The sequence below is a fragment of the Lissotriton vulgaris genome, chromosome 2_1, assembly GCF_964263255.1.
Source record: "Lissotriton vulgaris chromosome 2_1, aLisVul1.2, whole genome shotgun sequence".
Taxonomy (NCBI): Eukaryota; Metazoa; Chordata; class Amphibia; order Caudata; family Salamandridae; genus Lissotriton; species Lissotriton vulgaris.
This window is the reverse complement of record NC_141687.1, coordinates 740,006,401-740,078,489: the sequence shown is the minus strand read 5'-3', so window position 1 is coordinate 740,078,489 and position 72,089 is coordinate 740,006,401.

The window sequence follows — 72,089 nt, the reverse complement described above, 5'->3', positions numbered from 1 at the left end:
ACCCTTTTTTGATATGTGATTAACTTAAAACCTGCTGTACCCTCATGTTTTATTACTTATGTATGTATGTACTTTTATGATTATTAATCAATGATCGAATAAAGTTTTTGAATTGAATTGAATCCCAAAACCAGATATTTACCCCTTCAAAATGTATCTTAAAATATTAAATGTGTTAAACATTCGTTAATGTAGCATACTATCTTCAACTAGTTTCGTCTTTTTGGATCATGCCTCAGCACAGACATCAGCCTGTGGCATAATATTTAAATCTGTTGCCAAGCACATGGCTATGTGTGTTATCGGGTGAGATTGGCAATAAGAGGCCATCTTTCCGATACATGTTTGAAATATATTCTAACGCTGAAGTGCACTCTTGTATTTTGTATTATAGAATGCTCTGAAAGGTGTTTGACCATATGGATGTGCAATGTTTAGGTATTTTAAATGCTTTATCCAGATATAGCTAACAGAAATTTGAAAGTTTTCTGACACCAAATATACCCAGAGGCTGGGTCTAACTTCCAATAGTTTTAGAAGTGGATTCGTAGTTAAAATAACATATTAATGTGAGCCCTATCATTTGTGGTGAGGAAGATACAACTTGCAAAATGCATGCCATATAAATGTTTGCACACTTTTACTGGTTGGAACTCTGATGGCTCTGACTAATCTTTCGGATACATTAAGAAGTGAATAATGTATATGCAATGGGTTGACAATATGAAGGGATTAAACCTCATGGAAATAGTAGTGAAGTCATGGCTCTGTTTTTTTGACGGATTGACCTTGGGATTAAATAAAATCAAAGTCTCAACTTTACACACCGCTGGATATGTTCTTCCTTGGTCTGATAATACCTATCCTAGGAAGCTTAGTTCCTGAGTTTTTTAACATGGCTGAGGGGAGGCTGAGACCAACTTACCTGTTTTGATTTCCTAGGCCTGCCTCTGAATATGTCTAGGTAATCAGGGGTAGTTTTCTCCCTATCAAATGGAGAAAATTCCAAGTTAGTTAGCTATCTATCTCCCCCTTTGAAAAAAATGGCAACAAATCTTTGAGAAGACTGTCTTCGAAGCTTCTTCCCTTCATGGCTTCCTTCTTTTCTATAATGCTTTTCCATTGGTAATAGGATGCCACTTTGATTCTGTACTCGGTTTATCTTTAGGTTCCGTGGAGCTAACTGATGGCCTTCCTCGTGTGGAGCAGATGAAGAATTAGATGGGATCCTGAAATCATGGCTAGTTATAATTTTAAGTATGTTGTGGTTATCTGAAGCTCAAAGTCAAAATAAGGATATGTAGGCTGCATTAGTAGTACTCTCCACACTCAAGAAATTAATTCTGGAAAAAAAAGAGGGAAAATAATAAAGACAGATATTCACACATCTGGATCCAATGTGGTCTGATGTTTTTAGGTGTATAGCACATAATATGATGATATATTAATGGTTGAGTTGAACTCATGTAAACTTGAGCTGAAATCAAATTAGATTTGGTATAAAAAAATATTTATTTTCTTTACTCAGATTAATGAATAAACAATTTAGTATATGATTACGGTCGTTAAAACTCCAACTTCAAACAACCTTGCTCTTGAATTAAAGTACTTGTGATAAACATTTTTGTGGATCAACTTTCTGTTTGTCAATACCATTATTTCAATGAAATTTTTCCTTCAAAAAAGTTATTTTTTATTCCAAATCACCTTTTGCAGTTCTTCTCCCAAATTTTTTTAACGTTGAAATCCTACAAAAATTTGGGAAGCTTACAAAGTTGGGGAAAATATTGCACATCATTTTCAGGGGTCAAACCTTTCACTTTCCTACTTTCATGGACCAGTGACCATTTTGTAAAAGAATGAGTGCCGGTGCCATTGTCCAGTGCTATGAAAAGTCAGCGCCTTGTATACCAAGGCTGCATAGTCTTGAATCCACCTCAGGTCTCATTAATCCACTACCAGACACACCATACCCCTTTATCTCTCTCTTGGAAGTTCCTGGATTCTCTCTTTGGGAACTGTTTGATGTCTTTCTCTTCCTCCTTGTTTCCTCTGTGTTTGTTTTACCCCTCTTGCCCACGCTTGTAGTCTAATGAAGAAAATTAAGGGCCTGTCCCCAAGAATGAATGTGGGTGGCTCAAATTAGGCACTTTCATGGACACTACATAACAAAAATAGGCCTGAAATAGCTCTTCTGGTCAAGATAGTCCAGTAGTACGTAAACCACAGAGCTTTGCCAGAAAGTTGTTTCCATCTTTACTTGGTGCAGTGCCCTGTGCAAACAACAGAATTAATCTCTAAGAAAGGTGTAGAGTGCAGAGCACACAGAAGGTGTTCCATAGGAGCTGCATAGCAGATACTGCTTTCAGAAGACACAAGAGAAATAACTATAATCCTGGACACTAAATACACAAAGCACTAGGACATTAGTACTGTCTCTTTGGATCTGGGGCTCCTACGAGCTGAACACCACAAAGTATCAAATAGGGTAAATGCAGCGGAGTCATCCATAGCGGACCTAAATCCAGTGCAACCAGCGCTGACACACCAAGTCACAGGCCTCTCGTCCAAAGTAGCCACGCTTGAATGATGAGTGGAAGATGTGGAAGGCCGCAATGAAAGGAATCAAATACGAGTGGTGGGACTGCCACTGAATGTGGAGGAGGGAAACATGATTGGCTACCTCGAGGTTTGGCTTCAAACAGTGGTTGCACTGGAGGTGCTGTTTTCATTCTACGCATTTGAGAGAGTGCATCGGGTCCCTCGAAGATCTCCTGCCCCGGGCTGCCCCCCGCGCCCAGTGTTAGCTAGACTGTTGCAATACAAAGACAGAACAACAGCAAGGTCATATTCCCCAACCACACACTGGAGTTCGAAAGAAAGAGGGCATAGGATTTGGAGGTAAAAAAAGCTTTGCACGACAAAGATCTCCAATATTCGCTTCTGCTAGATGGCCAATCCCTCTTCTACAATGACCCCAAAATGGCACTGGATTGGATAGAGGTGCATAAAACTGGTAAACCAATGGGTGGAGAAGGTCAACCCCTGAGGCGACAAGACAGTAAGAACAGGAAAAGGACCAGGATTTGGCCCGATGGGTACAGCTGAAAAAGCTCGCTCCTCATGGAGTGAGTAGTAGAGGGCTGCAGCACTGCGGCGGTGGCCAAGATTGTGCAGAGTGCTGGATCATCCTCGGAATTGGGATCAGGCTCGCCCAAGGGGACGTACGGCTCGGAGTTTGAGCTTCTGGAATCAGCAGTGGGGTGCACTCGACGGGTACTCTTAGGATTGTGGAAGACATCATCTGATTAATGATTTGAACGGCGCCAGGCTATATCTGGAAGTGATGGGGACCATGCCCCTATGAACTCTGTGGAAGGTGTTCCAGTTCAGTCTGTGTTCTTTGGGCTGATGTAACAGGGTGAATCACTACATATATTCTACTGGCTGCACACCCGATGGGCAGATACCATGATGGTCTCTGCCCTACATTGGGTAAGGTTTGGGCAGCCAACTGTTGTTGAACCGCTCTGGGATAAGGGTGTTACAAGTTGTGGGAAGTCGTCTTTTTATGTGATGTTATTTTTTCTGCTTAACAGGAGCTGTCATCAAGATATGGGGGTTGTTTGGTGGATGTTGAGGGGAGCTGTGCAATTTCATATTACCATTGACCATGGCAGTCGCACCAGGTGTTATTAAGTTCCTCATTACAACAAAAGGTATCCAGGAGTCACAACCATGTTTTGCTCTTAGACTGACCGCCAACGACAAACAAATTAAATTGTGAATTGAAAACAGTTGTATATAGACACCATTCACACACTCATACATGTAACATGCAGTCAGGGTTAGGAATTTTTCCCATCAGTTGTCGCTCTGTACCACCACTGTTACATCATTTGGGTTCTCCTTACCCAGTAGTTAGTATACAGACAGTCACATTAGTTGGAAGGTAGAGTCTGTGTGAATAAGGAGACTGACGTTAATTTTTTACTGAGTGGTGTCAGTATGGTGCTGGTGTGATATTTACAACTGAAAAGAATCAGTGCAAGTGGAAGTGAGTGAAGTGAGTAAAATTAGGTGGAACTGAGTAGAATAGATATTTTTAATGTTTTCTCTCAGACCCCTAAGCTTAAAAACAAGTGAAAAATGAAAAAAGTAGATTTGACATAATATCTACTCAGCAAGTGGTCGACATGTTTCTGCATATAAATGGAATTGATCCTATGCATTCATCAGGACCTTGATGTTGCTACTGCTGTACATAACTGTGTGAAGAAAAGAATAAAAGGAAAAATATCACCTGTTTGTTAGGTGTTGATTCTCCACCACAATCTAAAATAGTCGTGTAGGCGAGAAAAGAAAAAGAGAAAAACAAGCATATTTGTCACAGAATGCACTCTTTAGTAGTGATATTCTTGTGATCATGTGTACACAATTTAATTGACATGATATCACTCACCCAATTTCTGTGGGGATGGCGCCTCACCTCACCTGGCTGCAGCTCAGGTAAATAAGGAGCACCGCTCTGTTTAGCAAAATACAATCATAAAAGCACTCAACCAACTCATATCAAGGCAAGATAAAAAGCATATGATGTTCTTAAGTCTCAAAAAGATGACCTCATTATTATTCATTGCAGTATCACTGGTATCTACGTGTAGCATTGTGTATCAGAGGTTCGAATGATGCATCAAGCTCATAGTTTCTAGATTTAAAATGCACATGTGGCAAAACAATAGACCCCAAAGTCGTTCTTAAATGTAGAAGCCAAAGGTGGATATAACACATGCTAATTACCGCTTACTTTCGGTTGTGTCCTACCTCTCCTGTGTTGTAGTGACTAGAAATAATCACTGTGTAAGGGTAGCATTTCACACTGGACACGCTACGAGTGATCGGAAGTCACAATCATAACACTTATAGTCGCTGCCATCCACACGAAGCTGCGCAGTGACCTGAATATGGGCGTTTCAGATCGTAAAGAAACAACCCGAGCGTTTATTTTAGGGAGAGCCTGTCACAGTTAGCCACCTTTAAAACCAAATGCGAGTCACCTCTATTCGCCGTTGCACCAAAACACGCCGCTCGTGCAACCGGCGGGTGCAGCTAATCGGAAAGGAAAACAAATGAGAGCCGAGAAACACTCCGCTCGCTTACCTCTCCGTCGGTGTCTCCCAACGTCCCTCTGGGCTATACTGGGGAGGCACCGACCGGAAGAGGAGGCGGGTATTTCAGAAGTGGCCTCGAGCACGCAGGGGTGTCTAGCGCACGCAGGGGTGTCTGGGAAAAGTAGTTTCTGCCGGTCGCGGTGACGGAGCCATTGTCCAGCACCCTAATGTTGCCAGCTCGTTTTTATTAAGCGCATTTATATTTTATAATTTAACCATACCGGACATAATCTTGCCGCATAATAGAAGAACTTATTTGTAAGTCAGGAATGTTAAAACGAAGCAAGCCAACAAAATCCATAGTTAGATATAAGTAGTCAGTAATGCTAGATGGGTGAAACAACATAAACAGAATAATACCCATTTGGAGCCCCATGTTTTTAACTGATTATATAAATGCCTATACATTGTGTGTACCATAGTGTATATATTCAATAGTATTGTATTTACACACATATACAAAGTGGCTCCCTTGGACCACAGTCAGGTCTCATGTCCATTACGGTGATATCATAGTGACATCCAAGGTATGGGTTCATTGAGACCCTCCTTGTCACTATTCAGCTTACAGACCCACTTCTGTTCAATCTTGAACAGAAATTTGCCTATGTCTGGACAGTGGTCTGGGATATTGGGTTGTTCCAGTATGGTCCATATGAAATCATTGGGGCCATGTCCCTTTTCTAGGAAGTGAGCTGTTAGACGGGTTGCCTGTTTGCGGCAGCGAACAGTGCTTTTGTGTTCACCAATTCTAATTTTTGTTTTCCTAGTCATCATGCCCACATATCTTTTAGGGCATGGACAGGTAATCAAATAGATGGTATTTTCACTATTACAATTGGTGAATTTGCGCTGTTGCCATGGGCGCGTTGTTCCTATGTCTACCATGGTTGACTTTGACGTCTGGGGACATGCGGAGCAATTTCCGCAAGGGTGATGTCCTTGTACAGGCGGAAGATCCCACAGAGTTCCAACTTGTCTGGACAATTTACTTTTTGGTCTAGTGTGGACCAGTTGATCTTTTATATTGGGTCCTCTCTTAAAAGCAAAAAGCGGGACAGGTAGAGTGTCCCCACTCGTATTCAAAATTGACCAGTGTTTAGTTATGATTTTACGAATTTGGTTGGATCTTGTGTGAAAAGTATTCACGAATGTCATCCTTTTAGTTCTCTCTTTTGGAATAGCAATATCCAACAAGGCGTCCCTGTTGTATTAAGTTCCTCACCTGGAACGTAAGGGGGCTGGGATCAATGAGCAAGAGGCAAAATGTGTACAGTAACCTGAGGAGGAGGGGAGCCCAGATTGCCCTACTCCAAGCAACACACCTCATACAGAGCAAAGTTACAAAATTGCAGAGGAGGTGGAGAGGGCAGGCATACGCAACAAGCTATTCAGCCTTGGCTAGAGGTGTACTGATGTGGGTACAGCCAGTGGTCCCCTTAGACCTCATTATCACTAAAAGTGACAAGGATGGGAGGTCTGTACTGCATACTGGGAAACTGTGCGACAGGGACATTACCCGTGGCAGCATCTATGCCCCAAACCATGTCCAGCTGACTTTTTTGCGAGGATTTTCAGCCAAACTAGCTGACCAATTTCCTAGAGCCACAATAATAGCGGGAGACTTTAACTGATTGACGGACATAGAGCTAGATCATTTCCCTAGATCACAGCCACACCACACATCAATGGGTTTTGATCTCTTTGTGGAGATTTAGGCCCGAGATGCTGGAGTTCGGCCATTTTAAAGAATCACTTGACTCCTGTATTGAAACTTATTTTGCCTCAAACCCACACTCTGCCTCCACAGAAATGGTGGAATGTTAAGATTTTAAAGTGGTGATTCAAGGGTTACTTTTTGAGTCAGTCAGTTGGAGTGCGTAGAACCCTATCCAGGGAGCTGGACCACCTTGAAAAGCGCCTCTGCACACTTGACAATACACAGGGAACAGATGCATCAGTATCAGCGACTCTATTAGAAACCATATCCCTATATAATGAAGCACTGGAATGCTTATGGAGGTTTGATTACAAATGCTACCTTGCAAGAATGCATGATGAAGAAGGTAAATCAGGTCAACTATTAGCACGTCTGATTAAACCAGAAACACGAAGCTACCAAATCACGCATATTAGCAACGCTAGTGGCACGATAAAGCATGAGCCAGAAGAGTTTAACGTCCACTTCTGGGAATATTACGAGAAGCTATATGTTGCCCCACCCAGCCCCTCAGTTCGAGAATGTTTGGTGCCCTTACAGCTAGCAAGCTTTAATGGACAGTGCTGGGAATGATTGGGAGGACCGGTGATACTGACGGAGATACGGCGAGCCATAGCCCTAATGGCCACAGGGAAAACTCCAGGAACAGATGGTCTCTCTACCGAATTCTATTTTGCTTTTGCCTCCAACATGGCATCCCACTTAGAGACACTGTATGCCACACCGCTAAGACTAGGTTGACACCCAGACTCCTCGTAGAGCGCCATAGTGGGCCCGCTTCCTAAATCAGCAACTCCAAAGACCTGGGTAGAAGATTTCAGACTGTTATCTATGTTAAACATAAATGTCAAAATCTTAAGCAAGGCGCTGGCACTGAGACTGCTCCCGCATATGCCCACACTAATACACACAGACCAGAATGGGTTCATCCCTACAAGAAATACCTCATACAACCTGAGGAGCCTCTATTCAGTATTATACCACCCGAGGTAAAAATGCATGAGCAAACCGAAATACTCTCAATAGACCTTAAAAAGGCTTTTGACACGGTTAGCCAGCTTATTTATTTGAATTCATTGAAAGAATTAGTCTAGGAGAGGAATTGATTAAATGGTTAAAATATTATATGCACGCCCAACTGTGAGAGTCAAAATGGATGGGGCAGTCTCACCTCAATACGGGATTTTCTGCTGCACTTGGCAGATAAGCCCACTGTCGCCAGTACTATCCGCCCTGACAATGGAGTCACTTGCGGTGCTGTTCTTCCAGCAAGGGGTACTGGGTTGGGGTTGACCCTCGATGGGCAGCAACACATAATCTCCCTATACGCTGACAATCTTTTGGTTTATCTACACGACATGATAGCAGGATTGGCTGTGGCTCTGAGTCTCATGGACAGATTTGCCTCCTTGACTGGACTACAAGTTAATATGGCCAAGACCTACCTCTTTCCTGTGCCAGGACCTTGGATGAGACCCCGGACACTCCCAGAGGATCTTAATTGGGCCCGAGCCTCATTTAAATATCTAGGTATACATATCTATCACTCCCTGGATGATATGTGTGAGGGCAACCTGAATGGGGCACTCTGATCGCTCAAATCCTGTGAAACATTCTGGAGCTCACTGAAGCTACCTGTAATGGCACCTGTATCATTGACCAAGATGGTTATGTTGCCTAGATTACTGTATTACTTTGTGAAACTCCCGTTGGTTTTACCCAGAAGCTGGTTTACCCCGCTGGACTCGTTAGAATGAGACTTGATTTGGGGTGAGGACCATAGCAGAGTCTCACTGGCGATAGGGAGGTGCCCGATGCGAAATGGAGGATTGCGGGTACCCCACTTCTAATTCTATTACCTAGCCTCCTAGATACAATAGTTGATGCAGTGGATGAGGGAACATTCATGGGTGAGTTAGGTGGCCATCCCACACTTCTGCTGGCTAAGATTCTGGACCAAAAGGTGGCGACCTGTTGTAGATCGATATTACAAAAACACAACACTGCAGTGCTGGAAAAGGAGTGTGTCCAGGATGCCGGAAGCCTCCAATTATAGACAGGCCTTCCGCATGGAACCCCTATGCCATATAATCACCCCTGAGCAGCTGACGGAATGGTCAGAGACTGCCTAAAAGACAGTGGGGGACTGCTATCGAGATAAGACACTGATTCCCTGGTGGATATATGCTGCTGATATTACATGGCTGTTGATAATTGAGTGAGGATAAACATAAAATATTGAATGTCTAAGCCTCTACCAAGTCATAATGGATATTACTGCAACACTGTAAAATGATGTTGAGACTGAAATCATATATCCTGCAATGTTATGAATATACTTTTGGAAATGCCAATAAATCAATGTTTAAAAATCAAAATGCACATGAGAGGTCCATTTAACCTTCTCTGGTTCTCAATGCGGTATGTAGCCAAAATATGCATAGGCTTGACCACTTCCTCAAATAAAGCCAGATGGTCCTGGTAACGTAATACACAATGCCTGTTTCCTTTCCAAAATCAAATCTTGAGGGACATTGAGGACTATGAGCAAAGGGTGTGGAACCCATGACTAGCCCCTACTATCACGTGTTTTTTTTGGGCCTCCTGAACATTTAAATTCATAGGGCCTTATTTATGAAGGCCTTGCGCCGCCGGTGCGTCACTTTTTCCCGTGTTAAAAGTGACGCACCGGCGGCGCAAGGCCTTCATAAATAAGGCCCATAGTGCGCAGGGTGGGATACAAGCAGAGAATCATGTTTGGATACGTATATTAAACAAATGTTATGTTGTTAGTTGTTCCCTGCCTTATTTCGCCTGAAGATACACTGTCAATTGAAAAAGATGGTAAACCCGAAAGAACAAATTGTATTTGAGGTTAAATACATCAGGTCACTAAACTAATTAAGGATTGAAAAGAGGCACTGTCGGTAACCTTGATTGGATAACACCACTGCACGTTTGCAGCAGAAGTTGCGGAGGGTACCTCCCAAATCCACAATTCCTTCCCCATATTTATAATTCTTGAACGCTCTACTTTCTACAATTCTGTTACATTGGGGAAGTTATTCATAAGAGCACAACCGTAGAGTAGAACAGGTCATTAGTGAGGGAAATAATGAAAGGTTTGAGGGAGTAATGGTGCGCTAAAGGTGTAAAAGAACTTTCCAAACTATCCCTTAAATTACGTAAAAATATATATTCATCATAGCAATGACATTTGAAGCATGAACATAGAACTTTAACTGTTTTTCACTTTACATTTCGGTATCCTGTATTTGCAGTGAAGTAAAACAACAAGAATCTCTAATCCCCATCAGCTTCGAACATTCATTGCCACCTGGGGTTATAGGAAGAGATGTTTTTTTTTATAAAAGAGAAAAAAATGTGTACTGTAAAATGATCAAACCCCTTTCAAGCTAGCAACTTCATTTATGCACTGGAGGATGTCTGAATTGATGTGTTTTCTCTGCTTTTCTGTCTTCCTTGAGGACATGGAAAGGCTTTCTTAAAATAGGAAAAAAGGAAAATTATAATGAAAATCTGAAAGCATACATCTCCTTCTGGGGCACCACATGGCGTTTACCCGCTGGTGTACCAGGGCTTGCAAAGGAAGAAGGTTTATGGTGCCACAGGTGTGCTTAGGAGTATTCTGTAAGCAATTATTCGGATAAAAAGAGTCCATAAGTAATATGTGGAAAGAAAATTAGATTGATTACAAAAAGCTTACAAATATGAGATTGCTTTCGATGCTGTTTACACAGTGCCTGTGCCATGTATTGGATAGCGTTTATATTATACATTGCGGTTAATTTTAATATATTGACTGACAAAATAGCTCCAGAATGTGTGTGTGTGTGTGTGTGTGTGTGTATATATATATACACACACACACACACACATATATATATATATATATATATATATATATATATATATATATATATATATATATATTCAGACCGGTTATAGTTAGGAATTAGCATTTAAAAAACCTATTAAATTCACTGAAAAAACCATAGGTTTCACACCAGTTATAGTTAGCTGGAAATTTTACTGATATAAAACCATTGAAATTCCCACGTTATAGTTAGTTGGACTCACTATAACTTGCGCGTGCAATGCACTGCTGATGACATCACATATTACATCACTCATGACATGTTTTTTTAGTATCAGTATGAGTGTCTGTATGGTTTGGTGGGGCTGTTACTTAGCACATAGATGCATCAATGACTGACTCACTGTTTGTATGTGTTTTGAAGACAGCATTTTTGTAGGATTGTATGGGTGGATGAGTGTGTATATGTGTGTGTTAGAGAGTGAATGCCTCTCTCACTAGTGTCTTTATGAGTAACTACATATGTTTAAATCTTGTATATATGAGAATTGATGTATATAAGTAAGTATATGTGAGAGTGAGAGATTGAAAGAGTTCCTGTTTAAATAAGTATGTGTTTCTATAAGTGATTGTTTAAGAGAGTAAGTATGTGTAAGTTTCCTTAGAAGTAATGTGCTAATGTGTGTATAGTTGTATATGCAAATAAATGGATGTTTATTAGTTTATTTGCATGTGTGAGTATATGTATGAGTAAGTTTTTGATGACTGTCAGTGTGTAACAGAATGAATAGGGGTATCACTACATATGATGAGTGAGTATATGTATGAGTGAATACATAAAACTGTTGGTGAATGTGCGAATTTGTATATAGATGGTGAAATTACTGAATTGGTTGTTGTAACTGGTATGGGTATATCCACTTTTTTGTTAATGTTAGTTTCTATTTTTGAATATGTGTTTCAAAGGTTACTTTACAGTGAAAGGAGGTCTGTCACTGTGTTACAAGGATGGTGTCATCAGTGATGTCATGAGTGATGTCACTGACCATGTCATGAGTGATGTAATATGTGATGTCATCAGCAGTGCATTGCACGCGCAAGTTATAGTGAGTCCAACTAACTATAACGTGGGAATTTCAATGGTTTTATATCAGTAAAATTTCCAGCTAACTATAACTGGTGTGAAACCTATGTTTTTTTCAGTGAATTTAATAGGTTTTTTAAATGCTAATTCCTAACTATAACCGGTCTGAAACCTATTGTTTTTTCAGTGAATGTCATAGGTTTTTTAAATGCTAATTCCTAACTATAACTGGTGTGAAACCTATGGTTTTTTCAGTGAATTTCATAGTTTTTTTTAATGCTAATTCCTAACTATAAGTCTCACTTTATAAATAAGACTGTTAGCACTCTAGTTGTTCTTTAGAACACTCTGGTACATTCTGTCATTGGGCTACAGTTGGGCTACATCTAGTTGAAATTTGGGCTACATTTACATTTTTTGTTCTCTGGTGGCCATCTTTGGGCTACATTGGGCTACATTGGACTACATTTGGGTTACATTTTGGCATTTTGGCATATATATATAGCCCAATGTAGCACAATATATATTTTATCAAAGTTAATTTTCGTAAAAACCACTTAAGAATAGGGCTACCAGTCCCTACAATTTTTCCCATTTTTTATTTTTTTTATTTTTTGCTTTGGAGCGCTCCCGGTGCGCTTCCCGGGGAGCGCCCCGAAAAGCGTACTTTTATAAAGCGCCCCCGGGCGCGCTCCGAGGAGCGTCCCGTAAGCGCCAATATCGCGAACGAAAACATGATCATGACGTATCGCGTAGCCGCGTCCGCGTGATACGCACGGCGTAAGCGCACCCGGAAGTACTCGAGCGAATACGATCGCGCAACGTAAACATCCGACGCGCTTACGCTACGCGACCCGAAGCGCCCCCGGGCGCGCCCGGGGGCGCGTAGCGGAAGCGCGTCGGGTCATGTGACCTGAAAATAACACTTTTCATTGGTTCATAACAGTTTTAGTTTCATAACGATGAAGCCCCTGGTCTTGTGACCTGAAAATAACACTTCTCATTGGTTCAGGACAGTTTTTTTTCTAAATGATGAAAGACCCCACCTTTTTTCCTTATTCTGACTTTGTCCTTTGACTGAGGAAGACCTGTTTGTACATCTCTGTACCTTTTTGATATTAATAATGGCTTCAGTAGCAGCAGCAGCTGGTGCATCTGCCCCCACCACCACCACCACAACCACCAAGAGGACCACCTCAAGATTATATTGGTGGTCAAGAACAGGAGGAGGAGGAAGAGGAAGAGGAGGAGGGGAGGAGAAGATGGCTGCCTGAAGAAAATACCCCATACAAACCCAAGCCACACATTGTATGGGAGTTTTTTTCAATCCCAGAGGGCAAGAAAAAAGTGAATGCGCCCAAGGTAACTTGCCTAATCTGCAATGAGGAACTTTCACGGGGCAACCCAAACAAAAAATATTCATTTGGTAACTATACCATGATTCGTCATATGACCAGAAAGCACCCAAACAACTACTCTCGTGCTGAGTTCAGGGAACTGGCCAGTAACCTCCCCCAGTCGTCAAGGACCACCTCCCAAACAAACCAACCCACTTCATCGGGACCAGAAACATCCGAGATGATGCCTTGCATTCAGCCAAGATTTGCTGATTTTAAAATCACTTGTTCTGTATGTGGCAAGCTTATCGCCTATGGTGAAAAAAGCGTTAAGCTCATCGTCCTTGCAGGTGATAATCACAAGTGCCCCAAAAAGAAGTAATTTTGTTTTTTTTTTATTTTTTTGCTCCAGTTGAGCCAGTTTCAATTCCCTTTTTTTGTTTCTCCCCCTAAAAAAATACAAAAAAAATATAAAACTGTTTTGAAAAGCCAAAAAAAGTTCAAAAAGTTCAAAAAACACAAAAAAATATAAAACAACAAAAAGAAGAAAAAAAAAAGTTCTTTTTAGAACTACCTCCAATTTCTAAATAAAAACTTCATTTTTTAAAAACGATGTCATCTTTTTCCCTCATTTTACGCTCCCCGGTGCGCTACCTGGTGCGCGTACCGGGCGCTTCCCCCGCGCAAAACGAAAAAAAAAAAAATATTTTAAATGCCCCGCGGGGCCCTTTCATAGCCCCCTCATCAAACCTAGGGGGTCAAGGGGGGGTCTACCCTGCCCCCTTATGGTCATTTCCCTCTTTGTTTTGCCCACCTCTCGTGTCTCGATCCTACCGAGACACAAGATGGCGGCCGCTCCAGACTGTTTAGAATGTTTACAGACAACTGAGAGCCAATCAGCTTTCTGCGCGCAAGTCGCGTGGCGCGCCTGGAGCCTGCGCGCACCGGAGAGCGCCTATAGATATATATATTTTTTTGAACCTAAATTACTCAAAATCCCCTGCAGCACATATCTTGAGACATAGCAAAGGCACATCGGGCTACCAGACCCTACAATTTTGCCAAGTTTGGTGGAAATCCATTCAGCCGTTCGGGCTAAAAGTGAAATCGACCGCCCTATGGAAATTAACATGGGGAAAACGCGTTTTGGGACCCCCCTTTTATCTCGGCCCCCGTTTGACGTATCCCCCCCAAACTTTCAAGGAAGAACCGGAGCTCGACGAGGCCATTTTCAGGAAATTTTCAGGCAGATTCGTCAACCGGTGCCAAAGTTATTCCAAATAGAATTTTGAGATTTAACATTGAAAAAAATCCTAACTATAACTACCTACTGGCGACCGCCAGTAGATAATATATATATATATATATATATATATCTCACAAACAAACAAAAGTACCCAACGTACGTTGTCACCTTTCTGAAATCTATAAGGCAATCCTGCATCGTAATCACCAGCCGTGCAGCGTTAAAAGCACCAACATTCCCAAACGAGTTTCGGGCGTCACTGCGCCCTTGCTCACAGGGGCTGGCGAATGTGATTCAAAGCATACCACACCTCCTGGTCAGCTTACTTATCCCCCGTTGTGGGCGTATCAATGCAAAGTGCATGTTGCTCAGGTGAGTTTCTTATTAGATAGTTCTCTTTATTGACCTTGATCGCCAAAATCACAATGAACATTAATCACCCCAATGGATTAATGTCACGTGTAGGGGTTCACTTACAAGACTGTTAATGTCCTTGCAGATGAGACAACGTTCCGATATGCGCCAACTGTTTAGCTGTGCCCGGACCCGCTCATCCGCAGGAAGGCTCTCCGCGACCCAGGCAAGGTAGCAATTATGTCTCACAAACAAACAAAAGTACCCAACTTGGAGAGCCAACGTACGTTGTAACCTTTCTGAAATCTGTAGGGCAATCCTGCATCGTAATCACCAGACGTGCAGCGTTAAAAGCACCAATATTTCCCAACGTCTTTCAGGCGTTACTGCGCCCTTGCTCACAGGTGCTGGCGAATGTGATTCAAAGCATACCACACCTCCAGGTCAGGTTACTTATCCACCCTTGTGGGCGTATCAAAGCAAAGTGCATGCTGGTCAGGTTTGTTTCTTATTAGAAAGTTCTCTTTATTGACCTTGATTGCCAAAATCACATTGTACATTAATCTCCCCAATGGGTTACTGTCACGTGTAGGGGTTCACTTACAAGACTGGTAATGTCCTTGTAGATGAGACAACGTTCCGATATGCACCAACTATTTAGCTGTGCCCGGACCCGCTCATCCGCGGGAGGGCTCTCCTCCACCCAGTTAAGGCCGCAATTATGTCTCACAAACAAACAAAAGTACCCAACTTGGAGAGTCAACGTACGTTGTCACCTTTCTGAAATTTGTAAGGCAATCCTGAATCGTAATCACCAGACGTGCAGCGTTAAAAGCACCAACATTTCCTAAAGTCTTTCAGGCGTTACTGCGCCCTTGCTCACAGGTGCTGGGGAATGTGATTCAAAGCATACCACACCTCCTGGTCGGGTTACTTATCCACCCTTGTGGGCGTATCAAAGCAAAGTGCATGCTGGTCAGGTGAGTTTCTTATTAGGAAGTTCTCTTTATTGACCTTGATCGCCAAAATCACATTGTACATTAATCACCCCAATGGGTTACTGTCACGTGTAGGGGTTCACATACAACACTGTTAATGTCCTTGCAGATGAGACAACGTTCCGATATGCGCCAACTGTTTAGCTGTGCCCGGACCCGCTCATCCGCAGGAGGGCTCTCCGCGACCCAGGCAAGGTAGCAATTATGTCTCACAAACAAACAAAAGTACCCAACTTGGAGAGCCAACGTACGTTGTAACCTTTCTGAAATCTGTAGGGCAATCCTGCATCGTAATCACCAGATGTGCAGCGTTAAAAGCACCAATATTTCCCAACGTGTTTCAGGCGTTACTGCGCCCTTGCTCACAGGTGCTGGCGAATGTGATTCAAAGCATACCACACCTCCAGGTCAGGTTACTTATCCACCCTTGTGGGCGTATCAAAGCAAAGTGCATGCTGGTCAGGTGAGTTTCTTATTAGATAGTTCTCTTTATTGACCTTGATCGCCAAAATCACATTGAACATTAATCACCCTAATGGGTTATTGTCACGTGTAGGGGTTCACTTACTAGACTGCTAATGTCCTTGCAGATGAGACAACGTTCAAATATGCCCAACTGTTTAGCTGCGCCGGGACCCGCTCATCAGCGGGAGGGCTCTCCGCGACCCAGGCAAGGTCGCAATTATGTCTCACAAACAAACAAAAGTACACACTTGGAGAGTCAACGTACGTTGTCACCTTTCTTAAATCTGTAAGGCAATCCTGCATCGTAATCACCAGACGTGCAGCATTAAAAGCACCAACATTTCCCAACGAGTTTCGGGCATCACTGCACCCTTGCTCACAGGTGCTGGTGAGTGTGATTCAAAGCATACCACACCTCCTGGTCAGCTTACTTATCCCCCCTTATGGGCATATCAAAGCAAAGTGCATGCTGGTCAGGTGAGTTTCTTATTGTATAGTTCTCTTTATTGACCTTGATCACCAAAATCACATTGAACATTAATCACCCCCATGGGTTACTGTCACATGTAAGGGTTCACTTACAAGACTTTTAATGTCCTTGCAGATGAGACAACGTTCCTGTTAGAACTGGGGGTCTCTAGTTGGCAGAGGTGGGTACCACTGTCCAAATAGGGACCCTTGCTTCTAGTCAGGACAAGGAGATAACCCTCTCAGATAACCCCTGCTCGCCCTCAAGGTAGCTTGGCCTGAGCAGTCTAGGCTAACCAGAGGCAATGCGTTAAGTATTTGTACCAACACTCACAGTAACACAGTGAAAACACCACAAACTGATTCCACAACAGTTTAGGAAAATAAAGATATTTATTCTAAACTACACAAGACCAAAAACGGCAAAAATCCAACATACACAGTTCAAGGATATGGTTTCAAAAGAGTTCTTCAGGTTGTAATCAAAGTTCTTTAAGTTGCGTTAAAATAATCCACAGATGCGTGAAAAGTTCACAGATGCGTCACGTTTACTCACAGTACCTTTTAGATGCAACAAAGTTCCACAGGCAGGAAGCTGGTGCGGTGGAAACAAGCGATGCGTCACTCCTGAGACCCTGGGGAGGCGATGCGACAGCCCCGCTGCAGCAGCGGGCGTGTGGCGACGAATCCGATCTGTATGGGGAGGAAGGCAGCTTGCGTAGATTCCGGTGCGTAGGTTCCGTGGGAAGTCTGTTCTCGCAAAAGGCACGATGCGATGATCTCGTAGGGGCTGCGACGATCTCCGGGGCGACGATGCGCGGTCCAGCGGTGATCCTCTCTCTCGCAGCTCCTCGATGCGATGGTTCTGCGACGGTGCTCGCAGCGACGTGATGCGGTCCGCAAGCAAGCGGTGCGGCGATCTCACCCAGCGACGACAGGCTCTGCGACGACACTCGCAGCGATGTTCGATTCTCCCGCACCGGTCTGGTGCGTTCCGCAAACGAAGGATGCGACAGCTCCGGCAGCGGCGTCAGGCGCTGCGCCGATCTCGACCTTCGTAGCGGCGGGAAAACTTCTCGCACTGTCGGGGATGCGCTCCGCAAGCGAGCGATGCGACACTTTTCAGCTTCACAAGTTCTCAGCTTAGTCTCAAGCTTCCCAGCTCAGATTCAACCTCCAGAGGCCCCACAACTGGATCAAGCACTCTAGGAAGGACAGAACTCTCTCAGCAGAGTTCAGGGAGACTGGGGGTGAAGTCCTTTTGTTCCTGGGACTTCAAAACAGGGAGCCAGCTCTTCTCAGGCCCTTGGAGATTCCTTCAAGACAGGGGACACAGCTCACAGCAAAGTCCTTCCCCTCTCCTTGGCAGCAAAGCAACAGCAGGTCAGTCCAGCAGAGCAACAGCAGGACAGTCTTCCTTCTTCAGAGTCAGCTTTCTCCTTGGCAGAGGTTCCTTCTTGATTTCCAGGATGATCTAATTTTCTGTTGTCAGGGGTCCTGTACTTATACCCCTAAAGTCTTTGTTCTCTCTGTGCATGTGGGCCCTGAGCCCGGTCTGAACCAGTTCTGGGTGGATCCTGAGTACTTTGTTTTGCTGGCTGCATCTTTCCTTTCAGAGTGAGGGGCAGGGTCCTCAGCCGCCCAGCAGGAGGTGGAGCCAGCATTGTGGCAGGCAGGCACAGCCCTATTCAGCCCAGGTGCTAACTCCTCCCACCACTCAGGTTGCAATTGCTTCATTCAGCCTAGTGCTGACTCATCCAGCCTCTGGGGGAATTCCCCAGCCCCTGTCACTCACAAACCAGACAGTCAATACACAAACAGGCCCAGGCACACAGAAGGGTCAGACAAGAGAACAGCAACTTTCTAAAAGTGCTGTTCTCAAACACAGGATTTAAAAACCACCTTTCCTAAAAGATGTATTATTAAATTCTGAGTTCAGGGATACTAGATACTTATGTCCTATCTTGTTCCTATGGGAAGAAATGCTGTTAACCACTGTAGCCAGCATCCCCCATGTTAACCTATGGAGCAAGATAGCCTTACAATAGTGAAAAACGAAAATGGCTGTGATTCACTACCAGAGCATGGTACCTGCACTAGTACATGCTCTACCTTTCACATACACTGCACCCTGCCCAGGGGGGTACCTTGGGCCTTCCATAGGGGTGACTGATGTGCACGAGAAGGGAAGGGTTAGGCCTGGTCAGTGGGGACACTGACCAGGAGGACATGGCAGTTCTAAACTGCCCATAGGCGCTGCAGTGGCAGGCCCGAGACACCATTTTAGAGCTACTCCTGTGGGTGGCACAATCAGTGCTGCAGGCCCACTAGTAGCATTTGTCATCACCAGCCCTGGCACACCCAGTGCACTTTACTAGGGACTTCATGGTGATACAAATATGCCAAACATGTATATCCAATCAGAATAACAATTTACATAGAGAGCATATGCACTTTAGCACTGACCAGCAGTGGTAAAGTGCGCAGAGTCCTATTGCCAACAACCATGGGTCAGGAAAAATAAGGGAGGAAGAAGCAAAAAGTTTGGGGATGACCCTGCAAAAAGGGCCAGTTCCAACACAACCCCCTTCCAGCCTAAAGCCAGGGTAGACCAAACGATACCTCGATGGGATTTCCTGCTTAAGGCGATAGAACACGGAACCTGGCCCAAAAAGCAGGGTAGTCCTGTTCTATGCCGTCCTAAACCCAGTTGTATCACTCTATCCATACTCTCAGGGTCCACCATGCCAATCCATGTGGAACCCTTCACCTCACCTGTGGACACCACCTGTGCAGCACTGAACCTTAATTTCCTCACAGGTGTGCCCCAACAGACCAACAGCAAGCCACAGTGACCACCAACAGTGATCAGGGATGCGACCCAGGCCTCATGCCTCTCATGGCTCTCAAACCCCTGTGGCATCAGAGGATGGGGGGCAGTAGCCCCAGGTGCTTGGCACTCTTGGTCCACTCTCTTTCTTGTCAGGTCAGGTCTGACACTCTGGCACTGACTCACCAGTCCCGGACCTTTATCCGTCCACCAAGACAACCAAGGACACAACTTTCCTACCAGTTCAGGACCTCCCTCCAGCAACTGGTCTTCCAACCTAGGGTTTAACCCCTCAGGTTGCACTGGGGTCAGAGGCGAGTGCTCCCTCCCTCTGCACCCCCTTCCAGAGCGCTGCACCCTCCCTACTGGAGGGGTACCCCTGGGAACCATATTGGTCAGGACACTGGGTACAGATGTCCTCCCTTTCAGGTCAGGCAGATCCTGAACCTGATCTCCCAACCCAGGGACCAAAACCTGCGGTTGTGCATTCGCCTGGCACGCCAGGACTTCTGGGGACTCACGTAGTACCCCCTTGAGGGTGACACACAACTCAAGTGTCCTGTGACAGTCTGCCTGGTGCAGATCTCCCGGCCCCTGTCCACCTGACAGTACGGGAAGATCCCCCAGGACAGAAGTGGTATCACCATGGTCACTCCTGGGGGACTCAGCCCTTCCGACTGGTCCCTGACCCACTGGTTCACCCACTGGGGACTCCTTCCCCTTCTCACCCCTCAGTCTGGACTTCTGTACCCTCCCAAATGGAGCGGCACTGCCAAACACCAGAACTGATGGAGGCCTGGTTACCGGCACTCCCCGTTCACCAGACACTAGGAGATCCTCCTCAAATGGCCTACAAGTACAGTCTAGGTCCCCATCCTGGTGCTCCCTTAAGGAACCCTCCAGGCCCTGAGACTGGGTTTCGGGCACCGTGAGACACACCGTCCCACACTCATTCCTTCTCCACTGAGACCGGACATGAGCCCCTACACCCCTCCCACTACACTGGGACCTAACCGGGCTACACTGAACCTCTTCCACCTCACAGGTCTGGAAGATATCTAAGCCACTCCTTTTGGGATCACTCCCCAATGCCTCCTCAGACTCTCTGGAATTCACCAAGAGGTCTGCCTCCAACGCAAGCTCTCTGGGGTCAGAGAGCTCACACTCCACCGGGTGTTGGCATAGCTCTGGAAAACAGGGACTTAAAATATGCTCTCCATCAAATGAATCACACAGCCCCCCACAGTTGTTAACCAAGCTACCCTTTGCCTCACCCTCCAGTGCCTCACACAAGTACCCCACACCACTCTCCTGAGACTGGCAAGACAGTATCTGACTGCCTCTGTCACACAACCCACACTCTTCTGGCTGGTCTTCACACACACACACCAAGGTTTCTACCATGGGGGAACCCCTCTCCCTGTACCTCTCATCTAGAGTCAGTAGGGTGTCCCTCCCACCACTAGGAATATGGTCCCCTGTGACAGCCCCCCAATCTACTTCAGGGAAACTGCACTCCACTGGAACTACATCATAAACCTGAACCCCCTGGTGTATGTTGACCCCCTCCCTCAAGTCAGGCGCCACATCTCTGGGTGTTCGTACCTTTTTCTCAGCACTGGAAACTATAATCTTGCTGCCACCATCTGAGCTGGACTCCACCTCCAACTCAGCAAAGCTCACCTCTCGAGCTACCCATGTTTCTTCTTCAGCTGAGACCCTCATGGCCTCACGCCTCTTGAGCTCCAACTCAAGCTTCCTCATTCGTAATTCATGGGCCAAGGACAATTTCAATTCCTCCAGGGCACGGGCATGTTTGCTCTCCTCCGCCGCCCTTTCCTTTTCCATTTGCTTCATCTTCATTTCAAGCCTCAACATTTCTAATTTATGGTCTCTAGCCCTTTGGTTTTCCTCCAACTCCTCTGGGGAAAAACTTTCAGCTGAATGGTTGCTGCCAGCCCTTGAGGCTGCTCCGGACACAGGCAGATCCTGTGGCCTGAAACCATCCCTTTGTGCATCCTCATCCACCTCTGCACCACCTGTCTTCCCAGCCTCTTTGGTCTCCCACCAGGCCCTTAAGGCCTCCTGTAGCTCCTCCTTCTTGGAGCAGCGCTTCATGGGGCATCCAAAGTTCCTGCAGAACTGCCTGAGTTGACCTACTTTGTAATCACTTAACATTTCAATATCAAACTCCAGTTCTGCAACATCACTTGCTGGTTTACCGTTCTGAGACATGATGCTTGGATTCTTTCAGGGTTACGATCAAAAATAGAACAAAAAAGCTTAACCGTAGTATGCGGTGGCGTAGTGGTCTGCACTCACTAGTGATGTACACCAATTACTGTGGGTCAAGTACAAATACAAGTTCAAATCCCACCGCCTGACCACCAATGTTAGAACTGGGGGTCTCTAGTTGGCAGAGGTGGGTACCACTGTCCAAATAGGGACCCTTGCTTCTAGTCAGGACAAGGAGATAACCCTCTCAGATAACCCCTGCTCGCCCTCAAGGTAGCTTGGCCTGAGCAGTCTAGGCTAACCAGAGGCAATGCGTTAAGTATTTGTACCAACACTCACAGTAACACAGTGAAAACACCACAAACTGATTCCACAACAGTTTAGGAAAATAAAGATATTTATTCTAAACTACACAAGACCAAAAACGGCAAAAATCCAACATACACAGTTCAAGGATATGGTTTCAAAAGAGTTCTTCAGGTTGTAATCAAAGTTCTTTAAGTTGCGTTAAAATAATCCACAGATGCGTGAAAAGTTCACAGATGCGTCACGTTTACTCACAGTACCTTTTAGATGCAACAAAGTTCCACAGGCAGGAAGCTGGTGCGGTGGAAACAAGCGATGCGTCACTCCTGAGACCCTGGGGAGGCGATGCGACAGCCCCGCTGCAGCAGCGGGCGTGTGGCGACGAATCCGATCTGTATGGGGAGGAAGGCAGCTTGCGTAGATTCCGGTGCGTAGGTTCCGTGGGAAGTCTGTTCTCGCAAAAGGCACGATGCGATGATCTCGTAGGGGCTGCGACGATCTCCGGGGCGACGATGCGCGGTCCAGCGGTGATCCTCTCTCTCGCAGCTCCTCGATGCGATGGTTCTGCGACGGTGCTCGCAGCGACGTGATGCGGTCCGCAAGCAAGCGGTGCGGCGATCTCACCCAGCGACGACAGGCTCTGCGACGACACTCGCAGCGATGTTCGATTCTCCCGCACCGGTCTGGTGCGTTCCGCAAACGAAGGATGCGACGGCTCCGGCAGCGGCGTCAGGCGCTGCGCCGATCTCGACCTTCGTAGCGGCGGGAAAACTTCTCGCACTGTCGGGGATACGCTCCGCAAGCGAGCGATGCGACACTTTTCAGCTTCACAAGTTCTCAGCTTAGTCTCAAGCTTCCCAGCTCAGATTCAACCTCCAGAGGCCCCACAACTGGATCAAGCACTCTAGGAAGGACAGAACTCTCTCAGCAGAGTTCAGGGAGACTGGGGGTGAAGTCCTTTTGTTCCTGGGACTTCAAAACAGGGAGCCAGCTCTTCTCAGGCCCTTGGAGATTCCTTCAAGACAGGGGACACAGCTCACAGCAAAGTCCTTCCCCTCTCCTTGGCAGCAAAGCAACAGCAGGTCAGTCCAGCAGAGCAACAGCAGGACAGTCTTCCTTCTTCAGAGTCAGCTTTCTCCTTGGCAGAGGTTCCTTCTTGATTTCCAGGATGATCTAATTTTCTGTTGTCAGGGGTCCTGTACTTATACCCCTAAAGTCTTTGTTCTCTCTGTGCATGTGGGCCCTGAGCCCGGTCTGAACCAGTTCTGGGTGGATCCTGAGTACTTTGTTTTGCTGGCTGCATCTTTCCTTTCAGAGTGAGGGGCAGGGTCCTCAGCCGCCCAGCAGGAGGTGGAGCCAGCATTGTGGCAGGCAGGCACAGCCCTATTCAGCCCAGGTGCTAACTCCTCCCACCACTCAGGTTGCAATTGCTTCATTCAGCCTAGTGCTGACTCATCCAGCCTCTGGGGGAATTCCCCAGCCCCTGTCACTCACAAACCAGACAGTCAATACACAAACAGGCCCAGGCACACAGAAGGGTCAGACAAGAGAACAGCAACTTTCTAAAAGTGCTGTTCTCAAACACAGGATTTAAAAACCACCTTTCCTAAAAGATGTATTATTAAATTCTGAGTTCAGGGATACTAGATACTTATGTCCTATCTTGTTCCTATGGGAAGAAATGCTGTTAACCACTGTAGCCAGCATCCCCCATGTTAACCTATGGAGCAAGATAGCCTTACAATAGTGAAAAACGAAAATGGCTGTGATTCACTACCAGAGCATGGTACCTGCACTAGTACATGCTCTACCTTTCACATACACTGCACCCTGCCCAGGGGGGTACCTTGGGCCTTCCATAGGGGTGACTGATGTGCACGAGAAGGGAAGGGTTAGGCCTGGTCAGTGGGGACACTGACCAGGAGGACATGGCAGTTCTAAACTGCCCATAGGCGCTGCAGTGGCAGGCCCGAGACACCATTTTAGAGCTACTCCTGTGGGTGGCACAATCAGTGCTGCAGGCCCACTAGTAGCATTTGTCATCACCAGCCCTGGCACACCCAGTGCACTTTACTAGGGACTTCATGGTGATACAAATATGCCAAACATGTATATCCAATCAGAATAACAATTTACATAGAGAGCATATGCACTTTAGCACTGACCAGCAGTGGTAAAGTGCGCAGAGTCCTATTGCCAACAACCATGGGTCAGGAAAAATAAGGGAGGAAGAAGCAAAAAGTTTGGGGATGACCCTGCAAAAAGGGCCAGTTCCAACAGTTCCGATATGCGCCAGCTATATACACAGCGTTCACCAGTGGGTAGTTATAGTTAGAACCTAGTTTCCATAGGAAGAGCGTATTTTGTTCTGCTTATAACTTTGGTGTCATTTGATGAATCTTCATGAAGTTTTCAAAACAAATTCATTGTTTATATCAGCTCCTATGTTGAAAGCTTGGGGGTGATTCATTAAGGGGGGGCCAAAAAAAGGGGGTCCCAGAAAGTCTTTTCTCCATGTTAATTTCTATAGGAAACTTTAGAAAAGACTACAGGTCGAACGGGTGAACAGAATTACGCCAAATTTGGCATGGAGAAGGGTCTTGGTCTAGAAAGCACGCTTTTGTTAATTAGGTGTAAATTTGTTCAGTAGTTTTGGAGAAATATCGAAATTTACAAATATCGATATTTGGGATTTCTGTCATCTGATTGGCTGAGACTTTATGAGCATGAGCTTGCTGCTTATAGGCTGCGAGCGGTTGCAACTAGGAAGCGTTGGCCACCGTTTTTGTGATTCCGGTGAAGTGAGTAAGGGGAAAAAAGTGCAAAAAAAGTAGGAAAGAGGAGGGTAGGAGCGCTGTGAGCTCTGTAGGATGGTTAGGGTGTGCTATAGAGGGCTTGTGAAGCGAAGTATTTACCCTTAGCGGTGTGAAAGTGGTGTTTTGCCCAGAGTGAGATGGTGGTGAGTTGAGGTGCCTGTAAACTTGGGGATGAAAGCGTGCGCATAAACCGGGAGGTGAGTGCTGTAAACTGATGTGCTGAAGTATTTACCCCTACCGGTGTGAAAGTGCTGTTTTGCCCAGAGTGAGATGGTGCTGAGCTGAGGGGCCAGTAAACTCAAGGATTAAAGCGTGCGCCTAAACCGTGAGCTGAGTGCTGTAAACTGATGTGCTGAAGTATGTATCCCTACCGGTGTGAAAGTGCTGTTTTGCCCATTGTGGGATGGTGCTGATGTGAGGGGCCGGTACACTCGGGGATGAAAGCGTGCACCTAAACCATGAGCTGAATGCTTTAAACTCATGTGCTCTGGGCGCTGTAGCATCGCTGTGCAGGTGGTGTTAGTATGCGTTTAGAGTATTGCATGAGGGGGAAGCAAACTAGTCACTGGTACCGCTCTGAAGACTCAGGGATGAAACTGTGAGCCTAAGCCATGAGCTGATTGCTGTAAAGTGATGTGCTGTGGGTGCTGTAGGATACTGGCCACAGTACCATACCTGTTTAAGTAGTATTAGTATGTGTTTATACTATACAGGGAGTGGGAAGCAAACTACTCACCCCTACCAGTCTGAAGACTCGAATGCAGTGTTTTAGCTAGCAGGAATAAAGAAATAATTGTGAAGAATATAATGCAGAATGTTGCAATGCCACATAAGACAAATGGTGAAATCAGGTGTGTGTATGAAAGTGCCTGTGTATAATAAAGCAATGGAGTTTGAAAGTTATATAAAAAGTGTCTTTATTTAAGTGCCATAAATGGACCCACTGGTGCAATAGAAAAGGCATCCAGCTGAGGCAAACTGTAAGCTGATTTGCTGGATTCAAACGTAAGCTCCTGTATCAGTGAATTCCACATTACATGTTACAGTTCCATGTGACATCAACAATACCTATTAGAGTTGCATGACTCTAAATTCTATAAGGAAAATAAAGGTAGGATAAGATTACCACATGTACCCTTTAAGAAAATTCAAGAAAAAAATTGTTTTTGCAAAATGTAATCATCACACTTTTTCGGTACCCTGGTACTGCTTTGTTGTAGCACAAAATTATCAACAGTAGAAGTGTCAGGAATCTGTTGTACAGTAGATTCTATCTGGTGCATGTCAGAATTGGTAATAGTTCTACCCACTTTGGAACTTTGAGGAGGAACACAAACATTGCACTTCTGAGAAGCACATTCGGTACCCTTCTGGTCAAACCATACATTATTGTCTTCAGCTCTTTCAAAAAAAATTATTGTGCAGAGAGCTAAGGCATCAAGTTGAAGCAAACTCCAACCGCTTCTGCTGTATTGAAACCGTAGTTCCTGCATCAGTGAATTTCACATTACATGTTACAGTTCCATGTGACATGAATAATAGCTATTAGACATGAATGACTAAATTGTATAATGAAAATAAAGGTAGGATACGATTATCACAGTGTGTCAACCAGTTCCTAAACAATGTTGTGTTTTTTGATCAAGATCGCCAGCTTGTGAGCACAGGCTGAAGAAGAGTAAATTTGTGTGAAAGGGCTTTGTGGATAACAGGCAGGCAGAGAAAGACATATGCACAAAGAATAGACATGGTTTCAAAATGGATGTCGGGTTTAGGCCAATTAAGCAAGTAAATATCGTATTACATAAGGGGCAATAAAGAAAACAGAGTTCAAAAGCTTGAGCATACTTAGAAAGTTATCATATGAAAATCATTCAATTTAAATGTATTAACATTTTTTTAGGGAAAAAGTCAAAAAAGTTGGAAAAATCAATCCAAGAATAACGTGAATTTCTTAGTAGTTTTGGAGACTGCAGTCCGGAAGTTCTTCAGCGGCTTGAGATGCGTAATGTTTCAAGAGGTCATTGTTGCCATTGTGTGAGAAAAGTGAAGCGATCCAATTCATATCCTCGAAGGGACAGTAATGTTCCTTGAATGTTGGAGCAGCAATTTGAATTGTCAGGCAATCTGTGATGATGTCAAAGGTCGCACGTTGCAGGAGATCTTTCGCGGCTGCATAGAAATCCCATTCTGCCACAATACTTTTTTGCGTTGCATTCGCCATTGCTCCACTGCCTGATCTATCACGTTCATGGTTTTCAAGATGCTCGATTACTTGCTGTATATTGGGAGCGATTGTTGGGATGTTGGCAAGGCATACATCAATCCATTTGCCAGTCGAATCGGCAAGTTTTGCAATAAAAAGATGGTTGTACGCAAATTGCATATGTGTACAAAAATGTCATGTTGCAGCTGGCTCCGATAATAGAGAGAGGCAGGCAGCCAAAAAAGCTGTTCCATTTTTTGACAGTATTGTTGTAGCTTTGCATAGAGGTGTATTCTGTCGGACATTGTTGTTAGCTCAGGGAGCGCAGCCATTCTTTAGAAGCAAAAATAGTAGTAGGATGGCCTAAAGAGAGCGAGAATTATGGACACTGTTCCTGTTATTCCATAGATGATCGAATAAATGAAGTCTGGTATTATACCAAAAACGGTTTAAACGAGTGTGAGAAGGGCTGGGGAGACCTTGTTAAAATAAAGTGTGCCAGACCTTGAGTGTGAGATGTGTTGAAAATTGTGTAAAAATTTACAAAGTGTAATGGGAAGTTCATATTTAAAAGGGATTATATTTTACTTGAAGTTCGTGTTATCTGCAGTCGATACATTTGTTTTGCAGAAGTGAGGGACACTTCTGTTCTGAACAAAGGCTGTTTCAGTTTGGTTAGTTTAATAAAATCTGTTTTCAGGTTTTGAAGGTCAAGGGAGTTATTTTGTGTGGGTGGGACTAGACATTGCCACAGGAAGTTGATCAGTTTGAAACAGTAAGGGCAGATGGTATGCCAGCTCATATTCTGTAGGAGTGCATGTTATTGAGAAGCAGATAAGTGCTGTTAGAAGGCTGTGTGAATGTTGGGCTGATTATGGGTGTTGGCGTGGTTTTAAGAAAGCAGGCAAGATTGAGGGCTGTAAACTTAGAAGCGTCGTGCACTTGGACATTCTTGGATAGTAATGAATGAGTGCCATTGTGGTCGCACTTTTCACCAGTGAGAAAAATTTCTGTATCTTCTTTAAGACAGCGATATGTAAATGGGAGAAACCACTGCTCGTGAGTAATCGTGGTACCTTATATAATGACATGCAACATGACAAACAACATGTACACATAGCAGACACAATGACAGTACGTACTATGGGAACCGTGGCTAGCCATGTATACAAACCAAACATGGCATGGCACCTCTGCACACAATGCAGAATGTGGGGAGAGATGGGAGCAAAGTATGTGCAAAGGTAGGAAGGGATTCTGTATTATAAAAGTATACAATGCAAAGTGTTGAGGAGATGTGCCGGACAGACTTGAGTATGCTGAGCACAGACATGTACATGTGATTATACACTTATGGTTTATTAAGTGGACAGTGGTCGCAACCATGATAGTACAGTTAGAAGGGAAGATTCCGAAAACATAACATGTACGTGCCCCCTCACTCCCCAATTCTTTAGCGTAGTGGGCTGGCTCGGCGTATGCAAGGCTAGCTTAGGGGTATGAATAAAAGGCATGTTTGTATGGGTGTGGGAATGGCAAACGAGACTGCCAGGTCAGCTTACACCACCATGAGGTTGAACCCGTGAGCGAAGATGGGTGCGTGAATGATGCTCTCAGCCTGCTGTTATCCAGAAATCGGCATGCCCGCTGTGATGCACATATGCCCCACCTTTTGCTACTGCATTATGTGAAAGGCCCACCACATGCCGGCGGAAGCTCCTGGGCCAAGATCTGCGAGGTCGGAAGGTTACTGAGATCAACACTGGCTACCACAACATAGGTACACAGCACCCAGCCTGAGGCCCAGCACCGTGGAGTGCTCTGTATACTACTAACACAGTAGTCCAGCCGGTACCAACAGTGGAACTGTGTTTTGATACCATAATGGATGATGTTAGAACTGCATCTGAGAGTGGAGATGATGGTACTCCCTTCGACCAGGTGCAACCAACTCTAGGTCCCAACAGTGGAACAGTGTCTTGATCCCACCATGGACAGTGTTAGAACTTCATCTGAGAGTGGAGATGAAGGTACTCCCTTCGACGAGGTGCAACCAACTCTAGGACACAACAGTGGACAGTGGCTTGATCCCACAATGGAAGATGTCTGATATTACTTGTTGCTTGATTTTCATAGAACTCCCTCTGCTGAGGTGCATCACACTCAGTGCTTCGGTAGTTAACTGCTGCACATGATTATTGGGCTTGGCTGATGGGAGTCGCTGGACTACACCGCGGTACAGCAGGTCCGAACAGTGAAACAGGGTCTTGATTCCATGATTGAGGATTACAGAAGTTAAAGTCTGTGATAATTTTTGTGTACCCCATCCGACCAGGTGCAACCAACTGTAGGTCCCAACAGGGGAACAGTGTCTTTTATCCCACAATGGACGGTGTTAGAACTTCATCTGAGGGTGGAGATGAAGGTACTCCCTTCAACGAGGTGCAACCTATTCTAGGTCACAACAGTGGAACTGTGTCTTGGTCCCACAATGGAAGATGTCTGATATTACTTATTGTTTGGTTTTCATAGAACTCCTTCCGTTGAGGTGCATCAGACTCTGTGCTTGCGTAGCTACCTGTTGCGCATTATTATTGGGCTTGGTTGACTGTAGTCGCTGGACTACACTGCGGTAGAGCAGGTCCAAACAGTGAGAAGGGGTCTTGATTCTATGATTGAGGATGTCAGAAGATAAAGTATGTGATCATTTCTGTGTACCACCTCTGATGAGGTGTAACCAACTGTAGGTCCCAACACTGGAACGGTGTCTTGATCCCACAATGGACGATGTTAGAACTTCATCTTAGAGTGGAGATGAAGGTACTCCCTTCAACGACCTACTCTAGGTCACAACGGTGGAACGATGTCTTGATCACACAATGAACGATGTCCGATATTACCTGCTGCTTGGTTTTCATAAAACTCCCTCCGTTGAGGTGCATCAGACTCTGTGCTTGCGTAGCTAGCTGTTGCACATGATTATTGTGCTTAGTTGACACCAGTCAGTGGAGTACACTGCGGTACAGCAGGTCCAAACAGTGAAACGGGGTCTTGATTCTATGATTGAGGATGTCAGAAGTTCAAGTCTGTGATTATTACTGTGTACCCCGTGCGATCTGGTGCAACCAACTCCATGCTTTCGAATTCAACGGTACTTGGTTGTGGGATGTTAAGGAATAGTGCCTCTGGCCTACACTGCGGTCAGCATGGCTCACAATTTAGATCGAGTGGTGATTGTTTAATTACAGAATCCAGTAGTCAAGTAACTAGAATGTCTATTGAAATATACACAAAATCCATTTAGTTTACTTTCTTGAAGAATTTTTTTTAGATGACTTATAGGTTTACTACAATGACCAAATTCATCTTGCAAGTCCAAAGGAGCACTGACTAGTCTACACTGTGGACAGCAGAAATCAATATTCAAATTGTTTTGTTTCATTTATTGTAGAGTTTTCTGTAATTTATGTTGTTGTATTTTGTGGAAAGGAAATGAGAAACATTATTCATGGTTGTCTGTGTGAGTACTGCCTTCAATTACCAATGCAGGCAGCAGTGTTCACAATTCAGATCGAGTCGCTATTGTAGATGACGCAGTCCTGTAGGTAAAGACATTTTCCAGTGCGCTTTGCCTGCACCATGCATATGTATAATTACAGGCTCCGCACATGCTTTTTGTAGCTTTGTTTCTGGCAAACTGGGGAGCTCAAGTCCACGTTACGTAGCTATTGGTTCCTTGCTGACCTCTCTCTGGCCTACATTGCAGACAGAAGTGTTCACAATTCAGATCGAGTGGTAATTGTTTAATTACAGAATCCAGTCGTCAAGTAACTACAACGTCTATTGAAATATACACATTATCCTTTTAGTATACTTGCTTGAAGAATATTTTTTAGCTGACCTCTAGGTTTAGTACAATGACCACATTTATCTTGCAAGTGGAAAGGAACACTGAATAGTCTACATTGTGGACAGCAGAAATTGGAATTCGAATTGTTTTGATTTTTCTATTGCAGAGTTTTCTGTAATTTATGTTGTATTTTGTGAACAGGCAGTGAAAAAAAGTATTCATGGAGTGTCTGTGTGAGTACTACCTTCAGGTAATACTGCAGACAGCAGTGTTCACAATTCAGGTCGAGTCGGTATTGTAGATGTGGCAGTCCTGTGGGAAAAGACATTGCTCCAGTGCGCTCTGTCTGCAGCATGCATACTTATCATTACAGGCTCCGCACATGCTTTGTTTTGGTTTGCGTATGAGAAACTGGGCAGCTCAAGTCAATGCCATGTGGTTGTGGGCCCTTTCTGAGTGCTCTGTCTGGCCTACACTGCAGACAGCAATGTGCACATTTGAAATGTAGTTGGTATTGTACTTGACACAGTCCTGTAGGAAAAGACATTGCTGCAGTGTGCTCTGTCTGCACCACTCATGAGCATCATGGCTGGGGCAGCACATGCTTTATTGCTTCGCCTACTGCAAACTGTGGAGCTCGAGTCAATGCCACGTGGCTGTGGGCCCTTGCTGAACGCTCTCTCTGGCCTTCACTGCAAACAGCAGTGTTTATATTTGAGATTGAGTCAGTATTGTAGATGAAGCAGTCCTGTAGGAAAATACATTGCTGCAGTGCGCTCTGTCTGCACCACTCACACACATCATGGCTGGGTCCACACATGCTTTTTTTGTTACTTCGCGTACTGCAAACTGTACAGCTCAAGTCAATGCAATATGGCTGTGGGCCTTTGCTGACTGCTCTGTCTGGCCTATACTGCAGACAGCAGTGTTCACAATTCAGATCGAGTCACTTTTGCAGAAGATGCAGTGTTGATGGTAACAAATGTTGCTCCTAGTACGGCCCGCCCGCAGCACGCATCATCGCTGGCTGTGCACATCTGAATGCTTTTGATGTGGCTATGTGAGGGCACTAGAACTGATGGAGCGTTTATAATATAATCTTTTTGTATATTATTTCAGTTCTATTGATTGTGTCTCAGTATACCACATGCTGTGGTTGTTTTACAATATAATTTTTTCTGTATTATTTCACATTTACTATCCCTACCTTACTGCAGCACAAATTATTGATTCTTTTAATATTGAATCTCTGTGTGTGATCTAATGATTACTGTTGTAGTTGATGCTAGTAGCAACCATTCCCTCAGGGCTGCTTTACAATCACTCCACACGCATCCAGCACAGACGTCACTGGATATGTGACTCTGGTAATAAAAAGGTGTTGAGTGCACGTGGCAGTACCCTCTTCCACTATCTATCTGTGTCTGTGTGTTCATTATCTATGCATGATACTGCCTCTGGGCCGTATTACATTACATTGTGCTGTGGACAGCGTATGCAACTGTGTTACCTCTGGTAGTGTAGAAAACTTTGGTTATGTAACTTTTAGGTGTATGGCTATCACAGGTGGAAGGGTACTTAACAAAGTATGAATATTGATGAAGATGATTGTTACATGTTGTTTGTAGTGTAAGATATGTGTACATTGCAAAAAGTTTCGAAAAAAGCTCTCTAAGCATAAGAGGTCTGTCTCATCAAATGCAGTACAGAAATTGACAAAAATGGGTGGTGTTTTTCAACTGTTACAATGGGAAATGTTATGAACTAATGAAATACTTTTTTTTATGGTCACATGGCAACGGCGCACCCAGCGCGCAAGGAGACCGCACCGACGTGATTTTGAGAAAATATATTTACTATAATATAAGTTTATTACATTTAGAAATATATAAATGTTTAAAATATTTTTCATAATCGCTTACTCTCATATACACTTTAAAGTTATTTAGATATAGTTTTGAGACAAAAAAATGAGGGAATGGCGTACACGGGGCAAGACACTGTACATCTATGATGTAACACAGGGCATGGCAGCATGCAGTCATCTCATACGCAACGTGCAACTGGCGCGACCCCATACGTAGATGACATAACCAGCGGCTTGGTACTGCATACCCGTCGCATAATCAAAGTAGTAGGTGGCGCGACCTCATACGTAAATGTTGTTACGCAGGAAGCGGTGCCACAAACCCGTCGGATACGAAATGCACATCATTTAAATGTGGTGGATAGGATTTGCGTGCTGATCGAGCTTGGTAGACTACTGGTACGGGACTGTAGTTTTCTCCCCCCCAAAAAAATGATATACATATTTTTTGGGGAAGATTTAACGCATTACATCATTTTTAAAGTAAAAAAAAGGATAATAGGGTTGCAAAATATTAAAAAACAATTAGAAAAAATATAGGTTTTATAAATATTAAAATATAAAATTAACATTTAAAAAACCTTTAAAATTCACTGAAAAAAACCATAGGTTTCAGGGACGTTATAGTTAGTTAGACATTTGACTCATAGAAAACCAAAGAAATTCACCAGTTATAGTTAGTTGAGCTAACTATAACTTGTGTGCCCGCAATACACTGCTGATGACGTCACATATTACATCACTCATGACACGGTCAATGACATCACTCATGACATCACTGATGACATCTCAAATTACATCACTGATGGTTTTATATGAGTCAAATGTCCAACTAACTTTTAAATGCTAATTTTTAACTATAACGTCTGTAAAACCTATGTTTTTTTCAATTAAAAAACCATAGGTTATAGACCATATATAGTTAGGGATTAGCATTTACAAAACCTTATTTTACTCGCACAAAACCATTGAAATTCGCATATATAGTTAGTTGCACTAACTATATATCGCGCACCCGCAATCCACTGCTGATGATGTCACATATTACATCATTCATGACATGGTCAGTGACATCACTGATGACATCACTGATGACAACTCAAATGACATAACTGATGACAACATCCAGTGACTGTATATTTCTGTAAAGTTAAAATATGTCTTACATATTGAAGAATGAGTGGATGTATAAATGTCTGGATGAAGGATTTAGTAGGTGCATGACTGATTGTATGAGAGAGTGATTAAATGTGTCTCACTGAGTGCATGGGTTAGTGATTAAACTGTCTTAATTTGTGCATCAATATATCTGTTGTTCTGTAAACTGCTGCATGTGTTGATCAGTAGCTATATGTGTAACTATATGGGTTATTGATTGGTTGCCCAAGTATTTGTATGGGAGAGTGAGTGTGTGTGTGGGGGTGGCTGGGAGGTGTGTGACTCTGTGCATAGATGTGCGAACAGTTGATTCACTAGATGTATGGGTTTAAAACTGCATGTGGAAACAGCTGTATGGGTGGTTGACTGTGTGCATGAGTGTATTGGTGAGTGAATGGATATGTCAATGCTACATGTCAAAGTAAGTACATATGTAAAACACAGTACATTGTATAAGAGAGTAAATATGTGTTACAATATGTTTCAATAAGTAAGGTGTGTATAACTGTATAGTTGAGGAAATGGAGGTGTGATTGATTCTTTGCATGACTGTCTAGGTGTATGAATAACTCCATGGATGAGTGACAATCTGTGAGTGTCTGTTTTCACTGAGTGTATCTAAGGTTATATCAGAGTCTGTAGAGGTTCATCGTATTAACACATGAATGATGTCATCTGTGATGTCATTTGAGTTGTCATCAGTGATGTCATCAGTGATGTCACTGACCATGTCATGAATGATGTAATATGTGACATCATCAGCAGTGGATTGCGGGTGCGGGATATATAGTTAGTGCAATTTCAATGGTTTTGTGTGAGTAAAATAAGGTTAGTGCAACTAACTATATATGCGAATTTCAATGGTTTTGTGTGATTAAAATAAGGTTTTGTAAATGCTAATCCCTAACTATATATGGTCTATAACCTATGGTTTTTTAATTGAATTTTCAAGGTTTTGTAAATGCTATTTCCTAACTATATATGGTCTATAACCTATGTTTTTTTCAGTGAATTTCAATGGTTTTTTAATAGCAAATATCAAAAGCTGTAAAATGTATTATTCTTTTAAATGAAAAATATATTTTATATGTTTTTAATATATTTTTTTATGCATCTGCCAAGCCCTGACCTCTTAATAGGGCACTGTGGTGGAAATGATTTGGGCACTATGACTGGGGTTGGTCTGGAAATGCTTTTAAAGGACACCTTTCATCAATTGATGACACTTTTTCCCCAAACTGCCTTGGTATATTCCAATATATGCCAAAGACAGAAATGGAAGTGGTCCAACCAATTTTTTCCACAATTTGAGAAAGCACGGAAACATGTGAATAAATCTGTTTCTGCTTACATGAGAGACTATGGAATGGGTTTAATATACAACAATAACTTGCTTTACAACATTCAAGACATCTACAGAAGAGATGGTGTGCACTTCTCCGATGAGGGGAATAGAATATTCCTCCTTTATTTAAAACTGTGCATTGGAACCTACTTGTAGGTACCTAAATTAGCCACAGAACCCAATAGCTCTTTTCAGAGCTACCCTACCTCTGATCATTCAAAACGTTTATCTTTTTCTAACTTTTTTTTTTCACCAAAGTACGCTCCCGGTTCGCTTACCGGTGCGCGTACCGGGCGCTCCCCCTGCAAAATTTTCCAATTTTTATTTTTTTATTTTTGCATATATCAGCATCCTAAGCCCCCCTCAGAAAACCTAGAGGGTCACAAAGTGTCTACCGTGCCCTCTTTTACCCATTCCGAACATTGTTTGTCCTCCATCTTGTGTCTCAATTCTACCGATACACAAAATGGAGGACTCCCGTAACGCTGCCAGATCGCGTACCGGGGAGCGCACCGATGAGCGCTCGATAAAAAAAGGTGGGAAAGTAATTTACAGAAAAACCACTACAGACACTTTCATCAAATATAGAATAGGCCCTACTACATAGCAGTCCCTACCATTTACCCAAATTTGATGGAATTCCATTGAGAAAATTATGCTGTAAGCCTGACTAAATATCCTGAGGTAAATTACCTAACAAAAACACTTATGAAGTGTTAGAATTGACAACCAATTAAAATGCTACTTTCAATATCTTCTATTATTTCATGACATTTGATTGGTTATGTACCTGAATATATATAAAAAAAGAGAGAGAAAAACAGCCATTTTGACTACTACTTCCTGAAGTACATATCAAGTGCATTTCAACTGAGAACTTAAACTTCTTTTTGAAAGGTAAGATGTTATTTTAAAAACTGAAGTATGTTGTGCACTTTAAGTTAATTAGGAAAACATTTTCTGATAGTTATATACTATCCCTCTGTAACAGTTATAGAATAAGATAGACTTCTCTGTTTTAGTTATGGATGGAGTTAGGCTTGTCTTGTATAATTAAGAATTTACTTAGGCTTTTTCACATACATTTTTTTATATTTCTACTTCCAGTCTGATACCATACACTGCCCAAAGATAAAATCACTGTTTAAAAAACTAAAAACTACCTGTCTGTACTTAAACCCAACAGTGCCCTATCTGTACTGATATATTTTTTTTAAATTAAATTTACAGCACAAAAATGGAAGGAGAGTTAAAAAATACCATCAAAATTGTTCTGGAAAGCAACAAAGATACAGAAATTGAACCCAATGACTCTGAATTCTTTGATGAATCACGGGACTTTGAACTTCTGCAATGTGTAGAATCAGTAGATTACCTGATTGAAAATGAGAACATTTCTGACAATCAATTATTAGAAGTTCTTTTAAATTTTGAAAACAAATCAGAGAAATATATTTATATTTAATAATTCAAGAGACATTATTCATTTTTATATGTATTTTTTAAACTAGTACCAAATTGATTATAATGTAAAATCAGACTTTAAATATACTGTGCAACATTTTTGTGTTACATAGTAAGTTTGCTCATAGTTACTTCCTTTCTCCCACTATATTATCTCCAATGTGTATTTAACATCTCTTTATCATCTCCTGCCTCCATGGTGTTTCTGCTTTCCTGACAGACTACGCTATGAATTCCATATACCATAATAACTTCTGAAACAACATGCAAGATATCTACAAAGAAAACGGTGTATTTTTATTTTTAGACTCTGCATTGGTACCTACATGTTAGTACTTAAATAAAAAAAATTAAAAAAAATACAACAAAAAGAACAATCAATATACATACATTATTTGAACATTCTTTCATCCTATTTTCCCTATATTACGCTTTCCGGACCGCTTCCCGGTGCGCGTACCGAGCGCTCCCCCCGCAAAAAAAACGATAATAAAAATTATTTTTTTTTCCCCGCGGGGCCCTTTTAAAGCCCCCTCATCAAACGTAGGGGGTCAGGGAGGATGTACTCTGCCCCCTTATGCTCATTTCCTCCTTTGTTTTTGCCACATCTTGTGTCTCAATCCTACCGAGACACAAGATGGCGGCCGCTCCGGACTGTTTAGAATGTTCACAGTCACCGGGGAGCCAATCCGCTTCTCCTAGCGAAGTTCCGTTACGCGTCAGGTACGCGAACCGGGGCCCTAACCGGGAAGTTGTCACAGATATATCTGTCTTTTAAAACGTTAATTTCTCAAAATCCACTGGAGCACATATTTTAAGACATAGCAAAGGCACGTCGGGCAAACCATATCTACAATTTTGCCAAGTTTCGTGTAAATCCATTTAGCCATTCGGTCTAAAAGTGATTCCAACCGCCCTATGGAAAAATGAATGGGAAAAACGTGTTTTTGGACCCCCCTTTTTTTCTGCCCCCCCTGACGAAACGCCCCCAAATTTTCAAGGGCTGCTCAGAAACAAAATGTGCCATTTTCCTGAAAATTTCAGCCGATTCCGTCCACAAACGCCAAAGTTATTCGACATAGAATTTTCAAAAATCCCATAGGAAAAAAATCCTAACTATATATACCTACTGGCAACCGCCAGTAGGTAATATATATATATATATGGAACGAACGAAGGCAGGCGCAGCGCCAACGCAGGTGGTGCTGCCTTGGACACGAATTCACTGCTGCAAGTGCGCTTCCAGTCAGGTTCCAGCGCCCTCCTCGCTCCACTGGGAGAACATTGGTTTCAAATTGCAAGGTTGAAGAAGCAGCCCCACTGTGGGTTAAAAGACAGTGTACTACAAAGCCCAGAATGCAGTGCGCCTGAGACACGCCCATAGAGGCAGGTGAGAGCTATTTGAGTAGACACTACCAGAAACTGTTTGATTGACCTTTCACGAACATTGCCTCTGAGGAAAGGGTCATCCCTGAAACGCGTCAGGCTTTTATGTTCGAAGGAGACTCTGAAATCTGCTGGGAAGCGAGCAGTGAAATGGATTCAAATAAATGTGCTCATTGAAAAACTTCATGTGGCAGTGCTTCGCTTAAGGCTACCTGTTATGATTGAACATTTTCGGCTGTTGCCCAGTCGAGAAGCAAGTCCCACCTTGAATGAGGGTCCATGCAGGCTTTTGGTAGGAGCTTGCAGTCATGGAACGAAGGCAGGCGCAGCGCCAAAGCAGGTGGTGCTGCGTTGGACACAAATTCACTGCTGCAAGTGCGCTTCCAGTCAGGTTCCAGTGCCCTCCGCACTCCACTGGGAGAACATTGGTTTCAAATTGCAAGGTTGATGAAGCAGCCCCACTGTGGGTTAAAGGACAGTGTACTACAAAGCCCAGGATGCAGTGCCCCTGAGACACGCCCATAGAGGCAGGTGAGAGCTATTTGAGTAGACACTACCAGAAACTGTTTGATTGACCTTCACGAACATTGCCTCTGAGGAAAGGGTCATCCCTGAAACGCGTCAGGCTTTTATGTTCGAAGGAGACTCTGAAATCTGCTGGGAAGCGAGCAGTGAAATGGATTCAAATAAACGTGCTCATTGAAAAACTTCGTGTGGCAGTGCTTCGCTTAAGGCTACCTGTTATGAATGAATATATATATATATATATATATATATATATATATATATATATATATATATATATATATATATATATATATATATATATATATATGTATATATATAAAACTAAATCATTCAGACCTAGTTTCCATAGGGAGATCCATTGTTATTTTGACAATAACTTTGACCCCACTTGGCAAATCTTCCAGAAATTTTAAAAACGTATACTTTAAACAGTTCAAATGCTGTGTTTCAAGTTTCTTGGTGATGAGTTAAGCGGGGGCTAAGAAAAAAGGGGGGCAAAACACATTTTCCCCATGTAAATTCCCATAGAACCTTTGAACTGCTGGAGGGAATTACACCAAATTTCGGAGAAATGTAGATTTGGTTAAGTAGATCATGCTTTTTGTGATTTCGTTTAAATGAGTTCAGTAGTTTTTGAGATATTAAAGGTAAAATGTATAGATATTTAGGGATGCGGATCCTCCACGGATCCCCGCTGGTAAAATTCATGCGCCAAGTAAAGACCTGATTTCCTGGCCACACCTTAACAAAAAAGGTGTGGTCACCATTTTCTTTTATCATAAAATGGTTCCAGGGCTCAAATTGGGGCTGTAATGTTTATAAAGGGCCATGGTACAGAGTCCCTGACTACATGGGAAGGTATAAAAGAAAGTTGTAGGCATAAATTGTTCAGTTGACATACATGTATGTATTTTTCTCCGCAGTTTTCTGATATCCACGCATGGAGCTTAGCTTGGCCCAGTGGGGATTCGGAAGAGGATCAGCAAATATTGGAAAACATAAAAAAAGATGTATCAAAATCCACACACCCACAGAAAAAGTCAGCCAAAAACTCTCACAGTGACTCTCACACCCAGAGAAACACTCTCACATCCATTGTCACAGCCGGACATCCTCACAATCACTGTCAGGGGCAGTGACACCCTCTGACACCCATTGCCACATGCAGACAGATAACCCTACACACATACGCATCCTTACACTGTCACGCCCATTTACATACCCATATAGACAATGTCACACTCGATCCGATACCCTAGGGACACTGTTACACTCATTCACAAACGTATACTAAGATTCTTACAGTCACACTTACACGTATAGACATTCTCTCACACCCACTCTTATACCCATACAGGCATTGTAAAACACATTCACATACTCTACAGACACTGTTATACCCATTCACAAACCGATACACAGACATTTACACTCATACTTACACCGTTACAGAGACTTTGACACCAATACATATACACATAGAGATCCTCTCAGACAGTGTTGCATCCATACAGACCGTGACACACCCATTCACAAACCCATAAAGATCTTGTCATACCCATTCGCAAACCTATACAAAGACTCTCACACCCATATTTACACAAACATACATATTCTCACACCCAATCATACCTCTATATGGGCACTGTTACACCCATTCACATACTCTGCAGACACCTTTTACACCTCTTTACGAACTCATACAGAGACTCTCAAACCCACACTTACCCATATAAATACAGTCAAACCTATTCAATAACCTGTAAAGAGTCTTACACCCATACATATCTGTATAGAAATACTTGCACACCCACTGATATACCCATACAGGCACTTTTACAGCCATTCATGTACTCTACAGACACTGTTACAGCCATTCACAAACCCACAGAGTGACTCTCACACCAACAATTACACTCATACATACATTTTTATAGCTACTTATATACTGATATGGAGAGTGTGAAACCCTGGGAAATATCCATCGAAACACTGATACAGGCTGCAAGATATGCACCAAAAATTATTCCCATTTAAAGTAACTTATATGCACTGTGAGACTCAATCAGAACTGTCTATTTGAAATAATAAATGTGCTGTTTTGCATTGAATGTGTGGTTTTGGTGTGCGGATCCGCGATAGATCCTCAGATTTCGTTAATTATTTTAAAAAAAATTATTTACAGTTCAAACTAGAAACAGTTTGATACATAGGGTGGCTCTAGGAAAAACTGTTCTGTTTGTTGTGTGTATGTGATGACTACATATACGAGTGGATGCAGAGTTTCAAGTTGGCAACAAATGCTCTTTTGCCTTTGTCCGTGAACACAATTTCTTCTATATATACCATGCATGTAGAAACACAGGCTATTATTGTACACAGAGCCCATGTTACTGTCTCAGAGAAATGCTGAAACAGTTTCATTGATATGTTTCCTGGCTTTGTCTACTTGCAGAGAAAATTGATATGACCAGTTCCATTTCTGCTACTGACAAGTTTTAGAGAACACCAAGGTGGTTCGAGAGAAAAGTTCCATCATTTGCCCCGCAGATTGATCCGTGGACCCGGTGAGAACTGGCATGGAATTGGGCGATCTTTTGAGTAGTGTTGGAAAGGGTTAACTATAAGAACCAGTGAAAAGATCTGTAGCATAAGTTAAATCTAAAAGAGCAATTGTGATTTGCTTTGTGATTGATTAACGTTCATAGCAAAGTTGAAAAGGTTGCCATTAATGATTGCCTTGTATGAGAGTGGTGTACCATTCTCCTGCATAGTTTCTGGTGATTCTCAGTAAGAATAAATTGTCACTGATATTAAGAGACAAATATTCAGATCAAAAACACACAGAACAGGTATGTGCAATGAACTCTAGTTTAATTGATAAAAGTATTACTATGGAGCTCATTGTATATATGGTGAATGAAAGTCAGAAGCATGTTTATAAGAATATAAATAATACCTATGTTATAACAGTGAGAAAAACTGGAATAATTAGAAAAAGAAGGTTAAAGTTTTCTTTTAACAAAGAAAACTGAACTGTTAGGAAGGCTCTGGGTAGAGATTGTTTGTTATTAGGAGCGGAATTATATTCTTGTAAGTTTAAGTGAGTTACATATGGACTTAGTGACTTATGCTGATGTATGTATGTATTCTAAGATGCATACTGCAACTGCAACATACTGCAACTTGTGTAGCTATAAAGAGAAGGATACAGGCAGTGACATAGCTGGTGAGAAAACTGGGAGGAGTGCTTATTTATTCATGCTCACCCCAAATATCCCTTATTTTGCAATAGTTTTGCAGCCACTTGCTTATGCAGTTTATATCATAATACTTACTATATTTCATGAATATTTGGTAGGATACTTCTGGTAAAAAGTAACTATTGGCTGAAAATCTGTTCCGCTCGTGGAATTTGCAGATTTTCGCCAATTTCACGATCGGCAAATCTCGCGAAATTGTCGGATAAACCCGCAAATCCCCTGGCGGGCGAATTTTAGTTAAGGCACTTGCTCGAGTTGAAGAAAGCTAACTTTGTAACCATTTTAGAATGGCGCCGGCAAGCTGCCAGAGTAGCAACTTGCAAGTAAGCAACTCTGGCAGCTTCCCAGCGCCATTCTAAACTGTTTGCAAAGTTAGCTTTCTTCAACTCGAGCACCTGCCATAACTCTGTAAGTGCTTCCTGTGGGCCAAAAATTAAACCTCAACAGGAAGCACTTACAGATATAAATAAAGCAGGTGCCCGAGTTGAAGCTCAAATTCACTAACGTTTTAATCAGCCTAAAACATTAGTGAGCACGGTCGAGGCTGGGCAAGTGTGCTTTAACTCCATATCTGACATCGACAATTCTGTAATACTTGAGGGAGGTCTTTGCATCTATGAGTTTCTTGAGCACAATCCCCATGTAGTTGCTTTGACCAGGAGGCTGCTTTCTCCTCACCTGCTGCCCTGCTCACTTTCTGACCCTTTATACACAAGAGGCATGTGAACACGCATAGAAGCCCAGGGTCACTCTCTGCATCCATGAGTTTCTCGAGCGCAACCCCCGTGTAGTTCCTGTGACCAAGAGGCTGCTTTCTCCTCATCCGCTGCCCTGCTCGCTCTCTGACCCTTTATACACCAGAGGCATGTGAACACACATAGACCCTCAGGTCACTCTCTGCATCCATGAGTTTCTCTAGCGCAACTCCGTGTTGTTCCTGTGACCAGGAGGCTGCTTTCTCCTCATCTGCTGCCCTGTTTGCTCTCTAACCCTTTTTACACAAGAGGCATGTGAACATGCATAGAAGCCCCGTGTCTCTCTCTGCATCCATGAGTTTCTCGAGCGCAATCCCCATGTAGTTCCTGTGACCAGGAGGCTGCTTTCTCCTCATCTGCTGCTCTGCTCGCTCTTTGACCCTTTATACACAAGAGGCATGTGAACTGAACACGCATAGAAGCCCCAGGTCACTCTCTGCATCCATGAGTTTCTCGAGCGCAACCCCCGTGTAGTTCCTGTGAAAAGGAGGCTGCTTTCTCCTCATCTGCTGCCCTGCTTGCTCTCTGACCCTTTATACACAAGAGGCATGTGAACACGCATAGAAGCCCCGGGTCACTCACTGCATCCATGAGTTTCTCGAGCGCAACCCTGATGTAGTTCCTGTGACCAGGAGGCTGCTTTCTCCTCATCTGCTGCCCTGCTCGCTCTCTGACCCTTTATACACAAGAGGCATGTGAACACGCATAGAAGCCCCGGGTCACTCTCTGCATCTATAAGTTTCTCGAGCGCAAACCCCGTGTAATTCCTGTGACCAGGAGGCTGCTTTCTCCTCATCTGCTGCCCTGCTCGCCCTCTTACCCTTTATACACAAGAGGCATGTGAACACACATAGAAGCCCCGGGTCACTCTGCATCCATGGGTATCTGGAGCGCACCCCCGTGTAGTTCCTGTGACCAGGAGGCTGCTTTCTCCTCATCTGCTGCCCTGCTCGCTCTCTGACCCTTTATACACAAGAGGCATGTGAGCACGCAATGAAGCCCAGGGTCACTTTCTGCATCCATGAGTTTCTCGAGTGCAACCCCCATGTAGTTCCTGTGTCCAGGAGGCTGCTTCCTCCTCATCTACTGCCCTGCTCACTCTATGACCCTTTATACACAAGAGGCATGTGAACACGCATAGAAGTCCCGGGTCACTGTCTGCATCCATGAGTCTCTCGAGCGCAACCCCGTGTAGTTCCTGTGACCAGGAGGCTGCTTTCTCCTCATCTGCTGCCCTGCTCGCTCTCTTACCCTTTATACACAAGAGGCATGTGAACACGCATAGAAGCCCTGGGTCACTCTATGCATCCATGAGTTTCTGGAGCGCAACCCCCGTGTAGTTCCTGTGACCAGGAGGCTGCTTTCTCCTCATCTGCTGCCCTGCTCGCTCTCTGACCCTTTATACACAAGAGGCATGTGAGAACGCAATGAAGCCTAGGGTCACTCTCTGCATCCATGAGTTTCTCGAGCGCAACCCCCATGTAGTTCCCGTGTCCAGGAGGCTGCTTTCTCCTCATCTGCTGCCCTGCTCGCTCTATGGCCCTTTATACACAAGAGGCATGTGAACACGCATAGAAGCCCCGGGTCACTCTCTGCATCCATGAGTTTCTCGAGCGCAACCCCGTGTAGTTCCTGTGACCAGGAGGCTGCTTTCTCCTCATCTGCTGCCCTACTCGCTCTCTTACCCTTTATACACAAGAGGCATGTGAACACGCATAGAAGCCCCAGGTCACTCTCTGCATCCATGAGTTTTTCAAGCACAACCCCGTGTAGTTCCTGTGACCAGGAGGCTGCTTTCTCCTAATCTGCTGCCCTGCTCGCTCTCTAACCCTTTTTACACAAGAGGCATGTGAACATGCATAGAAGCCCCATGTCTCTCTCTGCATCCATGAGTTTCTCGAGTGCAACCCCCATGTAGTTCCTGTGAATAGGAGGCTGCTTTCTCCTCATCTGCTGCCCTGTTCGCTCTTTGACCCTTTATACACAAGAGGCATGTGAACTGAACACGCATAGAAGCCCCAGGTCACTCTCTGCATCCATGAGTTTCTCGAGCGCAACCCACATATAGTTCCTGTGACCAGGAGGCTGCTTTCTCCTCATCTGCTGCTCTGCTCGCTCTCTGACCCTTTATACACAAGAGGCATGTGAACATGCATACAAGCCTCGGGTCACTCTCTGCATCCATGAGTTTCTCGAGCGCAACCCCCATGTAGTTCCTGTGACCAGGAGACTGCTTTCTCCTCATCTGCTGCCCTGCTCGCTCTCTGACCCTTTATACACAAGAGGCATGTGAACACGCATAGAAGCCCCAGGTCACTCTCTGCATCCATGAGTTTCTCAAGCACAACCCCTGTGTAGTTCCTGTGACCAGGAGGCTGCTTTCTCCTCATCTGCTTCCCTGCTGGCTTTCTGACCCTTTATACACAAGAGGCATGTGAACACGCATAGAAGCCCCAGATCACTCTCTGCATCCATGAATTTCTCGAGCGCAACCCCCATGTAGTTCCTGTGACCAGGAGACTGCTTTCTCCTCATCTGCTGCCCTGCTCGCTCTCTGACCCTTTATACACAAGAGGAATGTTGACACACATAAAAGGCCCGCACCACACACTAGCGGTATCAAACATCTTCCCGCCCTTTGCCAACTATGATGGACAGCTCACCCAATGGACCTCTGCACCTTTTGGCACAGTGGCAAAGTTACAGGCACACATGGTCAGTGGAGACAAACCTTTAGGCCCTTTACGCAGCTGCAGTGTAGGAAAAGCACTTTACATTTACCCAACCAGGTAGCACATACTGATTAGCCAGTAGAAAGTATTCAAGTTGAGTAGAGTGCAAATCGAAAAAACCCCAGCATGTTCGAGGGAAAATCCGCAAAGTCGTGGTTTTTTTTTCGCGAATTCGTGGACCACAGATCCTAAAAATTCGCCCATACTTAGAAAAAAGTGACAAAGACAAAGCCTACAAGTTTAAAATGGGCTATACCCATGGTGTCAGAATTATTAAATATTTTATGTAACAATTCATCGAATCGCAGTGGGGGGTTTGTATTTAACATTGACTGTATTTCAACAGTAGTTCTAGCCACTTGCAATTTGAAGATTTCGAGGGCAGATGTAAGAGCGACTTCTTGTTGAGCCTGTTTAGCTTGTTGAAGCTATCTAGCACTCCATGCAGAGGGGGAAATAGGACGTTATGGCAACAAGTGACTTACTGGGAAACAAACAAACTATACGGAACTCCCGCCAGCATACCGCAACAGTCTTGATTATTGAGCATGAGATAGCTTCCATTTGAAAGTACCGTAATGAAAGGAAGAATTGCAGGACCTGGAGTTCCTTTTATATAACTTGCCTAATTTGGCGTCAAATATTACAAGCACAGGCAACACAATTAGGGGTTATGGCCAAATTACCCTCCTATACATGAGCAAAGGACCTCAAAGATGTATATCACAAAACAAAGAAGTACAGATAGATAAATTCAACCTTTATTTACAAACAAGGTACAACTAATTACCCTGATGTTCTCAATATTATTTACATATTCTGTATATCCAAAGGACAAAAGAAATTATATACTTGTCAAAGGACGGGGTAGGACACAAATAAGCATAAATGTATATATACACTTCATAGATGTAAAAAAAAACAGAACACTATTATTCACATTGAAGTCTCATTCATGTCTATATTACAATACTTAATACATAATATACACAACAAATACAAAATATACAATACATACATATATCAAATAATGTATTCAAAAAAGGAATATACCCAAAATAAGAATAGACTATCACAGTGTATACTCCAGATTAAACGTAATACACATAGAGGAAATCCTAATTGCGCCAGAGATGAAACAACCCTAAAAATTATTATATAATCAATCAATCATCGCATTTATATAGCGCACTACTCACCCAGAGGGTCTCAAGGCGCTGGGGGAGGGGGGTCCGCTACTGCTCAAACAGCCAGGTCTTGAGTTGCTTCCTGAAGGCGAGGTGGTCCTGGGTCAGGCGGAGGTGGGTGGGGAGGGAGTTCCATGTCTTGGCTGCGAGGTAGGAGAAGGACCGTCCCCCTGTGGTGGCTCTTCGGATGCGGGGGACGGTGGCGAGGGCTTGGCTGGTCGATCGAAGCTGGCGTTTGGGAGCGTAGAAGTTGAGGCGGCTGTTGAGGTATCCTGGGCCTTGGTTGTGTAGGGCTTTGTGTGCGTGGGTGAGGAGACGGACGGTGATTCTCTTGTTGACCGGGAGCCAGTGCAGGTCTCTCAGGTGTCCAGAGATGTGGCTGCGACGGGGGATGTCCAGGATGAGTCGTGCTGAGGCGTTCTGGATCCGCTGGAGTCTCTTCTGAAGTTTGGCGGTGGTTCCGGCATAGAGGGAGTTGCCGTAGTCCAGACGGCTGGTGACGAGGGCCTGGGTGACCGTCTTCCTGGTCTCGGTGGGGATCCACCGGAAGATCTTACGTAGCATGCGCAGGATGTTGAAGCACGACGAGGAGACGGCGTTGACTTGTCTGGTCATGGAGAGGGAGGAGTCCAGGATGAAGCCCAGGTTGCGTGCGTGGTCTGTTGGTTTGGGTGCGCTGCCTAGGGCGGGGGGCCACCAAGGAGTCGTCCCAAGCGGCGGGTGAGGATCCCAGGATGAGGACTTCCGTCTTGTCGAAGTTCAGTTTCAGGCGGCTGTTCTTCATCCATTCGGCTACCTCTTTCATCCTTTCTTGAAGGTTGGCTCTGGAAGTGGCGGGGTCGTTGGTAAGGGAGAGGATCAGCTGGGTGTCATCGGCGTAGGAGATGATGTTGAGGTTGTGCTGGCGTGCGATGTCTGCGAGGGGGCTCATGTAGACGTTGAAGAGGGTTGGACTGAGTGAGGAGCCTTGAGGAACGCCGCAGATGACTTCGGTGGCTTCAGATCTGAATGGAGGGAGGCGGACTCTCTGTGTCCATATAGGCGCTATACTGTTTTTAAATCAACTCAACACTAAAGGGACTCCTCGTGAAAGTGTTGACGCAGTCGCGGTCGCGTTTCAGCCGGTCATTTCTATGGGCTTCATCAGGATAAGGGTATAATATCACTTCATTGAGAGCAAAATGAACACTCTCCACTCCCTGAATTACAGGAAAACGTCGCCTGGATTTCAACGTGTTGACAAACAAGTGAATGACCGGTAGTGGAGTTGCAACTCTTCTTCCGTAAGAAAAACTTCTCTATCAGAAAGTTCAAAATGATAGGCAAACAGCATGGACCATAACTAATGATTATAGGTGCTCCATAGGGATTCTTATCTACCTATTAGAAAATGCTTCAGTTTAAATTAAATGGCAGACACAAAGCAGTACATTTCAGGTAATGACAAGGAATGCATCCATTTTTGCATGTTTGAAGCATCAAACTAAATTGCATAATGAATCTGAGCTGACTCTGACCAAGATACAATATTCAATCAATCAATCAATCAGGGGATTTTAAGCACGCTACTTACCCCTGAGGGTCTCAAGGCGATGGGGATGAGGGGTGAGCAGCTCAAGTCAGTTGAAGAGCCAGGTCTTGAGGGACTTCCTGAAGGTGTGCATGGTGGGTGCGCATCTGATGTTGATCAGGAGTTCATTTCAGGTCTTGGCTCCGATGAAGGGGAATGTTCTTCCACCCATTCTTGCTCTGAGGGTGCATTGGGGTTCAGCAAGGGTGAGGTCCGCAGATTGGAAGTTTCTTTTGGGTAAGTGGAAAGAGATTCCATCAGTGAGATATTGGGGTCCGATGTTGTGGAGGCATTTGTATCATGGCTGAGTATCTTGAAAGTTACCCTCTTCTCAACAGGGAGCCAGTGGAGGTTATGTAAAGTTGACATATCATTCTGTACAAAACCCAAGCAGATGACACAATGCTGTTCAAATTATAATCATGAGATGATAACATATTCATACTGTTGTCTTATACACCAAGTACTTTATCCAAATTATCTTGATTAATTTGTCTTAAGCGCATAGCAGCCTCAATGTATGATCATTTCCAAATCTCATTGTAAGCCGCATATAGAAACATTTAGAACAAGGAGACTTAAGACCTAAATAAAAATCTGATAAGTTCATGTCCTTGGATAGAAGAGAAAGATGTTTTTTCACTGCAGACAATGTGGAATGTTCTAACCATTGCATGCATAGATTACCCACTGAATAGGTGGTAATGGTGTACAAAATGGGTTGATCGTGAATATCGCGGACAAGGTCTACCTAATTTGAACTCGGAGTGGAGTTAAGAAAACATGAATGACAACCATTGATATCTACTGGTCATAATATCCAACAACCGGACTTCTATTTAATTTGTGTAAGATTGTCATTATCAAAGCGGGCAAATTCAGGGATTGTCAGGGCATTCAGTTAATTAATTTTAGCCAATCCCAGACAAGTAGTTTGTTGGATTGTTTCGTTTAGAAAGGTAATTTGTTTGGGAATCAGACATGCTCGAAATAAAGTTTCTATGCTCTGAATGCGCCAGGATGTTGTGCCCCATATTGATTTCAAGTCAATAGTGTCTTTCCAATAATCATAACCCTTATGGGCCAGTTGTTCGACAAATGAAGCCACATACATCAGCTTTGTCTGACTAAGAGAACTACTTTCTCGACTTGGCTGGAACCAATTTAAAATAGCATGATGTTGGGTCTGAAAGGTCATTACTTGAAAAATATGTATATTTGTCTGTCTGCGTTTTTGAACTTCCTTGTGGTGGAGTTGAACAATGTTCCCACTGTGTATAATTATAATGGGGAAGGTGTCAACTTAGTCTATGCAAAAAATGTTGTCCATAATACTGGTAGCCGAACATCTCAGCATAATTAGTGGAATTAAGATTTAAATCTTCCGATTCAAACAAAGTATATTATTGTAAAACGGAAAGCACATCCCAGTCATCTGCTTGTAACCCTGGTACTATTACATCACCCATAGAAACTTTGAATATGCAGGGTCCCCGTAGGACTGTATATATCCAAAGGAACTTTATCCCAAACAATTCCATCAGTCTCCGGAAAGGCTGAAATGTTGACAAGAGACAAGTCTCCTTTCATTTTATGTGAGGAGGATATTGGAACCAGCACCCCACTAACCAGTTCTGTATCAGAACGTTCTGGGAGGTAATCGCCATTGATCAAAAGAAAAAAAATAGTCACTAAACCAATCCACATGAATAGGAGAACAAATGTAAATCTGAGGAGGGACTAGATAAATGCATTTAAGCCAAGAAATTAAAACACAAATCCGTGCTGGAGGTGGATGCAGTACAAAAAACACCGAAGAACAGTCAGAATCAGAGTGAAGACTGTAAGTACTCTTCTATGAAATAAAATAATAAGTTAGAACGTGATTGTATTATTGCACAACAAAATTAGCTACTTAACACCTTTTTTGTTAACTTACTATGCTCTGACAATTATGCATCTTATATGTGTAGTCTTGCATTTAAATGGTCTTGAACTTTCTTTAAACTCTTTGTAAAAGTATCTTTTCATTTAATATCTTTACAGTTGAAGTTCTTGTATTATACAAGGAATTTAAGGCTCCAAAGGTCTTTTTCCTCAAGCAACATCCAAGAATTTTCAGATCAGAATTAGTTAAAGAAATAAAACATAAATCAGCTGAGAGCGCTTTCCCTGGAATGAGTATTTTCCGATAAACGTCACATCAAATAAGTGCACTGTTCTTAAAATGGGTCACTGTTAAAAAAAATGCCTAAATCAACAAAGCGCGCTTTATTAGAAAGGAGTTATTGACAATTACCTGGAAACTGCTGAGCGCATCTTGCCTTTGTAAAATAATAGCATGGTTTGTCTTACTTGACAGAGATTAACTTTTGTTTTTTCCTCTTTCTTTCTTGTTGCAGGTCGAAAGACGAAACGTAGAGGAACCGGAAGTTCAGGAGAAGGAAATGAAGTATTGAGGGCGTCACTGTGGCAAACAAGATCAAGATCGGAATTTGTGAAGGGAAGAAGAAGGATCCTTAGATGTGCGCGCCGTAGGCGGAGGTTCTGGATAAATCAGGTAAGTGAAGAGAGTAAAGCGAACGCAAGGGCGTTTCCTCAAAAAGACAGACTTTAAATACCCTTGGGTGTGGGTGGGATTCAGCTGAGACTGAATCAGCATACAAATTCGGAGCATGATTTAACAGAAACATAGTCCTCGTGATGCCAATGCCAAAGGATTAATGCCTAAGAAACGTGTTCACATGTTTTTAGAAGTGGCACGTTTAAGTCTTTTCCTGTTTCACTATTATTTAGCCCAAAGTCCAATTTATTGTAAGCACAAAAGAAATACAATACAGAAAAGCATATCCAATTTGGGGACACAGGTTAGTCATGTATACAGTTTTGTTGCACATGTAATTTTAACAAGAATAAGTGTTAAGACACCATATTAATCAAACACTATTAAGTTGAGCACTTTGTAGAGCACCAACCCTAACAAAGGGAGACAAAGAGATTTTCTTTATGTCCTGGAAATGGTGACAAAATCACCCTTTGTGAACCTGGATACCAAGGACTGGAACAAAGTCACACAGTAAGTTGGACTGAAATCACTCTTGAGGACCACTTTTTCGCAAACAAGATCTCCAACTTCAGGAAGCCAGCATACACTGAAATTTGAGTATCCAGACTTGAAGAGAGAGATGCAGGCAAATGCTTCAAATCCAGGGCATCACAGCACTTTTGTAGATCCGGCAAGACAGTACAGTGGTGGGGGAAAACTGATGGAGAACATGGCGGTCTGCTAGTTAGCCGCTTGGGACCTGCTCCCTGAATTCTGGGGCGCAATTGAAACTCACTGTGCAGCACCGCCGCCTACCTCCGTTTCTTGGATGTTGTGTGCCAGACCATGAGAGTTGGTCCTGTTCTCGGCCACCGAAGTAGATTTCCATCTTTTCTTCTTGTTGCCTCGTGGAGGAGGCCGATGTGTGGAGGCTCAGCTCTGTCCTGGTTCTGGGCTGCAGGCTCGCACTCCGGAATTAGAGCAGCCCCAAGTGCCCTCCCCCATCATGGAAGCAGTTTCAGAAGAGTGAAGGCAGGCAGAGTCAGCACAGGTTCAAGAACCTTTAGGGAATCTGACGTGTGGTCGCCTGAGGTATTATCTCTCCTTGGAGTAGAGCCTGCTTTGGATTCTCCCTGGAAAATTACCCAGAAAAAGCAAGGAAGGAAAAAGAGGCAGAAGCATGGTGCAGTGCTTCACTTATGGAACCCATGATCCTCAAACCTGTGGGTAACAAGTGTGCAGACCGGGGTGGGGGGAGACCAACAGGTTTCTGTAGGCTCTCTGGCCTATTAGCGCTGCCAGTTAATTACCCAAGTTTAGGAAAAAGATACAAGCTCAGGTCAAATACCTTCCTCTTGAAAGTGTCAAAACCACAGGCTAAGTCAATAAGAGCACAGAGTATACAGCCATTAGAACCTTCTTTATGTAAAGCAAAAGGCCTTGCTAACAAGTCATCAAAAAAAAGGATATCCTCCTAAAAGAGAGAAAGAAGAAGTTGGCTCTAAGGGGCCCTAAAGTAACACCTTCTCGCTGTTCATACTTCAAATTGAATATCAAGTCTAATATGGAGGTCCCCCGGGTGACAAAGGGTTCATTAAGGAACACCCGCGGTGAACAGATATTCGCCACTGGTTGGCCCTTACCCCTTATCCCACACCAGGCAGCAATGGAGTCAGCGGTGTAAGAGAAAGACCAGCTTTCGTGCACAAAGCCTGTGTGTATAATCCACCTGGATGGTGAGGCTAGTTATGATGCACCAGGTTTGACAACAGTTCAAGGGATGTTAAGTCTCTACTGAAATTAAAGATTGCTTTTCAACTTCGGAATCTAATCAAAGAAGGATTTACGACATGTGTAGCAGCTCAGAGAAAAATCTACTGGTATTAACAGAATACACAGAGGATTGGGAAAGTAAAGTTTAGGAGTTGGGGTTAAACATGAATAACAACACCAGGGAGGGAACAAGGTTAAAACAAAGCCACAGATAGGCTAGAAATGCTGAAGAACAGCTTCAGGAGGAATAACATCAGGATATTAAATATTACGGAAGGGGTAGAAGGAGAGGATGTTAAGTCTTTCATAATACACCTCCTGACCAAAGCTATCCCTCATGTCTCCTCTGCTGTGACCCTGGAATTTGTAATTCAGAGGGTACATTGTGACCCCTTTGAATTGAAGAAGCCCGGGAATTTACAGCCTTATGCACTTAAGGAAAACATTCTGGGTGCAGCCCTTAAGCAAAAATCCACGCAGGTCCAAGATCTAACAAAATTAGGTCAGACATCTCTAGTGTGACAGAGGACAGACTGTGGGAGCTGGGTAAGCGAATGGAGCCCCTCAGGGAAATGGGAGCTCAAGTGCAGCTAAGGTTTCATGCAGTTCTGTAAGTGATGTGAGTTAATAAGATATACGGTTTCCTATCCCCAGAAGAGGTGGACAGCTGCATAGCCTTCAACAAGGTGGGCAAATAGAATAAGGGTGGTTTGGGGTCAGTCAAGCCTAGTTTTGAAAGTGCTGGATTTCTATGGGTAGCAGCTCAAATCGGCCTATATGGCAATAGGTAGTAGGGAGAGGAGTGCATTAGTGGTGGGGAGCATAGGATAACAAATAAAAATAAATCCTCACTCAGATTAGGAGGGATCAAGAGATGCTGGGTGGTTTTGTTAGAGGATTATGGGTTTAGAGGGAGATCACAGGGGGGAGAATTTTTAATGGTTATGAGTTGGTGTATGAATGGTTTAAGGGTCAAAAGGAGGCCACGTTTGGTTCTTCAGTACCTGTAAGAAATTCCAGCTAAGGTTCTTTTGCTTCAAGAAACTCACTACGGCCAGAAACTCTAGCACTGTTTACGAGGCAAAGATGGGCAAACAAGGTTGTAGCTAAATACCAGCAACATTGGTGTTTCTATATTAATTAAGGCAAACTCAAGGGTATAGTTGCGGAGATTTCAGGCAGACAAAGGCAGACACTGGATAGTAGCAAAAGTTACAACTACTCATACTTTTTATAGCCTAGCTAGGTATTATGGCCTCAATGAAGATGATATTACTCCTTTGAACAACCTCTGCCCGTGTTTGCTAGACTTCGAAGCCCCACTCATATTGGGTGGATACTTTAATGTTTTGCTAAATATTACCCTAGATAGATCCTCAACCCTCACTCCCGAAGTCAAGGCATTTCCAGGGGGCGATAAAAGAAAGTTTAGTTGGAAAAGGTGAGGACCTACAACTTAAGTTTAGACTGACGATAGAGGAGAAATTTCTGCAGAAACGGGAAGTTAGTAAGCTGCGCGAGTATGAGAGAGAGAAGAACTCTGTTTATTTAGACCATAGTCTTTAAACTTCACGATCATTCAAACACTGTACAAAAACCAATCATTAACAAGATAATACAATCATTTATAAAATCACACAATTACTTTCTGGGCAGCTCCACATAAATACTTCTATGCTAAAATTAATTTCCTCAATATTCTAATTTGTAAAAACAATAAAAGTATAAAACCCTCCACACATAATAAAAGTGGGTGTTACAATTCTCCTAAAAGATAGAGGCAAGTTCATTACATTAATCATTATTCATTTACAGTAAAATATTAGAACCGTTTGAGCTAGTTTCACCTCAGTCTCTGTACTTGCTTGAGCTTTTCCCTCACCAGTTGGTTTACCCCTCTCAAATAGATACCAAGTGCAATTGCTATATCCTATCAGTAAATTAATGGCTTGGGCTCGTAATCTTATGCCATATTTTATAACCGTTTTCCCACTTCTACACACGTAAGACAATCTAGCAGTATGTGCAACATTTCACACTTGGTCCCCGGTCAACACTTCCATAGACCATCGGGGTATAACATTTCTGCCTTAAGTCTCCCCTTCAATAGCCAAGGGATGGTACCAATTCGGATCTTCAAAATATCCCACCTAAATCCATAGTTCGGCAGGGTTTCTAAATAAGGATAGCATGCATCATTTTCCCATGCTTCTATCATGTATTGGACCAATTTTTTCTTTCTCAGGTATCCCATGTCCTGGATTCTTGAATGCACCCTTTCTTGTGCTCCGAGTGAACTCTTCGTGAAGTCTACGTCTAAGGAATTTTGATTTACTCCCACATTTAGGCTCCCAATTATCTCCTTTATTTTCCTTTTTGGCTCCATTGTCCATCTTAGGCTACTTTGCCGGATTTCATCACTGCCCCAATGTGAAACCTTTTGGGCTTCCCTTTGGGATTGACATTTCCGGAATCTTGCCACAACCATTTTGCCCTGGGTATTCCATGCTATCGTTCCTGTCTCTAATCTAATTGCCTGTATCATTGCTGACTTAGACAGGGACAGTAGCATTTTTAAAGCCTTACCTTCCTCCCAATCCCATACCCCTTTGCCACTGAAATGGAGCACCTCTACCCCATACAGTACTTGGGGGGGGAATCATGGCTTCATAAGCCTTTAACAGGGGTTTGTGTGACAAGTCCCCGTAATCTTTATTACATTTTTTCAAACCACAAATGGAGAAATATGCTTTTGCATTTTGATTTTCCAAATGTTTATCCCATTTTAAAGAGCATTCGAACCATAGGCCTAGATATTTATATTCTTTTACCGTTTCTAGTTTTGTTTTGCCTAGATACCAGCTAAAGCTCTTGGACCTTTTTCCGAAACACAAGATCTTTGTTTTGTCCATATTTACTACTAGCAATTTTGCCTTATTATAATAATAATAAAAAACGTTTTGTTTTCTCTGTAACCCTAGCTCTGTCTGATCAATAATCACTAGGTCATCTGCCTACAACAGGCTTGCGACCTTTCTTCCACTCATTCTGGGGCTAGCACTTTTTTCGACTTCCAATACTGCTGGCAGATCTGCTAAAAAAATTAAAAAGAGGAGGGGGGCTAAGACGCAACCCTGTCTTAGCCCATTCCCAAATCTATTTTCCTTGTCAGTGCCCCCTGAGTGTCTTTTATTACTTGGGCCCAGTTCCCTCTATGCAGTTATTTTAAGATTGCTAGTAAGCAAACTGGGATATCATATTTGGCCAGGCACTCCCATAATCTTCTGCGGTCCATCGAGTGAAACGCTGCCCGGAAGTCGACAAAACAACAGAACATATTCCCCATTTATTCTATTGACTTCCAGGCAAGTGCCCAAAGGGCATAGCAATGGTCCACTGTGGAATGCCCTTCTTTAAATCCCCCCTGTTCCACCGGGATGATTGAGTTAGCTTCTAACCAGTTTTTTAGCTTGCCTAGCAATATTTTTGCAAATATCTTCTCCCCAATGTCTAGTAGAATGATTAATCTGTCATTTTTTGGGGTATGCATATCCCCTTTCTTATGTATGGGCCTTATTATAGCCCCTTTCCAATTATCGGGGAACCTCCCAGTGTCTAAAATAGCTCAGAACATATTTGCAAAAAATCCGCCCACCAATCTGTTTGGGTTTTAATTATCAGAGCTGGGAGGTTATCTGGGCCTGCTGCTCTTGTTAGATGCAAGCCCTTTATCGTTTTTTTAACTTTAGTAACCGAAAAATTGAGTTTTATATCTTCTACCAGACCACTCCAGTCTGTGTACAGATTCTCTTACCGGTTACTCCCAGGGCTATACAAGTCCTGTAAATATTCCTCCCAAGCTGCTTCTCCCACTATACAATTCATTGCTACTGGCTGACGGTCTGCTGCCGAGTGCACTAGCTTCCCGAACTGGCGTAAGTTCCTTGCTTCAATTGCCACAATTAACTTTAACCGACAGCCTTCTCTAAATTCTCTTTATGTCCTCCTAATTAGCATGTTGTATTCTCTTTTTAGGGCCACAAGGGCATTTCCACTACCCTGTCCCCCCTCCTCACTTCTCTTTTTTTCTCCTGACATTCCTTTGTGAACCAGCCAGCTTGTTTCTCCGCCTTTATATTGCTCACTTTAGTTTTTTTTTGCCACTTTTGCAATTTTTCAGTCCCTTACTGAGTGTTAGGACCACCTCCTCAATTTTTCTTTCGTACCAATCTAGGCTCTGGCCACTTACTGTCTCCAGATCTAGGTTCTGTTGTAGCTTTATTAATCTTGACACATATTCTTCCGTTAACCTAGTTGTACATCGTCTAGGGTAATCCATCTGTTGTTCCATAACTTGGGACCGGGGTTCTGGCTGTGCATTAGGGATCTCCAAAACTGCAATGTTATGGTCGCTTCCTTCTCTATTCAGGATCCTAAACCCAGTAATTAGTTGGAAATTCCAGGGTGACGTGAAGACATAATCAATGGGGCAAATTTGGGTACCCAACTTGAATGTTTTTTTCGCAGGACAATCTAAATGGGATCTTCTATTTAGGCAAAAAAGATTTTTGGTTCCCAAAAAGTTCCCCAACTGCGTATCATTAGCACTTGTTATACATTCGGGGAAGGTGGCTTGTGGTATCTCATAGGCCTCTAATATTTCTTGAAACCAGCAGTCTACATTTTTAGGGTGTAGTTTATGATTAAAATTGGCCATTAATATAATCATATCCGTGCCATAGTTTTCACAAAGTAAATCCATATCTTCTTTAAAAAGAACCATTTCATCAGCATATTCCTCTGTAGAGCCCCATTGAATGTACACATTTATAATCAATAGCATATCCATTTTTATGGACCCCGATAACAATATTCTACAGACAAGCAACCATTTACATTTCACAGTTATTTCTGTTACTTTCTTCATAATTTTTGTTGACACCAGAGTCATTATTCCACCAGCTGGGCGTCCAAATCAATATTTCTTGGCTAGTCTGTTTAGCTGGTCAGTCGGTTTAGCTGGTTAGTCGGTTTAGCGCAAGTATGAACAAGGGGAGAAATGTGGAAAGCTGCTGCCAATGAGGAGCAGAATGGACAGGTCACAAAATGGGTATAGGATTTTGGAGGATAAGGAAGGGATAGAGATGGCTTTTACTAAATTTTTTCATGACCTATACAACGGAGATCTTGTGGTGGATGAGGTTGTGTTCGATCACCGGCTTTCAGAAAGACTACCAAAACTGAGTACCGAAGACCAACTATATCTGAACCAGGAAATAACAGAGAACAAAATTCTGACTGCCATTAAAAAAATCAAAAAAGGTAAAGCAACCTGGCCGGATAGGATCCCGAATGAAATCTATACACTATTGGCTGAAGTGATAATTCTGGTCTGGCTAAAGGGTCTGGCTAAAGCTATTTAACCAAGTGCTGAGGGGCAGCTCACCATTACCGGAATCTTAGAATGAGTCTGTTATCTCCCTAATCCTAAAACCAGTAAAGACCCTAGTCAGAGCCAGTCATATCGCCCAATATCTTTATTGAACTGTGATATTTTTACAGGGATATTACCAGCCCGCTTAAGTAACATAGATGGGTCTCTAATCAGTGAGGACCAGAAGGGTTTTCTTCCAGGAAGGTAGATGAAGGAGTTCACACATACCTTGATAGGCTCAATGGAACTCACCTCAACACAGAGAGCTCCCTTATCGATAATCAACCTCGATGCAGCAGAGGGCTTTGACTGGGTGAACTGGAAATACCTTATCGGGACTTTGAAATTGTTAGGCTTTGGCGAGACATTTAGGGAGGTCCTTAAAAAAACTATAGGGCACCCTGAGCACAAATACTTGTGAATGGCAGCCTAAAGGCCTCCATACAGATAGGAAGAGGAACCAGACTAGGGTGTCACCTATCTCCCATCCTCGCTGACCTACATATTGAGCTCTTGGCACAAAGTTTAAAGCAGAATAAGGAAATAATCCCCCTCACTGTGGGCTGCTTCTCTAGGAACTTGGCTCTGTATGCTGGTGATCTGATTCTGTTCTCCTCTGACATTAATCAGGCTCTCACGGAATTATTTTCAGAAATGCAGGCATTCAGGAAGATGACTGGATATGAGATCAATGGTAGCAAGACTGAAGTTATGACCTGGAACCAAGATGTCCATGATATTAGGTTGTCAAAAGAGATAAGATATCTGGGTGTAACAATAATATAAAAGCTAGAAGAGCTCTCTAAAGCTAATTTAATGAAAGTTGAGAAAGAAGCTTGTACACTGCGGTCTGTGACTCCCGGATTTTCAACTGTACTGTTAGGCTTACCAGCTGAAAAATAGTAGGGTGCTTTTACTAAGGCCCGATGGTACCCCAGTGGTGCGTATGTGTACCGCCATGCTGACAGTGTGGAAGAGGGCTTCATGTACAAATTTGGGCTCTCAAACTCATTAAGAAAGTTCGGCTAACGGTCTTAAAAGTCAATGCTACAGTATGGTACGAATATCGCTCCCTTTTGGGTATCCCCTATTATAGTGAATGGGACCCAGTGTGGGATTTTCTAGGAACCCCAGAGTGTCCTCTGGATGGCCTGGCAAAACCTCTAAAAACCTGTGGAATTTCACATTGATGAGAGATAGTCCAAAGGGATAGATGCCAGTCCTGGTACTTCTGGAGAAACCTGATGAACCGCACGCTATCTAGGTTCAGATTTTATCAAATTTCAGCATGGAGTAGAAAACACTAGTGGCAAGTTTCATCTGATAAATCAATGGAGAAAGACCTTCAATGCTTAAGATCTAGAAAGAAGGAGTTGCTCTTTGGTATGGATACATGCTCTCAGCAATGGAAGAAAGCATGTGACCCCCCATCTGGGTTGGGAAGATTGCATGCCAGATGAAGAGCTGAAAAATATGGCAAGTATCTTAAGTAGGGCTCCCGGTTTTCTGTTTTTACGGATTTTTACATATAAATACAGACGGAAAACAAGTTTTCCTTTATCTGTATTTATATATAAAAATGGGAAAATACTACTACTTTGAGGGAAAATACTACTACATTTTTCTGTGCTGCCATCTGGTGTCTCCCACTCCTTAGAGATTTGAGAGGTGACAGCTTTCCAGACACGCAGCTGCCAGCCGCACCTGAGTGCTTCACACGTCTTTGAAATACCATTTACTTGTTAATGCGGCTTAAGTACACACATCTGACCACGTACCTCTTAGGGACACTGGCCACCTTTTTTTCTACCCCCTAAGCTGGCAGCAGTCTGATGACAAAGTGTGAGGTGCTTGGGCCCCACCCCTGTCAGTGGGTAGTTATTGCGACCTTTAGCAGTACAAAGCTTACTAGTATTGCACGAGCTATAAATAGCCTTGCAGGTTTACCCCTCCGACAGCACTGATTGATGCCAGCGGCGCTGGCTCCGCTCACGGTGACTCCTGCGCGTGGCACCACCCCGCACTGCACTCTTACTCCCCCCCGCTCTCTCCACCAATGGGGCAGAACGCGGCGAGGCCTCCGCTCGCACACGCAGGCGGCTGTTTCCTCTCAGCTACGATTTGACAGTTTTGGGGGTATACTTACTAGCTTAAAGGTTTTATCTTTCATGGTTTTGTAGCTCTCGACCGAGAATTCGCTGCATCGAATGCCAAAGATTGGTGCCTGTGCCAAACAAATACATTTTTATTTAATAACTTCCACCAGCTGGGCATTTCTCAGTACTGTCAAACTAACAATTCGTTAAAACATCATATGTTGAAGACCAGTTAAATCAACAGGCACATGAACATGACAGGTGCGGCAAAGAAAGGGAGTATGCAGACATTTTCCGCAGATGGAAAAGGTTCTGCACGGTTACTTAAACGGATGACAACTCTGTGCGTTCGTCTTATTCGGAGCGGAGACGGATCGGATTTACCATACTAAATGTAACTCCGACATAAGTCGCCCTGACATCCTTCTGCAATATGCCTGTTTTACAACATAATCGCTTTTTGGTTAAAGGGCAGTTTCGCACGCTGGCTTTGGGGGGGGGGGTGTATCTGTCTGTCTGGGTCTGTGTGTGTGTTTGTGTGTGTGTCTGTCTGTCTGTGTGTCAGTCTGTCTGTCTGTGTGTCTGTCTGTCTGTGTGTGTCTGTCTGTCTGTGTGTCTGTATGTCATCTGGTGTCTCCCTCTCCTTAGAGGGTTGGGAGGTGACAGCTTCCCAGACACACAGCTGCCAGCCGCGCCTGAGTGCTTCACACGTCTTTGAAATACCATTTACTTGTTAATGCGGCTTGGTTGTTATTTCTCACCCCTTTTAGAGCCCGTGAAAGAGTCAGATTGGAGCCTGTATTCACATCATTGTCGTGTGAGTTGCGGCTCTTGCACCATGCTGTGAGCACTGAGCTGCACTGCTGCTGGCTGTGCGCTGCTGGGCATCTTGAGAGGGGAGGGGGGCGTGGGAATGCAGGCAGCAGACCGGGCTGTGAGCTGGGAGGGAACTCGAAACATGAGCGATGTGGGTGAATACATATTCACTTCTGACACATAGAAGCAGGCGTCTGGTGCACTACGGCCCTCTTAAACTCAGGTTGGACATCCTGCGTTATGGAGACAGGACTTCTAATAGCACCATTTAGGTTTTTCTAGTCACACCCTACATCATTCAGCCTTCCATCCAAACCATGGCCCCCCTGCTCAACACTACAAACCCTCCCCCCCATACAATTATCCAGAGCGTGGCCCCCACCATGCATTCGCCCCAACTCAACGGCACCACCTCCCATTCCATCCATCCCTACTTTCAACCCCAGGTCTTCACCTTGTTCTTTGTTGTGTTTGTTTTTCTGTCTTCCTACTTCAAGTGCTCACTTAAAAAAACAAGCATTTGCAATGCAAAAGGTCTCGCATTTACTTGAGTTTGAGCTATTGGCATTGCAAATGACAATGTCTTTTATTGATGTTTTTGGTTTTTAAAACAGATAAATAAAAGGCATTGTCATTTACAATGCCAATAGCTTAAACTAGCGTAAATGTGAGACCGATTGCATTAGAAATGCTTGTTCTCTTCTGCACACACAAAACATCAATCCTTATAATGATGGGCAGGGACAGCTTTAGCGCTGGTGGGGCTCAATTGGGTTGCAGCTGAAGGCAGTGTGCCTGTACAGTGGTCAATTATGAGTGATGATTGTATGTGCTGAGTGCTTTCCAAAATAATGTTGTCAGGCCCAGGATGTTGGGAAAACGTTAGTCTATGTTATCTCATGTTCTGGGTCTGCAACAACTAGTTTTAGATCCAACTCTTGTAGCTGGACGCACACTTAACCCCATGTCTATCTGCAGCCTGGTGGCTTGTGGTGTTCCTTTTGCATTGTGATCGTAGTGTGTTGAGTTTGTTGCCATTTAGTTTGTTGTTCCCTCTGCTCTAGTGCCCGTGTTTTTGGGGACTGAAATAAATGTGGAAAAATACTAGCTGTAGCTTCATCTTTTGCTTGTGGAAAAAATAAATGCCGATAAATACAGAAAAAATGCCCAAAAAAGAAATATGGATAAATACAGATGGAAATGGCAAAAAAATAAATACCATAAAACCGGGAGCCCTAATCTTAAGGCATGCTTTACTCTGTGATTAAGTCCAACGCATTAAGGAGAAATCATTTCTTTACTTTACACAGAATCTACTGGTCACCGCTAAAACTGTATAGAATAAGAGATGGAGGAGATGCCAAATGTAAAAGGTGTGGAGGTCAGGAGGCTGACGATATCCACATGTTTGCCAGCTGTCTGGTGCTGAAAAAGTTTTGAGATAGCTTGGGTAATACTATGTTGGATGCTTTGGGTGGGGAAGTAAAGGTAAGACTCACTTTAATTTTGTTTGGTATCATGCAGCCAATATTTGGCGCTGAGGGTTCTCTGAAGCTGCAGCATGAGTTAACATTTTACTTAATTCTTCTGGCAAGAAGGGGGATATGTAAAAGGTATTGCCAGGTTGCACCCCCACATGGAAAGAGTGGTGAAATTCTGAGAAGAAAAAGCTGGAGCTCTGGTTATTCTGGAACTTATTGGACTATGAACACAATGATCATGAAGTCCAATGATTATACCTCTTGGTCAGCTCATGATGTATAGCGTGGTTTGGAAACCCGCAGTGACATCAGCTGAGATTAGACCCCTAACATATAAGCAATTGAGACAGCAGTGATCAGGAGGATGCTCATCTATCTGCGGTAATATGAGGACAAATAAAAAGACAGGACAGTGGTTATGTACACCACATATTGTGGCTGCTGCCACAACATCTGGACCATCAACTTCTGGAATTTACATCTTGATGCCAAAGAGCATTTCGTAAAGGGGTCTGGCCACCAAGAAATTGTGTAGGGATATTTTTTAATGCTCATTGAACCCCGTAGAGATGATTCAACCAAACACGCCCTGCCCCTAATACCCTAGCTGTTATGGATTGCTTTAATTCACAGTTCATTCTCTCCACAACAAAATTGCCGTCAGGCCTATACAGAGAAGAAATATGAACTTGCACACCAATGGACTTCATCGAATCACGGTACGCCTTAGAGGTGAAAGCCAGGCCTTGGTCCGAGTGGCATACCCAACATGTTTAAGTACCGACAAAGACTTCCAAATCTTTAATAACAGTTTGAGAGTCAGATGAGAACTGTGGCCAAATCCGGAGGAACCTGGAGCAAGAATCAACTGAAACCAAAATAAACTGGAATTCAGTATCTTAAATTAAAGGACCGCAGTGATCTAGCTAAACACAGACAAAGGGCTGATTAGAAATAAACAAATGTTTTTGTGGTAAACAGAGACACAGTGGAACTTTTAATTTGTTTACAAATGTCACAACATAAAACATACTTTCTGATCTGCTGGTATAAACCTATCCACCAATAACTTTGCTGTAAAAGGGAATTAGTGGCAGCTGCACATGCATATGCAGAAGGGACACCTTCATGCGAGGCAACTATTAAAAACTCTCTGCAGTCAAGGTTGAGGATACAGCAATCACTAACCCAGGTATAGTTACAAAGGGAACATTTTGCGCACTCAAAAAATATGAATATTTTATAGGAAAAGCACTTGGTAAAATGGTGGCGGTTTGAAAAGCATGAAGGCTGCCAAGATGTCATTATCAACACGTGTTGTAGAACGTGCAACAGCTGCTATTTTACATGTGGCTATTGCAGATTTGGCTCCCTCATCAGCCATAGAATTCCCGACTGCATGTGCTCCCACATGTTGATGACCCAATGTATGAATGACATGAGCTTATGGCACGTCATCTCAAAGCATTTCATGCTTAATTGTTCTACCTTTGGAATCCTCAAAGTCATTATGTCTCCAAAAATGCTAATTATCATTAAATGATTGTAGACAATAAAACAAATCACACACTGTAAGTGTGGGGAACTTAGGATTTGTATGTTAAAGGTCAAGAAGCAAAGCCTTCAGCTCTGCCAAATGGGTGGTACCGTCTCCTTGAGACTGAGTGTGAATAATAGTAGGTTGAAAAACATCATCTTGCATAGTGCCTAGGACGATGGCGCATGCAGAGGAGTATTATATAGAACATATAGCAGGTTGCATGAACCATCGTATAGATAATGCACTTGTGTTCGATAAGAGGAATAACGGATGAGGGTACAGGATAGACATGCTCATATTGTAAAAATAATGTCTGTAAAGAAGGGTCAACGACAAAGTCCACATCAACTGCGGTTAAGGATGTAGACCATTGAATCCACCTGGGATGAAGGGCTTTGGAATTAGGAATGCTAGCTTTTGTGACAGCCTCCAAGGCAGTCACAGGAGAAATGAGAATTGTATGTTTAGCTCGAGCCAAAGGCCATTCTTTGAGGATGGCCATTTGGACTGCAGCCAGTATTTTTCAACTGATGCAAAACGCATTTCCGCAAGGGAATATAAATGCGACTTATATGTAATAGAAACTGTAGCACCTTCATTAACAGTAACATGGGTAAAACCACTAGAACCAGATACAATCTGGATGATCGCATTTGTTGTATTAAGACTAGTATATAAATGTTGCATTTCAAGCAAGTCAGGTTGTAAAGATCTGAGAATCACAGTGTGTTCAGGCATCCAACAGGGCTCCGAAAAATCAGTCTGTATTAAGGCATAGAGTGACTTAATGTCTTCAGCATAGTTAGGAATGTACGTTTTTTTCTGAAATTCAAAAAGCCAATCAAAAATAGTGGCTTTTTGAGAATATTTGGGGGTTGCAACTGAGCAAATTTTTTTTTTAAAGTGAGGGGCCAAACTCTTACCCTCCTTGGTCAATTCATAGAAAAGGACACTGTGAAATGCAATGTGAGATTTTGAGAATAGAATTTTTAACCAAGTTAAGCAAACTGTGAAATGATACCAACCACTCTAGCTAAATGAAGATTCAATTCATCAACTATTAAGTAAATTTCATTGACATAGGACAAACTGTCTGGGTCAATTTCATGCAGAATCAACACAATTCGAGCTGCAAAAACACCAGGCTATTTTTATATCCCATTGTCAAACTGGCATATCGCCTTTGGGATCCAAGGTGCTAAATGTGACCCAATCATGGCTCTCTGAAGCCAAATTGTGACTAAAAAATCAATTTGAAATATCAAGTGTGGTTTTACATTTTTTACTAACCATATTGGTAATCTAAGCTGTGCTGAGTGTATTTTGGACAGCGAAAGTGTTATTCAAATGTCTATAATGTAATAAAATATGATAAGACTGATCAGATTTTGAAACCAGAAAAGGAGGATTATTCATCTGTGATACACAGGGTTCAATTATTCCTTGGTATTCCAATTGATTAAGAATGTCTTTAATGGCCGCTTTGGCTTCATGTTTCATAGGATATTACGTTTGAGGTTGCTGGGTGGACCGTATAGGAATTACATGGAAAGGAGAATCTTTATCCCATCCTGCATGGTTGAGATATAAAGCAGGGGCCAAAGTAAGGGCCCATTCAGAAGCATAAGCCTCTTTTTATTTGTAACTGGAACTAGATGTGAAAATAAAACGAGAATAAAATCCTCACCTTGGGGATAAGCAAGAACAAAAGGAGGAGGCCATTCAACCTCAGCCAAAATAATGCCCTAGGGCCCGATTCACGGAACTAGATTAAGACAAAATCCTAAACTTACTGCCATTTTAGTATTCACAGAAGGCACTTACTCATTTTGGTATTCAGAGAAGGCACCTACTCATTTTGGCATTCACAGAATCATTTAGGGCAGCATTAAGTTGATCAATTTTCTGAGCAATCCAAAATGGAATGCCCTCACGATTAAGTTGGCATTTGCCCATAACCGAATTTTCAATTACCAGACTAATAAGGAGTACTGCAACTTGTTGTGCCTGACCAGGAGCTCCAGCTCTAGCAGGACCCACTAAAACCCTACGGGAAATAAATTGTATTAGGAGTCTATATAAAAGAACAACCTGTTCATATAATGCACATTTCTCAGCCAAATTTAGTGCCGCCAAATTCACGAAAGGCGTGAAACCTGCAAGAGTAGGTCAGGTGGCCCGTCAATTTTTAAGAGGCTAATGCAAACAATGCCGTGGACATGGGGAAGGGTCCTTTTAAACCAAGTCAGGTGTTCCCTGAGAGTAAGAGGAATTTCAACAAGTACATACAAGTGTCACTGTGTTGTGAACCATTTTAAGACACTATTGTAAATTTCCCGATTCATGCCCTTATATAGGTATAAATCACTATATACTTATATAGGCATAAGAATCATAACCATATTTAGTCATAGCTCATGCAGTCCAAATACGGCCGGGTTACTTCCACTAGTTCCAAAAATCTACAATGATTTCTTGGAAAACTCGGCTTCAGCAGCTAGGGACTTTCCCTTGCTCCAGAACTGACTTGTCCAAGAACTCATGGAGTTTTCAAAGAACTGAGAGTCTTTAATGACGTTATTATGTCCACCTTTACGTCAAACACGGAAACTTCAAGGCATAAATATACCCACACTTGCCTTAGTAAACACACAGTGGTTTGGAGCAGTTCGGCTATCTACTTGCCCAACGCATCCTGCTACAGCAAGTGCCGAAGAAAGCCGACCCTCCAGCAGACGCACTGAGAGAGACGCTGTCTTTTCTCCTGGCGAGAAATCCAGCTCCAGTGTTTCCAAGCTACCCTTGCGGGATGCTGGGAAATTGATTCCTGAACCTGACCTTCTTCATTCCAAACTAAGGTACGGAGCTGATTAGACCCAAAGAGAAATCTTGGACAGGTTCTTGGCAAAAGAATACTACATTTATGCTACATCTCACTTACTTCTTCCCTCGTACTAAGCTTAGGTTAGGTACATCGGGGTAGGCGTATTTTAGAAGCACCAGTTGAGTACTTTTAACCCCTGTTATTTATGTATGTATTTATCTATGGTTTAGGAGCCATACAACGCTCTTACAGAATTATTTTATTCTACTCTTTATACTGTATGCATTATATTTTGCAACCAGTATTACGATTGTAGCAGTTCATTTCTTATGCATAAGAAAGAAGATTGTTCAATAAAACCTTTTTATTGAAAACGCCCGTCTATCTACTTCTCTGCACCTATGGTGAAACGAAGCATGCACGATTGACTGAGTGAAATATCTATCTATTGTTTCAATGACTCTGAAGATACGTTTTATCTTGGGGAAACAAAGTTGTCATGTTTATGCGGTTGTCAGAAACTAATCCCTTCTTGTTCATTCTAGAAAGTTTCTAGTGACCTCTGAGCTAGCTGGCACTATTAAGTCTAGTATATTCGATAGAGACCTACTAGACATAAGTCCCACATCAAATCTATAGGATATATTATTCCATTGCGCAGAGCCTATTGGGAATATAGGAACTACACTACATGGCACCCAACGTTTGGTAAGACACTAATTTAACGCTAGATACTAGAGTAACTCATTCGTGCTTTTCACAGAGACCCCTTTACCAGTAAATACTCCAATAGACGTCTGGAGTGGGTTCAAGGATAAAATATCTGCCATATAACTGAGTAGGATGAAAAATCTTATTTATTAGTTTTTGGTTTGTTCAATATTGAAGGATACAGTGTTCCAAAATACTGTGCACCTTATCTTTATTTCCTTGAAACTTGCTTTGCAAACTTCTTAAACAAAATGTCAGACGAAGACAATCCTGGGGGCAGTGGAACTGCAGTAAATGCAAACCAACCAGGTTTTGACACTACAGGTTTCCGACATGACGACGTGAATGCTATAATCATCCCGGAAAACGTAAGGAAAACCATAGCTATATAGCTTATAGAAAATGGCCTATCAGCAAGAAGTGGTAGAGTCATATTTGTCATAGAGGCACATGAATATCGGCAGACAGAGGTATTCTATTCATGAATTATCTTCCCACAAGCAAATCCAACAACACATGTGTTCCACTTCTACAAGATGGAGGAACATCCAGGGGAATACGTTCCTTTCGAGGACATTGAAATTCCACTAACTTACCAAGAGCATCAGCTCTGGTTTAAAGGCGCCCTACAACATCAAAATCACATTACCAAGCTCGGTCCACTAGGTAGACCAGGAGCAACATGGCCGGTACTAGCCAGCAATACACCACATCCTGACATTGAGAGAATGTCAGATGTAGAACTGTTAGCTCAGCTAAAACAATTAATTAAAATACATAGACAATTGGTTCAATATGTCATGCAGACTTTACCAGTCCAACCTGCTATAAGAATTCCACAGCACACCCCTCATCAGGGGAACACAAACAATATCACACCAAGGACTAATCAGTCAGTCATCTGTAAGTTTCCCGCAAAAAGGGAACAAATTCCATTCTGGTTAGCCCAGAAAATTACTCATATAGAGGCAGTATTTCCCGATAGTACACCTCATGAGAAACACAGGATTCTAACACTCTGTTTACTAATGGGGATTGCACCACATGTGGAGGACTGTGACACTTGGGGTACAGCCGTTGCTTCAATTTACACAAAAACACATGGTGTCCCGTCTATGGCGGTGATACCAGACGTTCTGAGACAGATTCAAAATGAATACGGTCTAGAACCAGCCTTGAATCTTGGTATGAAATTACTGAAAGATTTCAAACAAGTTTCAGCTATTTTATTAGCTAACATTAAAGGTGAAGCAGAATCCGTGGCAATCCACCAAAAATGTAAAGAACTAGATATTACTGAGCAACCATATGAAATTGCCAGAAATATTGATAAATCCCATGAAGAACTAGGAAAAGATAGTTTGGGAGGGAAACATGTAAAGCCCAAACTAACAGAACATCCTGAAAAAGTTTTTATCAAAAACAATCTAACTACCCCTAAAAAGAAATGGGAAAATAGTAGGCAGTCACTTCCTAAAGAGAAGCGCTCTCAGTCCAGAGGTAGATCTCCTCAAAAGGAGCACTCTGAAAAGAGGTATAACCTTAGAATTAGGGATAATTTAAGAAAACCTGATAGATATCAAGATACTGATACACGATCCTCTCGTACCTTTCAGACTTCCTTGCAGAAATCCGAAAGAAGAGGACGATCAGGACACAAAGAAGAACGCGTGAAGTCCAAAGACGATCAACACGTTCCAAAAAATAAGAAAACTCAATTCTCCAAAAAGAAGGTAGCAAGAATGCAGACATGCCGAGGATCTCGAGGACACAACTCAAGAACGGGGAGTGGGCCCAGACAATGCTGGACAGAGCAGCAGAGGTCACCATAGCTCGCAGGATCCTGAAAGATAATCTGGAGACAGTGGATCTGAATGAATGCATTCAGGTTGAAACTGCCAACACCAGGGTTACTGTACCCCATAAGTTATATGAAGTAACACTCCGGATAGAGAGGGACATACCTAGAAAAATAAGAGCACTCTTTTGTGAAAAACTATCTAAGGGTTATGACATCATTCTGTCTGAAAAAGACTGGCCACCTGAATTTGTCAGGGGGTGCCCACATGGCAAAGAAATCATTATGCCAGCCTTCTCAAACCAAATTACCATTCATAAAAAATACACCTATGCCAGAAAATGGGCTGTGGCCTAAGCTTCAGCATTATTAAATATCATGTGGGATGGGATGATGACTCTCCTCACCATAACAATCCAGTTAAAAAATCAACCTACTGCTCGGAGGCAGTACCCAGTAAAGCAGGAAGCTAAAGAACATGTCAGGGAGATCTTAGATCAACTTGAATACCAGGGGGTGATTGAAACATGCACCTCGTCCCTGAACAATCCTTTGTTTCCTGTCTCCAAACCAGACAAATCATATTGTCTAGTTTTGGATTACAGACATTTAAACTCTTGTTGCAAAACATTTGCAGTACAAAATGCACACAGTGCAGCACTGATGTGATGAATAACATTGTTCGCAAAAAATGCAAAACGACATTAGACATTTCAAACGGTTTCTTCTGTCAAAATATCGCACCAGAAAGCAGGTATTTAACCGCTTTCTCAATAATGGGAACGCAGCGTCAATTTTTCCGTCTCCCCAAAGGAGTCAAGAATAGTCCAGGATTATTTTCAGCCAGAGTAACAGAGTTACTACTAACGTATGATGATGAGGCATTATCTTATTTTGATGATCTATCTTACAGGGTGAACACCATTATACTTGGATTCGCCTCTGAAGGGTATAAATTCAACTTTAAAAAATCAAGAATTGCCCACCTCAACGTCCTATTCTTGGGATACGAACTTTCAAGTGAAGGCAAAAAACTAGCAGCCAACTTTTTAGAAAAATATGCGCTGCTCCAACCTCCAAAAACGCTGAAAAACTTACAGTCAATTCTAGGATTCCTAAAGTTTGGAAGAACTTACATTCTGAATTACACAGAAAGGGTTCAACCTCTCTACAAACTAATCAAACCTTATTTCAAACCTACTAATTGGCCCCAAAACACACCGAAATTTTGCGTTCAGTACAAACAGACATGTTGGCAACAACACACTTACAAACATGCGACAATGTATGCAACCTTGTAATCCGAATCATCCCAGGGAGATGTGGATTCACATACCTAACCTTTAATGAAGGTGAAAAGGTACCAATAGCTTACAAGTCACACTTCTACACACAAGCTGAAATAAAATCTACTTCAACAGAAAAAATTCTAACAGCGGTTCAAACTGCGTTAGCAAAGGAGAGAGCCCTCGTACAGGGTAAACGTATTAAAGTCGTTACACCTGTACCTGCCTTAGAGGCAGTGAAAAAGGCAAGCATTCCAAATGCAAAAGCTCTACATCTGAGATGGATACAATAGGTTAATTCTCTTGCTGCAACAGATGTTGAATACGTTTTTGACCCTTACTTGAAAACACAAGAATTTCTCCAATACGAACAAGAATGTCCTCTGCCTACTGAAATTCTACCTCTAGAACATTACGGCTGTATAATATATACAGACGGATCAGCATAGCCCGCAATTGGGGGTAAACAAGCTTATAGTGCAGCATGCGCGATTGTTAAAGGTCGCTGGCGCGATGGTAAATTCCAACCTATGGTCACAAAAACTCAATCTCTAGGAGACTGTACAGCTCAGTGAGCTGAACTACAGGCTTTTAAGATGGCGCTTGAAAATACAGATCGCGAATTCCCCACACTTATAGTGTGCGATTCGTATTACTGCGTCCAGTCTTACAATGAATATCTGCAGAACTGGGTTAAAAATGGTTTTAAAGACGCAATAGGTGGCACAATCAAGCATAAGATGCTTTGGGAACAAGTAGTTCTTTTGCAGAAAGAACTACAAAAGACTCACGTGATCCATACACTGAGTCATCAGTGTGATGGCGTTCACGTTGAAGGAACTTTATTGGCTGATGAAGCCGCGAAGGCAGCCGTGCAAACTGCTGCCGTAGCTGCAATTACTCGTTCGAAAACGAAATTGGACAGCAAAATAATGCAAGCAGTCACTGCTTCAATAAAAGACAGTGGTAAAACACTACCAAAAGGCTATCCACTCAAGTACTCATATATAACTGATACAAATAATGTTCTGTTTGCAGAAAACGAAACTTTCAACAGTGAAAGGCCTGGCGCAGACACGCCTTCTGATTTCAGATAAACCACTAGCGTGTGCTTACCTGGACCACTGTGGTCCCTTCTAAAGGGATGGCAACTATAAATATATCATGGTCGCAGTGGATTGATGCTCAAGATTCATTTGGATGTGGCCTCAGCGCTCGGCTGATGCCCAAACTGTTATAAAAGATTTGCGAGTCTTTATCGACACATACGCAATCGGCACATACGCAATTGGCACGCTACATTCTGACCAGGGTCCTGCTTTTAGCTCTAGGGCTGACAAGGAGGCCATGGTCAGCTTGGGCATTGCATTGCGATTTTTGAGTCCATTCCTTCCTGAGGGAAATGTGGTTGTGGAGAGAAAAAAATGTGACAGAAAGCAATCTATAACAGCTAGGGTATTAGGTTTGGGTGATGGTTGGGTCAAACATCTAATAAATGTCCAACGTAGTCTTAATAACCTGCCAAAAAATTCATTGGGTGGAATCACTCCTTATGAAATCCTTTTTGGTACTAGAATGTTGGTTGAAGATCTCGATTGTCACACAG